Genomic DNA, 72,089 nt, shown 5'->3' with positions numbered 1-72,089 from the left:
TGGCAGCACCTGTTTCCTGCCAAATTATATTCTGCCATTGCCTTCGCTGTCTTTCTCTTCCTTCTCTCCATTATGGTTACACCTTGTTGTTTGTGCTTTATTTTGTTTGGGACGGCTAGCTACACTTTATTTTTTTAATAGTCCTAATTGATGCCCTACAGGAATGTTGGTTAGATTTCGAATAAGTCTTTGGAAGTGAATGAAAGATCATTCCTTATGAATTGTTTGTTGCTTGTAGTTTCTTGATATTTTGAATATAACGTCCCCAATCCCCTTACCTATTTTGTTTGGGACTGCTAGCTACACTTTCTGCATTGTATTATTTCCTCAAGTCTTTATGATGTTTGCACTTTATTTATATTATTGATTGTTGGTTTAAAATATACCCTAGATGTTTATGACTGTTGGTTAAATTCTATCTCAGTTATGTTCAAGAATGATTTGCAAGTTTTCTCACTGCCAGTTGCATAAAGGTGGAAAAGACTTCTAAGACACAACTTCCACCAGTTGTATCCAAATAAGAATTGAAATAGGAATTTTGTGAAGTTCCTTGTTTAAGTTGTTTGGTCATCATCTTTTGCCTTGGGATTTTTGTTGAATTAGGTTAGATTTAATTTTAACTTTGTTGCTCTGTAAATTCAGGATTAGTCTTAAGAGGTTAGGGTTTCAAAAATGGATCTCCTAGTTGGATTAGGAATCTTGAGGTGTTGGATAGGGTTAAGGCTCACAAGGGAGGTAGCGAAGGTGCAAGAGAAGGTAATCTTAAAAGGGTTTAGGGTTTAGGGTTTAGGGTTTGATTAAGGGGTTTGGGAGTAAAGAGAACTTTAGTAAACTAAGGCTAGGGGTTTTAAGAGGAAGAAAATGAATTGCAGGAAATTCCTGAAGTAATGGAGTGTAGTTTTAACAATGGATCTAAAGATGGGAATTAAGGTTCGGGAGGGGTCGATCTTATAGGGGCCGGGGGTGTAGGACAAGAAATCTACTTCAAAAATAAGAAAACTTCAAAACCCAAGTTTGTGGGCACTCTCCCACTGCTCCAAGTCTTCCCTCAATGCTCTTATTTATTTTATTCATAAAAAACTTCCTTGTTACATCGAGTGGGGGTGGCCCTATTACGTTGGAATAAAGATAAGTAGGACTTCATAAAGAATCAACCTGAACTCAACTTAGGAAACCTACTTAGAATCAATTTTGGGAACCCAATTTAGATTAAATTTTCCATAGTATAACTAGACTAAACTTCTTAAACTATAAAAGGACTCTGATGTAAGAGTTCCTACAGAAATACAAATTGCAAATCAATTCTAAAATGGAATTCGACTTGGTTCAATACCACTAGAGATAGAGGGAGGCAAAGGCAGCCACTTGGGAACCTCACGGCTTTGTTAGGCAAGGATTTTGAGGAGATCTACAAACCACATGTAGAGAGCCACCTGGACTCTTAGGACCATGAGCCACATTTTTTCTTTTTACATTGGTTTATGTTTTAGAGTTTTATTTCATAGTAAGCGTATTCTTGGGATGGCATCTACTTTTTTACTAATGGTAGATTTGTCTTAGGCATCTTTTTCTATTTAAACACACATGAGAACGTCACTTGACATCGCATGAATTAGAAGGGAATACAAGAGAGAAAAGAAGCAGTGGCAGCCTCTCTTTGATCAACGATAGCCACTCCTCTTTCCCTCTTGCGGCGTCTTTCTTCCTTCTTTTTCCATTTTTCCTTGTGTTGATAAATTCTCTTTTCCCCTCCTTTCTTCAGTCCTGCAGTTCTTACTGCCCAGTTTTTCTTCCCTCTTCAGTTTTTTTTTTCTTTCCTTCTGCTCCACCCTACATCCTTATGGCAGGAACTTTCTTTTTCTTCTGCCATTAGTTTCCTTATTGTTCTCTCCCTTTATCTTTTATTTCCCTTTTGCTCCATTCATACCTGTTACGGCAGTATGTTTTTTCTGCCAGTAGTTTTTTTTTCCTGCCCCTCCTTCTCCTATACTCCTTCTCCTTCTGTTCGGCAATACTCCTGGCCCTTCTCCCCTTTTTCCCTTTCTTTGCTTCCTCATGTTCCCGTGGCAGTACTTGTTTCAATTTATTTTCTGCCATTGCCTTTGCTTGTCTTTGACTGCCAGCTACACTTCTTTATGTTTTTTTGGTAATCCTAATTGACGCCCTACTTGTTGTTGGTTAGATTTCGGATAGGTTTTAGGCAGTGAATGAAAGATCAGTCCTTATGAATTGTTTTTGTAGCTTTCAATTATTTTGAATATAATGCCCCCAGTCCCCTTACCTATTGGAGTGGATCCTTCATGCTTGTGATCTGAATTGTATTTCCTTAAGTCTTCATGTTGTTTGTACTTCATTCATATTATCCAACCAAATTTTCTGCTTAGGTGCATAAAGCTTGGAAAAACTCCTAAGACCCAAATTCCACCAGTGATGTTCAAAGACAAATTGACACAGGTATTGTTTAAATAGTCTCATCGTCAAGGTTTGAAGTTTTTGTGTTATCTTTCGTTATTAATTTATGATTTTTCTGTAAGCTAGAGATTATGATGTCGAAGGAACTGAAGAACAGCAAGGCGATAAGCCAGAATATTGATTCACATGCTTGGTGGTATCTTGAGCTCTACCGGAGGAGAGGATAGTGGTCCACTACAGTGAATCCTAAACAGATGGGGAGACTCAAGTCCACTAAAGTGGAATGTAGAAAGATATGGGGTAAACAAGGGGCTGCAGATGATAAAGATGGTTATTAGGGAGGGGATTTGAAAAGGATGGAAACGGGAAGGTAGAACCCATTGAATTTGAATTTGAGGCCAGTGAAATATCAAAAACAATTGGAGGTCTCTTTTTTATTTTTATTAAAATTATTATTATTATTACATATTAATAGCTTCATTTTTTTTCTTTTGGAAATTGTGGTTCATTCAAGTCAGCTTGGGCTCACCTTCATTACATCCTTTGGGGGGGAGACGCTGTCTGAAAAGATCAAACCCATGACCTCTCCAATGAGAAATAAAGATATCTAACCCTCTATCAATCGTACATTGACAATAACTAAAATTCCTTCAAGAAGAATAGCAGAAAGTATAAAAAACCAAATCATTATATTTCTTTATATAATGAAGAAATCATAAGGCAGTGTAGTAGTGCCCAAGCACTTAGTTGACCAAAGTAATTATTTTTTATTTCCCCTTTCAAGCGTTATTTAGTATTCTATAATATTTTATACGGTCAAGAATCAACATAAGTCATGTCAAGTTTGAGCCACATCTCAAGTCTCAACACAAATCAGCTTCAAGTCACATCAAATCATCAAAAATAAATATTAAACCACATAAAGTCATCAAAAATCAATATTAAACCATATAAAGTCGAAATAGAATACAGTTGAACAGAAGCAGCAACAGATTGGAAGTTTAAAATAATCAAAACAACCATTGGGTTTACACTGTTCTTGGAAATGGTCCTTTAACTAGTATACCTAGTCTCACATTAAGTTTATATGTTCTTAAAAAATATGACCTTATCTATAAGTAAATAAACTGCACTCGATAAATTAAGGTTGTTCATGAAGTTTTACAGCTAAATAACTTTATACCACCAGATTTTTGTATTAGATAAAACACAAAACCAGCTTTCCAACAAATCCAAGATTGAAATTATGGTCTAATTAAACTTTATCAAAACAAAGAAATTTTCTTTTTAAATATCAAAACAAATGATAATTTGCTGCATTCTTCTGGATTTTAGCAACATCATATTAAGATTTATGGAACTTTTATGATTTGAGGAAAACCCCAGCATTATAAAGTTTAAAGTTTCACATATCACAAAAAATCATATTGTTCTTGAAGAGGCGGTAATGATGTGAACCAAATTCTATAGTCTGGTGGAATGTAGCCCTAGAATAGGGTTAACTCCATGACCCTCTCTCTTAAGAACCAGTAGTCTTCTAGGGCTGTAGGTGCCTTTGACTGAAGTATTTTGAAGAAGTTAAAGGTTTATAAGGGTTAGGATTAGGCCTAGAAGACTGCAGGTGTTTTTTTTTTACCTTGTATTAGTCTAGTAAGACCTACCATACAAAAGAATGTCCTAATGCATTCCCTCACAAACTTCGGACATAACTTGAAGTTGGCCCCACCCATGTCCTTTATCTCCAACATATAGGATGTTGTTAACATAATTGGATAATGAAACCTTCCTTTACATAATACATTTAATAAAATTATCAAATTTCATGTATCACCACCTTGACGATTGCTCAAACTTAGAAAATGGATGTTTCAGACAACATGCTTTGCGCTCTCATTCCTTGACCACAAAACCCACTAGCCAAGTTATAAATGACTTATCATCTAGTTCTTCATTGAGGAAAAAATGTTATGAATGTCAATCTAGTAGACTTCTAAATCCAATTTTGTGACAAACTTGAGGCAAAATATGGTCATTCTCACCACAAGGGAGAATGTCTCATCATTGTAGCCTACACCGTATTCTACACCCTCTCTTTGGGAATACCCCTATGCCGCGAGACATGCAGTAGAAAATCAACATCATCTTCCATAGAAACTTATCTCATTTCCTTAGCTTAAAGGGAGTGCTTCACATACTGAAACAATCTCTTTATCATCTCATGAAGGACGACTAATAACATTCTTTTCAACCTCAAAAGTATGAAATATGAATGTGTTCTCATATACTTCTTAGCACAAAGGGATCTTGCGTATTTGGTTGTAAGCTCCCACTTAGTACTGCACTCCCACTGGACTGATAATCAATCTCATATCCTCTAGTGATTATAGTATGGGTCTTAATTCCCCACGCTCGCCAAGAGTAGGTGAGGTACTTTCATTTGAAGTCTCAATATTCAAAAAACTGTCATTGGAACGTATTTCCAAAACAATTATCTAAGATTAAGAAATTTTACAAAGACAAAAGTGTGATAAAACTAAAACTAGATTACACCAGATTTTTTATGCTTTTAGCAAGTCATGGAGAAGTGAGGTGTACTTAGTGTGCAAATCAAACATAGGGGTATCACCCCATTATTCTAGTCCATACATGCTAATTCCCATGTAGATAGTTTGGGAGCCATCTAGAAAAGTCCTACAATCTACAAGTCCCCCTCGATATCTAGTAAATGTCTTGTTGCTTCTATATACACAATCCATTAAGACTTAATATAAGTAACCAAAACATGTGTACACATAATAGTATACGGAGAGAGAGATCAAAATGGAACCTTCTTTGACTCAATGCAATCACAAGTAAAATGTTCCATCTTTTGGTAGTTGTAGCATTTGACTTCACAATGATCTAATTGCTACCACGTTTTCCTCTTTGCTGCTTGGTAGATTTGCCTCTACTTGGCACTAGGTTCAAAGCCTTAACTTGATTTCCTGCTCTGCTTTGTCTCTTGTACTTAGACTAAGATCTCTAGCATTGTCCCTTTTTGGCTACAAAGACTTATTTTAAGGTCACCTCTTAGTGCTCCACCTCTAGTTCCATATAAGCAGCGACATCATTGAAAGTTTGATGTCATTGTTATGTGTAAGAACCATTTTATTTGGACCTTGAAATCAAGTAGTGCCATAATGACTGCTGGAACCTGTTGCTCATCTGTAAGGGTGTTCCTAGCATCATCAAGTTTCCTAATCATGTCTTTCACAACATTTTGGTGCTCAAGCATGGCATGCTCGGGGTCTTTATGGTACATATCCAACTTCAAGGTCATGGCCCTTAACCTAGTAGTTGACATACCTCCATACTCAAGTTTTTGTCTGGTCCCACATAGACTTGGAAGTAGAGTATTTCTTATATAGACAAATCAGAACTTCATGCATATTTCTAAGCATGAAATAGCGTATCCACCCATTAATTCTAAACCAAGCTTCATAGGCATCCTTATCTTGATAGTGTTGAGTAGTATAACTCTCTTCGAGTTTCTTTATTTCAAAGGTCAGGAAGTCTAGAAAACCTTGTTCATTGAGTATAGGTATAATGTTACGATGTCATATGATATAGTTGGTCTCATCCAACCTACAACATCTGTTAAAGTCGCTACTCTATATAGGGTGGCCATCACTACATTCAACAATGCGCAATAAGACAATCAATTCACATTTAGATCTTGTTCAAAAAAACCTTAATTAAAATTAATAGTTTCCTACCTAAACAGTGAGACCAATAACTCGTTAAGCTGATAATCAAATCTCACAAGAGTGAATTGAGAATATATAATTTCAATTGATTTCAAACAAAATAAAGGAATTTAAGACTCCACAACCACAATATTTCGCCATAGATATGGGTGTGCATGGGTCCCACTAGAGGAGCCCAAAATTTGGTACTTGAAATGACACATCGAATCAGTATAAGATTCTGATGCGCATCGTGGAAGCAACTCTTATATGGCTTCTAAAAATAATTAAAATTATAACCCTTTAATTATATTTCAAAAATCATATTACAACACTACTAGGGTTTACCACACTTTATATCACTTTCAAATAGTAACTCTAACGCCTATACAAAAAAAAAATGTGTCATTTCACAAGCATCAAATAAGATCTCTTCTAAATATAAATTAAGTAAATATCTATGGTTTATTTGAAAGAGATCGATTCTGCATTCAACAGATAAAGCGAATCAAAGGCCTAAACTTTCACGAGGGGGTATGTAATCAATGCATACAAAATAATTGCATCAATAAAATTTTAGATAGATTTTCAATGGCTATAGTATTCTGACATGTATTTTTTTTTTCCATAGAAGCCATCTCTATGTATGAAGAAAAAGAATTAATTGATATAAAAAATCAATTCATGTCAAAATTAATTCAAAATTTTTTTTCTTTTTCTGTTAAGGTCAATGTCACCAACTAAGGCTTATGAGGTTGACAACTCTGATGGTAGAGACTAAACCCATCACGCCTTAGTCAAACTCTCATAGAGAAAAAATGTTAATAAGTTAGGAGAAATTCAAAAAATTTCCATCCCATTTGGGCTCCTAAAGTTTTTTTTTATATTTTATTTAACCTTAAAATGAAAATAATCGAAGTCCTTGACACAACAACAACCACAGTTTCCTTTTGCTTCTTCTCTTATTAATGACATCAACAAAAGTAAACCAAAACCAAAACAAACATACATTTTAACAGGAAAGAGACTTCAAAACAATAAAGAGAGATTACCTTTATTCTTTTTCTTTTATTTTTTTAAAATTATTAGAGAGACGTGCTAAACAAATTCAAAACTGACGGATTCTCAAAAAGTGCCTATCACCCCAGGTCTTGCTTGGGTCATGCGCATTAAATGCAGGGTTGTCCATGTGATGATGCAGAGTTTCTTCTCACCCTCTCTCTGTATATACAATTTCTTAGCTATAAATTGAGTGTATGGTTCTACACCCAATGTCTGAAGTCCATTGGTGAAAGCAAGTTGCTGTAAATTGAGTGTATCTTAGCCAATACAACTCGCTTTGAGACAGTATAACTTCTTCAGAAAATGCCATCGATACATTAGAATTACCAATATCTTCAAGTCAAGAGAGCTTCTTCCAAAGTTTTAATTGTGTATGGACATTCTGAAGACTCTTTTTCTTGAAGTATTTTGAGGATATTATGGATCAGTGTTGCGCAAGGGAAAGGTAAGGACTCTAATTAAGGTATTATTGCAAAGCAAACTATATGTTGTGTATTTGTTGTTCATCAGTTGGCTTTCTATGCTAGGAAAGAGAAACTATTTAGGCATGTATATCATTATCTGGTTTCCTTTTTTTTTTTTAATGAAAAAAAAAATAAATAAGAAGAAGAAGAGCTCGCTTTATTAAAAGGTGTGCCCTTCTCCATGGAAAGTCCTATATGGGTCCCACCAAATTTTGTAGTTAAGAAGCTTCTGGGAAGCACTTACTACCTCTCGGGGAGGTGATCTGGACTTGTCTTGATATTATATGTGTGTTGAATTTGATAAGATGAACTTTGTTAGGCACCTGAATTATAGTCATTACCTTTCCCCTTGCGCAACACTGATAAAAGCTATCAACGAGAATATGTCCTATTTTTTGTGGGGCAAATCTGCCCCGATAATCTCAAGGGTTTTAAAAGCTTGTTTGTTTTTGTGATATCTCATTTTTTTCGACCCATCTTTTTTAAAAGTCTCACATCTTTAATGGAACTATGTGAAAAATAGAGAAAAATGATAAAAGTGGGATCCACATTTTTAACATTTCCACAAATCTCTTTTCTTTCCTGTCCCCACCCACTACTAGTAGGTCCCACCTGTTCACTTAGGAGAGAGGGTCATCTTGCATTGGCTGTAAATGGTGATAGGTACATGCTGATTGCACATGTTTTTTCTCCCAAAAACCCCAAGCACAAAATGAATATTTTCATTGCATCTATAATGCATGTCAAGCATTCTTGAAGAGTCACTAATAAGGCATTAATTATCACAAGTAACAAACACACAATATCACCAAACGTTATTGGTGTGATATTCATTGTAACAATATTCCATTGTCAATTTCCACCAAAAGAAAACCTTATTGCCCCAATTCATCATATACCATATCTTTGCTTTCATTTTTCAGTATATATATATGTGCCACTCATGATAGAAATTAAAAAGGTTTGAAGCATTAATGCAAATTCAAATATCAAGAATAAGGTATTGGAGAAAATCAATACATTACACAAATCACTTAGGTATGTGAATTTCTATCATAAAGTTTTGAGATTTTTTAACTTCTTTCCAATTTTTGGTAGAATAGAGCTTCAACAATCTTGTTTCATATATAAAGATCATTTTTTTCTTTCATCTAATTAAGTTTGGGAACAAAATTACATATGAGCATATTTTAAGAGTTAAAAAGTACAAAGTATTTCGAAATCCAAAGAATGATACAAAATTCATAATTGTCAAACAAAACTCGAAGATTTGAGCAAGGATTAGATACAAAATAAGATCAAGTTTTCTCACCATGAACTAATATTTCGAATGAATTCCTCTTCTTTGGATCTAAGTAATTAATCCCCGAGATTTTGTTGTTCCTAATAACCAAAATCTTCAAGCTATCTAACAATTACTAAGATCTTGTTGTTGCTGAAATCCCTCCAACAATGGAACTACTTGTAGATTGATGAGTGGAGTTGGGAAGCAAGGAAAAGTTCCCAAAAGCTGAAGCTTATTCAAAAACAATAATGGAGCATTCGAGAGGAGAATAATTAGTAGTGGCAGTGGGAAGAGAATCAATTAAGGTTGTTTACTTGAAATATTGAATAACAAAATATTCGTTGATTTGAAAATCTACTGAACCTAACGACATATTTGGATTAAACTAATTTTAGAGTTGCTAGACTAGAGATTAGTAGAGAAAACCAAGTCCTACGAAGAAACCTTGCACTTGAATGAAATTCTGAACTTGCATTGATCAAAACTAGATATTACATTTGCTTGAATAAAAAGAAATAGACTACTTAGGAGAAATTAATTATATTAAACAAAATTACATGCATATTCAAGAGAAGAGGTTTTTTTTTCTTTTATTGGTAGCTTTATATTAGTGGTGATGACTATAACATAAGAGTCGAACCCCTTGACATTTTCACTAAGAGGTGTTTGTCACTGCTAACCGAGCAATCCTTTGATGGTAAAGAAAAGCAATCTAAGTGTGAGATGAGAAGGATATTCACAGATGTGTAGTTGGAAGAGGGGGAAAAAATGTATTATACCTTACACCCTTACGCCCTTATGGCATGAACTTTCATTTTTCTGCCATTAGTTACCCTTTTTGTTCTCTCCCTTCATCTTTTATTTTCTCTTATACTCCATCCATACCTGTTACAGCAGTACGTTCTTTCTGCCAGTATCTTTTTTTTCTGCAACTTCTCCTCTCCTTCCCTAGCCCGTGGACAACCCCTTCTTCTTGTCTGTTTAACAATATTCCTGGCCCTTCTCCTTTATTTCCCCTTCTTTGCTTCCTCATGTTCCTGTGGCAGCAGCACCTGTTTCCTGCCAAATTATTTTCTGCCATGGCCTTCGCTGTTTTTCTCTTCCTTCTCTCCATTATGGTTACACCTTGTTGTTTGTTCTTTATTTTGTTTGGGACTGCTAGCTACACTTTCTTTTTTTATAATCCTAATTGATGCCCTACAGGAATGTTGGTTAGATTTTGAATAAGTCTTTGGCCGTGAATGAAAGATCACTCCTTATGAATTGTTTGTTAGCTTGTAGTTTCTTGATATTTTGAATATAATGTCCCATTCCCCTTACCTATTTGAGTGGACCCTTCATGCTTGACATCTGCATTGTATTATTTCCTCAAGTCTTTATGATGTTTGTACTTTATTTATATTATTGATTGTTGGTTTAAAATATACCCTAGATGTCTATGACTGTTGGTTAAATTCTATATCAGTTATGTTCAAGAATGATCTGCAAGTTTTCTCACTGCCAGTTGCATAAAGGTTGAAAAGACTTCTAACTTCTAAGACACAACTTCCACCAGTTGTATCCAAATAAGAATTGAAACAAGAATTTTGTGAAGTCCCTTGTTTAAATTGTCTCGTTGTCATCTTTTGCCTTGGGATTTTTGTTGAATTAGGTTAGATTTAATTCCGATTTTGTTGCTCTGTAAGTTCAGGATTAATCCTAAGAGGTTAGGGTTTCAAAAATGGATCTCCTAGTTGGATTAGGAATCTTGAGGTGTTGGATAGGGTTAAGGCTCACGAGGGAGGTAGAGAAGGTGCAGGAGAAGGTAATCTTAAAAGGGTTTAGGGTTTGATTAAGGGGTTTGGGAGTGATGAGAACATTAGTAAACTAAGGCTAGGGTTTTAAGAGGAAGAAAATGAATTGCAGGAAATTCCTAAAGTAATGGAGTGTCGTTTTAACAATGGACCTAAAGATGGGAATTAAGGTTGGGAAGGGGTCGATCTTATAGGGGGCCGGGGGTGAAGGGCTAGAAATCTACTTCAAAAATAAGAAAACTTCAAAACCCAAGTTCGTGGGCACTCTCCCACTGCTGCAAGTCTTCCCTCAATGCTCTTATTTATTTTATTCATAAAAAACTTCCTTGTTACATTGAGTTGGAGTGGTTCTATTACATTAGAATAAAAATAAGTAGGACTTTATAAAGAATCGACCCAAACTTAACTTAGAAACCTACTTACAATCAATTTTGGGAACCCAATTTGTATTAAATTTCCATAGTATAACTAGACTAAACTTTTAAACTATAAAATGACTCTTTGTAAGAGTTCCTTAACAAATACAACTTGCAAATCAACTCTAAAATGGAATCCGACTTGGTTCAATACCACCAGAGATGGAGGGAGGCAAAGGCAACCACTTGGGAACCTCACGGCTTTGTTAGGCAAGGATTTTGAGGAGATCTACAAGCCACATGTGTAGAGGGTCACCTGGTCTCTTAGGACCATGAACCACATTTTTTCTTATTACATTGGTTTATGTTTTAGAGTTTTATTTCATAGTAAGGGTATTCTTGGGATGGCATCTACCTTTTTACTAATGGTAGATTTGTCTTAGGCATTTTTTTCTATTTAAACACAAATGAGAACATCACTTGGCATCGCATGAAGCCATGAATTAGAAGGGAATACAAGAGAAAAAAGAAGCAGTGGCAGCCTCTCTCTTTGATCAACAACAGCCACTCCTCTCTCCCCTCTTGCGTCGTCTTTCTTCCCTCTTTTTCCATTTTTCCTTGTGTTGATAAATTCTCTTTTCCCCTCCTTTCTTCAGTCCGGCATTTCTTACCGCCCAGATTTTCTTCCCTCCAGTTATTTTTTTCCTTCTGCTCCACCCTACATCCTTATGGCAGGAACTTTCTTTTTTCTGCCATTAGTTTCCCTTTTTGTGCTCTCCCTTCATCTTTTATTTTCTCTTATACTCCATCCATACCTGTTACGGCAGTATGTTCTTCCTGCCAGTAGCTTTTTTCCTGAACGTCCTTCTCCTGTTACCCCTTCTCCTTGTCTGTTCGACATACTCCTGGCCCTTCTCCCCTTTCTCCCCTTCTTTGCTTCCTCATGTTCCGGTGGCAGTACTTGTCTTCAGCCAATTTATTTTCTGCCATTGCCTTTACTGTCTTTGATTGCTGGCTACACTTTCTTTATTTTTTTTGGTAATCCCAATTGATGCCCTACATGTTGTTGGTTAGATTTTGGATAGCTTTTTTAGCAGTGAATGAAAGATCAGTCCTTATGCCAATGGTGGGTTAGTTGAGCGCTAAAAGCCCAGACTAGCACCCATCTGTCAGAATTGTTTTTGGAGATTCTTGTTATTTTGAATATAATGCCCCTAGTCCCCTTACTTATTTGAGTGGATTCTTCATGCTTATTTAAATTGTATTTCTTTAAGTCTTCATGATGTTTGTACTTCATTCATATTATTCATTCTTTGGCAAATTTTCTGACTGCCAGGAGCATAAAGCTCAAAAAAACTCCTAAAATCCAAATTCCACCAGTCATGTCCAAAGATGAATTGACACAGGTATTGTTTAAATTGTCTCATTGTCAAGGTTTGAGGTTTTTGTGTTATCTTTCCTTACTAATTTATGGTTCTTTTGTGAACTGCAGATTATGATATCGAATGAACTGGATAACACTAAGGCGATAAGCCAAAATATTGAGTCTGTGCTGGTAGGATTTTGAGCTCTGCAGGAGGAAAGCATAGTGATCCACTACAATAGATTGTAGAAAGAAATGGGAACAACTCAAGTCCACTACAGTAGATTGTAGAAAGAAATGGGAACGACTCAAGTCCACTAAAGTGCATTGTAGATAGGGATGTCAATGTTCAACCCGAACTGCTAAAACCGGACCGAATTGGCTTGTTATAGCCCGAACCTTTCCTTAATGGGCCGTAATTGGGCTGAGGGTCTTCAACCCGAACGGTTTTTGGCCGGGTCGGGTCAGCCCGTGTCTGTCAACTCGTTAGCCTTTTACATAAATTGAATTAAAATATTGAATATAATTAATGACCCATTAAATATCGGTCGATTTTAAGACTTCGAGACTTGAATAATTGAGTGTTTAACACGTTTAAGTAATTAAGTTTTAAATTTTAACTTTTTTAGTTTCAAATTTCATTTAGTTGTTGAGTGTTTAACACGTTTAAGTAATTAAGTTTTAAATTTTAACTTTTTAAGTTTCAAATTTCATTTAATTGTTGAGTGTTTAACACGTTTAAGTAATTAAGTTTTAACTTTTAACGTTTTAAGTTTCAAATTTCATTTAGTTTTATTATTTTAAAATTTAAAGTCTTAACTCTTAACTGTTAACTCCTTAACGGGTGTTTCAGTCTCATTATTTCACTTTTGTGAAATCAGAATTTTATTATTTGCTAACGCCTTAACAGGGTGTTTCAACTTCATTATTTCACTTTTGTGAAATCAGGGTTTCAAATTTCACCGTTTCACTTTCATTGGGGCTGGCGTTTCACTTTTCCTGTTTCTACTTCTCTCTTGTTCATCTTTTCAACCAGGATAACTCCAACAGCTGCTTACTAACACCATATGAAAATTGTGAGGTTGGTCTACACATAATAGAAGAATATAAATTCTTTATTTTTTAAGGGTGGAGGGTGGTTTGGATCAAGCTAATGCCATCAATTATCACTAGATCTACTTGGAGTCTTCATCCTCTCCCTTTTGTAGTTTTGTGTGTAAGAAACTAGGATTTGGAATAAGGAAAAATGAAAATAAAATTCAATATTGATTTTTAATTTAGTCCAAACAGTTAGCCAAACCAAATCTAAACCATTAGTCCAAACCGTTAATCAACCCGAACCCAAACCGCATCAAACTGAAACCGCACCGAAACAGTTATCTTTTAAATGGGCTGGTTTGGGCTGGGGTTTTTCAGCCCGAAACCATTAAACCCAGCTCCAAACCGCACCGTTGACACCCCTAATTATAAACACCCCTAATTGTAGACAAATATGGGTAGAACAAGGGTATGAATGTACTCCTAGGTTTTTTAGCAGTGAATGAAAGATCAGTCCTTATGCCAATGGTGGGTTAGTTGAGCGGTTAAAAGCCTAGACTAGCACCCATCCGGCAGTACCTATATTAGTAGTATCTCCCCCCACTAATACAAACTCGCTAGCTACACACACCAAAAAAAGGATCAGTCCTTATGAATTGATTTTGGAGCTTCTTGTTATTTTGAATATAATGCCCCCAGTCCCCTTACCTATTTGAGTGGATTCTTCATGCTTATCTAAATTGTATTTCTTTTAAGTCTTCATGATATTTGTACTCCATTCATATTATTCATTGTTGGTTGGCAAATTTTCTGACTGCCAGGAGCATAAAGTTCAAAAAACTCCTAAAACCCAAATTCCACCAGTCATGTCTAAAGACGAATTGACACAGGTATTGTTTAAATTATCTCATCGTCAAGGTTTGACTGGAGAACACTAAGGCGAAAAGCCAAAATATTAAGTCTGTGCCTGCTAGGATTTTGAGCTCTGCTAGAGAAGAGCATAGTGGTCCACTAGAGTGGATTCTAGAAAGAAATGGAGAGAGCTCAAGTCCACTAAAGTGGATTGTAGACAGATATGGGGAAAATAATGGCTATGAATGATGATAAAGATAGGGTATATAGGGGTTCACATCCTAGAATTCCTATCTAGGATTGTGACACGTGACAGTTGATTATCTAAGGGTCATGATTATAACCCAAGAAAAAATTGATCCTAATAAATCTCTAAATTTTCTCCCAATTTTATTTCTCCTCTTTTTCGAAACTTAATTTTAAGGATTTATTAGGTTCAATTCCTAATTAGGTTATAATCAAGGATAATAAAGGATTTATGGGACTCACTTGAGATGGTCCAACTAAATCTGTACCAATTTGACCCAATTGAAGCCCATGTCTTTGATGGACTATAATTCAATTAGCCAAAAACCCATCCGTAAATGATAATTTCAGACAGGCAAACAATATGATGAAAGGCCTACTACGTAATTCTAGTTCAAAATTTTGTCTCGTCTCAATGTCTCAACAAGATATGGAAATTGTGACTGAAATTTCTGCAAAACATGGTATTTTAGCTCGCATGTTTCGGTGGATTTTAGGTGGTTTTGGGGTCTTATTTTTTTGTGTACAACCTAATTTAGGCAAATAAACACAATAACATATTATTTTTCAGTAACACATGACACAAACTGGTCTTCTTGATTCATACATGCTCGACAATGTATATATGTGGACAAAATCGGATCTACAAATCTAGACAATGGAAGCACAAGCAAACACTGATACTTTCACTAAAAAAATTTTTGAAATTTTACCAGAATATCAAAATTTCATCATTAAAATTCAATCAACTGACTCAATTTCATTTTCGACCATGTTTCGTCTTAGTAGCCTTAAGATGGGCGAAATTTCGCAAAACATTTAGTACTATGTATGCAATAACAAAGATATGGTTATCTGAACCCATTAATATAAATCAACAGAATCATTTAAGGGCCTATAGATTAAATTACCAAGACCCATAAGCTTGTCTTAGTGTATGAGTCGCTACCCTTGTGCCTTGGCAAGAGACTATTACTTAACTTGGAATTCCCAATTGGACTTGTATTTCCAACATTATTCTAAATGACTTCTATTACTAATAGGCCTTTATAATTAGACTTGTACAAGGACTGACATCAATTAATAATTCACTTGTTGTCAATGCAGAGCAGACGACATTTCATTTCCAGTATTAAAAAAAGCATCAGTACAAAAATAATAATAATAGTAATAATAATAATTCACTTGTTAAATAAATAAAAAATTAAATACCAAATATGCCCTTCGATGGAACAGAATTACAATTCTGCCACTGACCTACCGAGTACACTAAAGGATTGCAATTAAAATTAGAACTAAGCCACCGGGCAGCAACCCTATGGGGTTCCTTGACCCTCCACTTTGGTCTTGGACTTGTTCTTGGACTGGGACGGCTCAGATACGTGACATCCGGATATTCTCTCCGGGGGGGCGGGGGCCCCCCCCATGGCTTCCTGACCACAAAAATCAATGGGTCCCATTGGTGAAAAGTTTTTTAATTTTTTCAAAGTGTTTTCACTGGCTACGACTTTTTGTGCTCGTCTGTCCCGCTCATGGATGCTACCAATAAAACAGTGCCTTCCTCTAACGACCTTTTTCTCTCTCCCCCACTCCCCTGTCTCCAAAACTGCATTGGTTTGGACATCCCCCAATCTCTTTTGAACATGTGTCCCCTTCTCTATTTAACTAGAACGTTCTTCCACTTGCATTGGTGTGGATGATTCCTTGTAGTTCCTCTTATTTATGTGAGTGTACATCTGAAACATTAGTGGCTTATCAACACTCCCCTCCTTTAGTTTCACCTTGCCCTCATGGTGGAATTCTGGAAACTGGGACCTATTTTAGCATACCCATGTGTTTTTGCAGAGGGTTAGTTCCTCCAAGAGTCAAGACCTCAAGAGTCGCTTGTGGTGAGCATTGTTGTCAAAGCGTCCGCCTAGGCGGCAAAGAAGTTTTTAAGCCACCTAGCTTCGAGCCGCTTAATTGATGGTCTGTCTTTTTGCAACTTTGTGACACTAAAACAGCCGCTTTTTTTTTACTCTTTGTATACATAATTTTTTTTATCATAATTTATTCTACAAAGTCGTATATAAATTTAAATAGTTTAATTATTTCGGAATCAGGGCCCAAATTGCAAATGAACTCCAAGGCCCAAAACGCTTGTCAGCAACAGAATGTACAACATGAATCATACTCAACATCGAGAATCAATGAATCATTAAATAGATAATAACTTGAAAATCGGAATAATGAGATCTATTAATTTATCATGTTTGGTAAAAAAAAGAATCGGCAACAGAATTTACAACATGAATCATACTCAACATCGAGAATCAATGAATCATAAAATAGATAATAACTTGAAAATCGGAATAATGAGATCTATTAATTTATCATGTTTGGTAAAAACATCGGCAATGTACAACATGAATCATACTCAACATCGAGATCAATGAATCATTAAATAGATAATAACTTGAAAATCGGAATAATGAGATCTATTAATTTATCATGTTTGGTAAAAAAAAAACAGAATCGGCAGCAGAATGTACAACATGAATCATACTCAACATCGAGAATCAATGAATCATTAAATAGATAATAACTTGAAAATCGGAATAATGAGTCTATTAATTTATCATGTTTGGTAAAAAAATCGGCAATAGAATGTACAACATGAATCATACTCAACATCGAGAATCAATGAATCATTAAATAGATAATAACTTGAAAATCGGAATAATGAGATCTATTAATTTATCATGTTTGGTAAAAAAAATCAGAATCGGCAACAGAATGTACAACATGAATCATACTCAACATCGAAAATCAATGAATCATTAAATAGATAATAACTTGAAAATCGGAATAATGAGATCTATTAATTTATCATGTTGGTCATGTTTGGTAAAAGAAAAAAAAAAAAATGGATACATCAATTCTAAATCCAATTCGATAATATACATGTTAAAAACAATTTATAAAATAATCTCACTAAACTATATATGAATACAACAACAATGAGCCTTATCCCAATAAAATGGGGTCAGCTACATGGATTATTGACCTCCAATCAATTATGTTCGAGACAATATGTCAAGAATGGGATTCGAACCCATGCCCTTTCGGACCAGTACCTGAAACTGGCGCCTTAGACCAACTCGGCCATCTTGACTTGTTATTTATTTTGGATTCGAGAATGATTAGATGGTGGATGGTTTGAATAATAAAAAATGTAACTTATTAATTTATTACCGTAAATAAATACACAAATTAAATTATGGTTTGTCTTTGACAATCATCCATTTGCTTAAAAACACGTCGGGTGAAAGAAAAAAAAAAAAAAAAAGATGTTACTGCTTTCATTTTCACATTGATTACTCATATAGTATATAGTCATTGTTATGATGCATAATGAGATAAAGTTATGTTTGTATTATTTTTTTGAATAATTTTTCATAATTGGAATTGTGAATACTTTTTTTTTTTTTGGATGAATGTGACTAATAAACGTTTATTTAGCTTACTATAAAAGTAGTTGTATTTGACCCAATCACTTTGGTCGCCTTAGCCCTTATTGCCGCCTAGGCGCCGCTTTGTTGCCTAATTGCCTAAGCGGAGCCTCAATCACTTATGGTCGCCTTCAGGGGTTGACCCACTAAGGGGCCGGGGGCCATTAGTTTTTCACTTTTTATATTATTTTTCTTTATGTTTTTAGTTTTTTTCTCTTCTCACATGTGAAATGTCACTATTTGCCCCCCTCTCAATATTGAAAACAAATTTTAAAGGTAAAATAATGGGTATAATTGTCATCTTTAGTTAAAAACTAACTCCTCATTTCTTATTTATTCTCCCATTTTCTCTCTCACATCTTTTCTTCCTATTTATTCTCTTCTCTTTCTATAAATGTGGGTTAATGGAAATTTTATCTTATTAGAAATTCAAAATGTCATTCTTAATTAGAAACTAACTCCTCAATTCCTATTTATCCTCTCATGTCTCTCGTCTCTCGTCTCCTCTTTCTTTCTATTTATTCTTCTTCCCTTCCTATAAGCGTGAGTTAAGGAAAATTTGGGGAAAAAATTTCTCCACAATTTGGTATTCTTTCTTTTTTTCAATTTATTTATTGTTTATATTTTTTTCATTTTTTTTCTTGTTATTCTTTATTTGATTTTAGTTTCTTTATTTCTTCTCCAATTTTTTATATTTGATTTTATATTGTAAATAAAATGTTTACAATAGTAAAGTAACTAATTACCAACGGGGGTTGGTCCAAGTGCTAAGCAACTTCATCCGCTTAAGCAAAGTTCAGGTATCGAATCCTTGTGGATGCAAAAAATTCCCGCTGGGAGACTCATCCACCACAGTTAGGTGTGCGACGCGGGTCGAACCCCAAACCGGGGTTGGCAACAAAAAAAAAAAAAAAAAAAACTAAATACCATTGGTTTGCATCTCTTACCTAAAAAATTTTTGGTTTATATCTGATTTTATTTTTGTCAAATATGTGTGAACCCCAAAATATAGATCTCAAACCTTTCAGACCGATCCCAGCTATAAAGCACTAAAACCCGCATGACTGGAGCTCAGAAATTACTTTATCAGCAACTGTCGCTGATAAAACTGATTCAAATTGTCAAGGACTCCATCTTTGAGTTCAAGTGTTGAACACTAGAAGGAAAATGTCAAGAAACTCAGAATGGCATGGGAATTTCCAAGCAATCCAAACTTTAGATCATCTAATGTGTCAAGAGTTACGTGGAGCCACCAACATGGGAGCTATTCCTACTGCTTAACTGAAGTGATAAAATATGCCTACTGCTTTGGATTTTCATGTCAACTCGAATTTTGGCAGTTAGACTATTTTCTTTCAATTTGCAGTTTGGGGTAATAAGGATGGCAGCCCTAGAGCTTCTTTTGATGTGTGGTTGTCTCCTCCCCCTCTCCCCAGGCTATTTTTTCAAGAGCGTTGAGTTGTGGGAGTGAAATCTATTGTTTCTTATAACACACATATATCAGACCTCGTTAAGTTGAGATAAGGCTTGCATGTTGCTGGTGTTGTTTGTAGTAATATTGATACAGGGCAAAACATGAATAAGAAGAAGTATTTGAACAGTTAATGTTAACTATGTTGAATATTTCGAACTATATAATATGAACTTGTGAATTAAATGAACATAAAGAAATTTTTAATATTGTGATGTTTGTTAAAAATGTTAATCATGTGAGGCATTTTAAAGGTACTTCATTTTTTATTTTTTCATGACAATTTAGACCTACTTTGTTCATATATTATGCATGATATTTTGTTGGAAATTTTCAAGAATACCACAACATAATTGGCAACAAGCATAGATACCCCAAAACTATGCCAATTTGACAATCATCCCCTTCCCCGTTAGCACTTAGTTAAAGGAAATAAAGAATATACCCTTAGTCGTATTATTCTCATATAAAATGGCGAATTGAGGAATTAATGAGAAAGAATTCATGGAGGAATAAATAAAATGAAACTTGGGATTCAATTTTTTTAAGGACAACATTATGAAGTCACAAGAGAATAAGGGATAGGAATTATGAATTATCTAAGTATGACTTAATGGAATTTGTTAATGAAGTATTCCATTGTAAAATTTTAAAAGACATCTTAGGATGTTTGTGCCAATTTGATAAATTTTTGGAGTGTCCGTACTCTCTGTCAATTGTCTTGGGTGTCTTTGAAAATTTTCCTTTTTTTATTTAGAAACACATTATGCATGATTGATGATAATAAATAATAATGCAAAATTCACTTGGATAATTGAAATGTGTGTGGTTATTGTCTTTGGTTATTGTATATACTTAGTTATTTCTTAACACAATGATTTTCAATTGGTCGTTTTTTGAAGAATAAGTTTGATATACTGAAGGCAATTGAATAATACTAACCTATAAGAAGAAAATCTGAGGTATATATATTTATTTTTAGCGAGTCTAATTTTTTTTGTAAACTTATTTATTTTTAATGAGTTGAATGACTATTTAATTCAAATCATTTAATTAAAAATTTTCATATATTTTAATATGCATATTAGTGGTTCTTGGCATGTTTTTGTTATAAATTATAATTTTAAAGTATTTTTAATATTAGAATTAGCTAAATAAAGTTACAAATTTGCAATTGTGGAATAAAGTAATATTGTAATTATTGTGGTATTAGATTAATATGATAAGACAACTTTTTAATGTTTATTGATATTCTAATTTTGGTTTAAAAATTAAAAATTTATTTTTCTGTTCCATAGTAGAGTGTGCAAGCAACATATCTTATCTACTACAATTGAAAGGGGAGATATTAATTAATTAGTTAATTTAAACAAAAGAATAACAAAAAAAAAAACAAAAAAAGCCCTTGAGGTATTAAAAATGAATTAACATAGAAGAAAGAAATGATTATCAAATAATTATATATTATTGAAAAGGGGTTGCTTAATATTAATTATTATTATATTATAAAATAAAGTTATATTTTTTTGTATTATTTGTTGTTATATGCAAATCAAATGATTAAGGACTTTAAAATAAATAGCAATGTGGTCATTTCTCTTGAGTTCATGTTTATGATAGGATATCAACTTTGGTTTTGATTTTGGTTCACTTTTATTAATTTAAATTAGTTTTGATAATTCCTAAAATATTATCACGCGGAGAAGTAAGCAAGGTAAAGGTTTTTTTTTTCTTTTTTTTTTTTTAATTCTTAATTTTATTGAATAGGCACAGGTTGGAAAGAGAGAGAATTAATGTTTTGTTATAACTTTTTGTGACGTTAACATTTCAGCCCTATAGTAATTTTCCACATGCTCATTAATGGTGCTCTCATAAACAAAAATAAAAAGTTTATGAGAATAAATCACAAACAAGTCTTAATCTATTTATGAATTTATGTTTAAATTAATTTGCTTTAATGAGAAATAAGGGTCATACTAGTAATCATGTCCCTTGTAGAATACACTAGTTCTTAGGGTTATCCCCTATCAACATGATATTGATAATTGAGCAAATTGTATTGGCACCCAAAAATAGAGGCCTTAAAATACTGACGCTCACTTTATTTAAAAAGCACAGAGATCCCAATATTGGATTTTCATTAGATATATTTGTCAAATTTATCATTGAAAACAGTTAAATCACTATTTATTTTCAAAAATATCCCTACAATAAACAGTGTCCGAAAAGTTTTAGTGACAAATTGGATAAATATATCTAATGAAAATCTAATTTTGAGGTCTCCGTTCTTTTTAAACATAAAGTGGAGGTGTCAATGCTTTAAGGCTTCCATTTAAATTGTTTCACTGTCAGGTGGATTAAAGTGGAAAGGACTACTAGAACTAGAACACTTCTTCCACCAATTATTAATAAAGAACAATTATTAACAGTATTCTGTGAATCATCTTTTGCCTTGGATTAATCCCACCATTGAATTCTCATCTGCTGGGTTTTTGAACCCTTTGTAGGAGAAAAGATTGTTGCATCCTTGACTTTTTAGAACAGGGGATTAGAGATGACACAAACGATGGGCTATATTTCTAGAGGGCAAGACAGATTAATGGAGCCTGTTGAGGCCAAGAGATGGCCTCACAGGCATGGGTTGGGTTTTAAGTCCTGAGACTAGATTCATATATGGAGTTTTTGGTTAAAAAAGATGACACAACTACCGATTTTCGGCAGGATTTCTTGGGTTGTTGGCTATGGCCACTGTTTCTGGTGTTTGGCTATTTCCAATGATGTGATTGTCTGTTCACTCCATCTAACCCCATTTCCAGCAACACGATTTCGCGTTATTTTGTTTGATTTCAATTTTATACAACCTTGTAACCAACTTGTTGTACCTTGTTTTGCCTGTTGTATTTGACTATTTTGGGTGTAATAAGACACTGGAGATACCACAGAGGTTTGGTCAATGGAAAAGAAAAACAATATCAGAGCTTTAGTGTAGTTGATACCGAGTCAAATTGAATAGAACTCAAATCCTTCCCCAGATATGTCAGTCACTAGTCAAAATAACTGAAGATTCACTTAAATATTAACTTGACTGAAGATTATCTTCTACAAGGCACTGTAGCTATTACATTTAAGAATTTAGATTGTATTTACATGTCCAATTCTCTCTCTCTCCTGCATGGTCCTAGGGGGTAGAGAGAGCAGGTTGAAATGGACCATTATCCTATCCATTTTTGTAGATATGTGACATATGTGCCAACATTACATCAAAAGGTTGAGGTCCATTTACAAGTCACATCATTTAAAAGGTTGATGTAACTTATAAATGGATTTCAACATTTGATGTGATGTTAGGGCACATGTCATATATCTACAAGGAAATTGATGGTCCATTTTTGACAAGAAAATAGAATGGATAAAATTCTAGGTTGAAATATCTATCTTCTCTCTTATTTAACCTTTGGAGCCATTATATCTTTTTTCTTTTTCATTTTTTTGAAATTTATTTTTCTATTGCATTTTTTAAATTGAAGATTTCACAAGGAAGAAGGTGATCAGCACTACTAGAAATACTACATATTTATAAGGTGAGTAATCTTTTCAACCCCTTGAGGATTAGATAAATTAATTAGTGATAAAAACGAATTGTTCTTCTGTCAGGAACTAAATAAAATGGATGCCCATGGAGAGGACATCACCCAATCTCAGCCAAACATTCACATGTTTACACAATTGTAAGTTTGGCAGGCTTTTCTGCCCAGTTCACTCAAATTATATGAAAAAAAATAATCAAACACTAACATATGATGAAAGGGAAACTACTATCGATATTGGCCTTAATTTTTTTTAATACATATTATTCTTTCTATCACATTGACAAAATTTTTATATATAGCTTCTGAATGTTTAGGTGAAATATCTAGCAAATGGTTATGGTTTTAAGCATCTTCTACTAAGATTCGACAACAGGTATTATCTACAATATAGTTTTTATCCCTCCCTTCTTTTTCACATTCATACATATTCTCTCATTCTTTTGATTCTACCACAAGGATCTTTGCTATGATATTTATGGAAGTATTGTAGCCAAGGTATCCTTCATCATAGGGGTCTTTGAATCCTAATCTTCCATTGTAATAGTGTGTTCATTCATCGATAGTTCTGACTACTATTATTTCATGCTAGTTCTGCTACCAAATGATGTAACCTAGAGTCTAAGCTAGTCTTCAGGATCCTGTCTAGGGTTAAATCTCATTGGACAGCGGCTATTCATCACCAAACACCCTTCCGATAGGCTTATTTGAAAGCCCAAGTTTTAGGGTTAAGTTTAGTGTCAATTGCAAATTAAGGACTTGTAGCATACAGCTAGGTTAGGTCTCTGTCTGGAAATTGATGGAAATATTTCGTTTTAGTTGTAGAATTTTCACAAGTTAGGGTTTGTATGTTCTTGGGGTTTCTAAGGTTAAGTATATGTGGGTGGTTTAAGGGAAATTAGGTTAGATTTAATGCTGACTTTGTTGCTTTGTAAATTCAGGATTAATCCTAAGAGGTTAGGGTTTCAAAAACAGATCTCCTGGTTAGATTAGGACTCTTGAGGAGTTGGACAAGTCTAGGGTTTACAAGGGAGATAGGGAAGGTGTAAAAGAAGGTAATCTTAAAAGGGTTTAGGATTAGATTAAGGGATTTGGGAGTTACAAGAATTTTAATAGACTAAAGCTAGGGTTTCAAGAGGAAGAAGATGAACTATAGGAAATTCCTTAAGTAATGAAGTGTAGGTTTAATAATGCAACTAAAGGTGGGAATAAGGTTGGGTATTGGTCGATATATAGGAGGAAGGGGGGGGGGGGGCAAAGGGGTTTCAAATCTAGGGTTTTAGATAGGAGTGTGCTGCTGCTGCCACAAAGTTATGTGGACGGTTCAAAACTTGCACGAGGGTTAGGGAGGGTATTAGGGTTAGGAAAGGGGTAGGAGTGAATAGGAAGGGCTTGGGGAAGGCTAGTACTTACTCATGGGTGAAGTTCAATGAAGATATGCAGGAATTCAAAAGCTTCAATGGCTGCCATACGTTTAGGGAAGAAAAACACAATTTAAATATGCAGAAAAATAAGAAAACTTCAAAATCTAGGTTTGTGGGCACTTTCCCACAACTCCAAGTCTTCCCTCAATGCTCTTCTCTAATTTATTAATACCTGTTACATGGTGGAGGGCCCCATGGTGGTGGGTCTATTTACAGCCATATTAAATTTAAGGAAAATAACTATGACTTTATAAAGAACCAACTTGAAATCAATTTTGAGAACCCAATTTGGATAAAATTTCCATACTACAACTAGACTTAACTTCTTAACTAGAAAATGACTCTCATGTCAACTTGCAAATCAACTCTAAAATAGAATCCCACTTGGTTCACCACTACCAGAGATTGAGGCTACCATTTTGGAACCTTACAGCTTGATTTGGTGAGGATTTTGAGGAGATCTGCTAGCCACATATGTGTAGAGGGCCACTTGGAATATTAAGACCATGGTCCACATTTTTTTATTGTTACATTGTATTATGTTTTAGAGTTTATTTCATTGTAAAGGTATTCTTGGGATGGTATCTACATTTTACTAATGGCAGATTTGTGTAAGGTTTCTTTTTTTATTATTTAAACACACATGAGAACATCACTTGACATTGCATGAACTAGAAGGGAATAAAAGAGAGAAAAGAAGTAGCCTCACTCTTTGCTCAACGACAGCCACTCCTCTCTCCACTCTTGCGGTGTCTTTCTTCGCTCTTTTTCCATTTTTCTTTGCGTTGATAAATTCTCTTTTCCCTGTCATTTCTTCAGTTAGGCAGTTCTTACTGCCCAGTTTTTCTGCCGTCTTCAGTTATTTTTTTATTTCTGCTCCACCTTACACTCTTATGGCAGAAACTTTCTTTTTTCTGCCATTTGTTCTCTCCCTTCGTCTTTTATTTTCTCTTCTGCTCCATCCATATACCTGTTACAGCAGTACGTTCTTTCTGCCAGTCGTTTTTTTCTGCACCTCCTTCCGTAGCATGTGGACAAACCCTACCCCTTCTTGTCTGTTCGACAATAGTCCTGGCCCTTCTCCTTTCTTTCCCCTTCTTTGCTTCCTCATGTTCCTGTGGCAACAAATGTTTGCCATTGCCTTCGCTGTCTTTCTCTACCTTCTCTCCATTAGCGGTTACACCTTGTTGTATGTTCTTTATTTTGTTTGGGACGGCTAGCTATACTTCGTTATTCTTTTGCTAATCTTAATTAATGCCCTACTGCAACGTTAGATTTTGGATAGGTCTTTGGCAGTGAATGAAAGATCAGTCCTTATGAATTGTTTGTTGCTGTAGTTTCCTGATATTTTGAATATGATGGCCCCAACCCCATTACCCATTTGAGTGGAGTCTTCATGCTTGACATCTGAATTGTATTATTTCCCAAGTGGAGTCTTCATGCTTGACATCTGAATTGTATTATTTCCCAAGTCTTTATGATGTTTGTACTTTATTTATATTATTTATTGTTGGTTTAAAAATACACTGTAGATATCTATGACTGTTGGTTAAATTCTATCTCAGTTATGTTCAAGAATGATATGCAATTTTTCTGGCTGTCAGGTGCATAAAAGGTGGAAAAGTTCAAGAATGATATGCAAATTTTATGGCTGCTAGGTGCATAAAAGGTGGAAAAGATATCTAAGGCACAATTTCCTCCAATGGTAACCAAAGAAGAATTGAAACAGGTATTCTATGAAGTCCCTCATTTAAATTGTCCCGTCATCTTTTGTCTTCTATTTTTTTTTGTTGGTTTGAAGTTTTTGTGTTATCTATCTTTATTTATTTATAGTTTTTCTGTAAAATGCAGGTTATTAACGTGATAGAACTGAAGCACAGTGGGGTGCTCAATCGCACCATTGAGTTCGTATCTAATGAACTTATAAACTGAAACACAATGGGGTGCTCAATCCACCATTGAGTTCGTATCTAATGGGCTTTTAAACTCTGGTAGAGGAGAAAATGCTGGTCCATTGCATTGCATTTCAGATTCATATGGTGAGATAGGGGTTTCAAAGGGCTATGTATCAAAGGGCTAGAAAGATGGCTAGGGTAGTATCAAAGGGCTAGAAAGAATAGTTAGAGTCGGTTGAGGCCAAAAGAGTAGTGGCGGAGGCCATGACCCTACCGTATTTTTTGAAATTTTAAATATTCCTATATATTTTCCTCTTTCTCTCATTTTACAAGTGAAATACCACTATTTGGCCCCTCCAAAAATTAAAAATAGGATAAATATCATTTACCTCCTCTCTTAGCTGAACAAATAACACTTAGACCTCTTCTTAGTTGGATAATGTCACTTACCTCCCCTCTTACCTAGCAAATATATCAAACATTTCCCCTCTGTTAACTTTTTCTCAGTTAAATTTAACTTTTATCATTAAATATTTTACTAAAACCCCAAACTACCCTCTTGAAAATATTTTTGTTTAAACCTTAAATTACCTTAATCACCCTAACAGTTAAAATACTAAATCACCATCAATTAAAATAATTGTTAAAAACCAAAATACCATAGTTAAAATCAAAATTATCTTTAATTATTAAAACCCCAACATACCTTTTTTTTATCAAACAACTAAAAAAATAATGTTTTTAATTATGGTAATTTATGATTTAAATTAAAATAATGTTTTCAGACAAGGGTAATTTGGGGTTTTAGAAAATATTGAGGGGAGGTGTTTGATATATTTGGTAGGTAAGAGGGGATGTAAGTGACAATATCTAATTAAAAGGGGGTCTAAGTGCTATTTGTTAAGTTAAGAGGGGTGTATAAGTGATATTTACTCTTAAAAATAAAAATTTAAGATAAAGATGATGGGTACAAATGTCATTCTTAATCATTATCTAATGGTTATCATTAAACCCCTATTTTTAAGGAATAAAATGTTAAATTCTAATTAAAAACTAACTCACGATCCATGGATTTCTCCCTATATATATTCTCTCATAAATCTCCTCTTTTATTCCTATTTTTTCTCTCTGTTTTTTTCCTCACACGTCTCAATGTATTGAAGTAGTTAGCAGACATTGGAATTTTCCTAATCTTCTCCATAGTTATCAGGTAATCGCTCTCTCTTTTTCAAATTATTCTTCTTTCTCTCTCACACTCACGATTTTTCTAGTAATCTTTTCATAAAGCATAATTTCTTTTCTTTTTTATTTTTTATTTTTTATTTTATTTCGTTATTCTTTCATTCTCCTAAAATTTTGACTCTACTAATAGCAATTTAAATCTAGTTAGAATTCAACCATTGATTTTATCAAATTTAATCATAATCATTGATTTCTTTTTTTTAATCCTTAAACTTTCTCCTAAAATTTCATGTCCTATTAATGAAAATTTAAATCTTGTTTAGAATTTCAGCCATCAATTTTATCATATCTTATCATAATCGTTTAATTTTATTTATGAATTCTTAAACTTTCTCATAAAATTTCGATTCTAAAGTTCTGCCATTAATATTAGGGTAAATATCACTTACCTCCCCTGGACAAATAGCACTTACACCCCTCTTAGTTGGATAATATCACTTACCTTCCCTTTTACCTAGCGAATATATCAAACACCTCCCATTTATTAACTTTTTCGGTTAAATTTAATTTTTACCGTTAAATATTTTTCTAAAACCCCAAACTACCCTTGGCTGAAAATATATTTTTATTTTAAACCCTAAATTACCGTAATCACCCTCAGTTAAAATACTAAATTACCCTCAATTAAAGTAATTGTTAAAAACCAAAACACTATAGTTAAAACCCAAATTATCTTTAATTATTAAAAGCTCATCATACCCCTTTTTTTAAAAAAAAATTATCAAACAATTAAAAAACCCCAAAATAGTAGTACGTGTTTAATTCTATCAACATACTCTTTTTTTTTTAATTGCATTTTTTATTTTACTTGGATAGTAGTACGTGCTTTTATAATTGTTGGATAAATTTTATATATATATATATATATATATATATATATATATATATATATATATATATATATATATATATATGTTGGGATTTTAATAATTAAAGATAATTTGGGTTTTAACTATGGTGTTTTGGTTTTTAACAATTATTTTAATTAAAGGTAATTTTAATATTTTAACTATTAAAGTGAGTATGATAATTTAAGTTTAAAATATAAAATATTTTTATCTAGGGTAGTTTGGAGTTTTAGAAAAATATTTAATGGTAAAAGTTAAATTTAATTGAGAAAGTTAACAGAGGGGAGGTGTTTGATATATTCGTTAGATAGGAAGGGAGGTAAGTGATATTATCCAACTAAGAGGGGTGTAAGTGCTATTTGTCCAGCTAAGAGGGGAGGTAAGTGATATTTACCCTTAATATTATTATATCTAATCATAATCATGATTTTTTAAAAAAATTAATTTATGATAATTCAGTATTTATCCCATATTTAGTTAATAGTTCTTATAATTTCTTTTTCACCTTTTTCTTTCATGATTTTTAAAAAATTTTCTCTCACAATTTTAACCCCTACTTTATTTTAATATACTTTTTATAATTTACTTATAATTGTGTTATTTATATTTTAATCCTATTAATTTACTTAAATTTTTACTGTGGACCCCAAAACATTTTTCTTGAAGACCTATAGTTGATAATTTTCCTCAAAACATTTTCATCAATATGAAACCCATACAAAGTTGACATTTAAAACAATTACATGACTGTTAGCCTTGAAGCCTCAGTACATACTAGGGAAGAAGTAACAAAAATTAACTTTTAAATAGAACCAGGAAATCAAACTCAATAATACTTACACTTCACTTGAAAGCTGAATCTGAAAATTACTAATACATCACTCAATTTAGGCAATAAAATACTCAAATTAATAATAACCATAACAGTTAAAGCACCACCAAAATCAAAGGGTCATAAAAAAGTGTGAAATCCCATTGTAATTACATGAACAGATTTAAGATAAAATATAAATCCATTCATCAAAATTCTAACTGTCCAAAAATTCAAGAGAAAATTGTCATCACTTTATCATGAACTTAGGTTATTTATAAGTTATAACAAGTGAAAGGACAAAGGATAGAATAAAGTTCTTATAACACATTTCAATAGATTAAGACTTGCATAACTCAGATGAAGTCCAAAAAGACAAGCAATGAAAAACATAATGAGAATAGATCGAAGCTACAACAAAAGCAGGCAGAAAGACCTAAAAATAAAGGAGATCAACAGGTTGAATATTTTTATCCCTCTCTATTTATTTGATCACAAAAAGCTCCTTGATCTTCGTATCTCTAACTATCCTTGCAAGCCCAAAATACAGTTGCCAAAATCAAAATCAAATGTTTATAGACCACCTATTACTGATAAAGTTTAAAAGAAAAAGACACCCAGATGAAGAAACGAAAATTAAAGGGAATCTCACATTTTGAAGAGCATAAATGGTTTAATGGTCTTGACTACTGTTATTGGTAAAGTGTCTAGATCGGGCCGCCACAGTTTGGCTCGACCAATACTCAATCTAATAATCCGGTTTGACAAAATGGGTTGACCATGATGATTAAAGAAAGGTTGTTCATCAAGAACGACCAGAGGTCTATTCTTGACAAACCACCGAACAAATAAAAAATGAAGATCCTAGGAGAACTCAACAGAAGGAGTCCGAACGGGACTTAGGAGTCTGAATAGGACTCAAGAGCCCGAACAGGACTCAATCTCCAATAATAGTATGAGTGGGACTCAATCACTAAAGAAGAAGTGTACATCCTAAAATCTATATAAAGGAAAGAGGGAAAGAGAGGAAGGTAAGCAATAGTGAATACTTTATTCCTATACATTCTATAGATTCAATCCCTTGCTAACTTGCTTGTCGGAGACGACCTCAACCAACCCGGTCGAGTACGTACGTTTTTTTGCAGGTTGCTTGTTTGCACTACCAAACAGAATTCTGCAACAACAACAACTACCACTCTTAAGTGAGACTAATGCTTCCATTCTTCATTTTTTTCAATGATAAAATGTCAAAGCTAGGAAACTTAGATAGACCCACAGAATTCTGCAACAACAACTACCAGTCTTAAGTGAGACTAATGCTTCCAATACTCAGTCTAATAATCCGGTCTGACAAAATGGCAACCACCAACTCTTCCTAGTGTTAAACTGAACACTGCAGCTGCATTTAAAGTGAAGGAGAAAAAAAGAGGAATAGGGATCGTGTTCAGGGACAGCACTGGTGAACCGTTGCTGGCTTTCTTTGAACCCGGGGAGTTTTATTTAGCACTCGAAAGTAGGCAGAAGCAATGAGGTCGGGTCTTCTTCATGCAATTGCGAATTGTTTTGATTACTTGGAGGTTGAGTTTGATTGTCAACAATTAGTACAAATCATCCATGATCCCTCTCTCCCTCCCCCAGTGGACATTCTTCCCATTGTAGAGGATATAAGAAATATTGTTTCAAGGTTTTTGGGCTTTAGGTTTATGTTTGTACCTAGAAGGTTTAAACAATGTTGCTGACCTTCTAGCCCTGAAGGCCCTATTGCTTTCGAGCGCCATGAATTGGTCGTGTTCCTCTCAATGGTTGGTGGACATTTGCCACTCTCCACTCTTTCTCATTACTGAATGAAGTCTTGTTAACCCAAAAAATAAAAAATAGTATTAGCAATATTTGATCATACTTAAATTGGTAACATTTCTATCACTGGAGTCAATCAATCAAATAAACAATCCCCTTTACCATACTATTCCAAGATCCTAAAGTCAACAATATTGTTCAATACATTTTTTTGTTGGGTAGAATATATGGTTCTATAGATTAATAGTCATAGACTATGAATGATATAGAAAATAAAGAATGCAACAATAGATAAGAAGATTTCCTTATGGTTGGAGAAATTCCCATACAAAACTCAATTGACAACCCTTTTACCATACTATTCGAACATCCAAAAATCAACCATATTGTTCTATACATTAGTTGACATAGCCTATCAATGATATAAAAAAGAAACCATGCAACAAAAAATAGGAAGATTACCTCATATTACAATTGGAGAAATTCCCACACAACTCAATTTCACCCATCTCTCCCTCTTTCTCTCTCTACAACAACCACAGACAGTTCATGAAGTAGCTAATGTCATTCAAAGGGTTTCGGCAAGTAACTGCAGTAAAACTCTTTTTCTGCAACATAGCCTTTGAAACCACAATTTAATCTCCCAAGTGCTTGAGATCTCTCAATTTAAATTCTCCTAGTCGGATTAAATGTAATTGAAGTGTTTCAAATGAGAAACTAAAAATTTAGCAAACAATTTATTTTTAATAGATCACAACTATTATAAGACTCAAATCAACTTCACTTCTTAAATGGCTGGACCAAGTAATTCCAAAGCTTTAATCGGCAGTTATCTAATGTTGAAGGTCAATAGTAGTACGTTGGCCTTGAATGCACCCCAAAAGTTAGGGGAAGTCTGATTGATAGTTTCTAACAACATGCAATCAATATTCAAAGAAGCTTGGGAGGCTTTAATATCAGAAATATCCATTCGTTAAACTTTGCCCTTCTGGCTCGGAAGGCTTGGGAGTTGCTTACTCCCTCCCCACCTCTTTATGGAGTTGCCTAATGAAGCATAAATACTTTCGCAATGCCACTTTTCTTGAAGCATCATGTCCTTCTACAATATCCTGCTCTTGGAAATCACTACTTTTGGCAAGGCATTTACTTTAGGAAGGTATGTTCTTACAAGTAAGAAATGGTGAGATAATTCATCCATGGAAAGATTCATGGATCCCAAATACAAAACTGGATAAAAGTATCTTCCATTTACTCACTTTGCTCCTACTAGGGTATTTGCTTTTATCAATAACGAAACACAACCCTAGAACAGAAGTTTAATTCATCATTGGTGGCCTCCAGAAGTTGCAGATATCATAATACATATTCTGTTGCCCTCTCAATCTGCAACAGATTTGATTATCATAATACATATTCTGTTGCCCTCTCAATCTGCAACAGATTTGATTATTTAGAAGTATAAATCTACAAGAAACTTTACAGTTAAGTCTGCCTACTGACTTCAAACTTCATCCCTGCATACGGATACTGCATCTCAGTCATTCTCTTATAAGTGGAGGTTACTATGGAAAATCCCACTTAACTAAGAATCTTTTACATTTTGTCTAGAAGGCCTTGCACCATAAATTACCCACAACAGATTCGATATAATGAGGCTGTCATAATCCCGATATATGTTTACTATGCAGGGGTACAGGTGCTTCATCACAATATGTATTCATTCATTGTCCATTCACATCAGCACTCTAGAATCTAGTACAACTTCCTCCATTGGATGATGATAAAGATTGCCTCCATTCTTGTATTCATTGTCCATTCACATCAACACTCTAGAATCTATTACAACTTCCTCCAACGGCGTAAATGTTGGCATGATGAAGTTAGTCGGAAGTGGCATATTCATTATCTCATGCGAAAAAGGCTCTCAATCAACTACATCGAAATCATCACCATGGTCCCAGTCCTCAAGCTTTCTTTCAACTTTTGCCACCCACTGGTTCAGCCAATCATTCCTCGTCTATCATGTAAAGATTTGGTACTTTCCCAAATTGAGTAGTGTTGACTGTTGAGGAGGTGACAACCTAAGTTTTGATCTAGTTTGAGTCGATCGGGAGTTACCCCGAGGTTGAATTTGGTGGCTCTCCCCCTCCTGATTGTTTCGTCCTTCTGGCTGATGCCTAGACAAATCCTATGTCTGTCTAATGATGGATAGGCAATTGGAGGCACTAACTCATGTCCCTCCTGCAAGTTGTCGGTTGGGATTTGGCATTTCACTTGAACGCCTGTTCGCTTTTTCCTAATTTTATTCCTCCAAGAGCCACTGCTTTTCCCTTGCCGTTCAAATCCCTTGTTGCGTCCTTCCTGTCTGAGTGTTGTGAGGGGGGCCTTGGGCGACCCCCACTTGATGAACTAATCCCCTTAGCACACCCCACAACTCAAGCATTTGGCGTTGCATTTTTCTCTGAATATTTTCCAAAGTTGTAGTAAGTACTTGCGACTGGTTCGATGTCCCTTCCCCAAATGGGGTCAAAGACTGCCTATGAGGTATCCTGAGGGATTTGCTGTTCATTTTGGAGATCGACTTCAGGGTCCCGTTCTCCATTCTAACCATTTTGCTGATGAACTTTAGTTCTAGGGTTTCTGCCAGGTGACTCAGTTGGTGGCGTTTGCCCCCTGGCTAGTCGTTCATCTCATCATGGCTTATCATTTTCCCACAGATGACACCAAACTATTGAGTCTGAACCTTGTCCTGGTCTTCTTGAAGGTTGAACCTGTAATCAATAAGTTAGCAAGAGGCCAGCTAGGATGCCGAGAAGCCACCTCCAATGATCAAGTTAGTCCAGGAATAGTCTAAGGCTCTGAACAAAGCTCACTCGGAGAATACAAATAAAGAGTAAGTGAATTCATCTGTGTTACCTTGAGGGCATGGCCACTTATTTATGCTGGTTTGCTTACAACTTATGTCCCTTTCGAAGATCTTGCGTGCCTCTTCGACTGATTCCTTTGATTGAGCCCCTTATCGAGGGATTTCCTCTAGGGCAATTTGGTTTCTTTGTTTACGTCTTTACAACCGTGTGCTTCCTTAAGTACCTCTTGCTAATCATGGAAACTTTCCCAACCAAGGTTATCGGGCTTGTTAGCTTCATGGGTTGGGTGAGTACTAGAAACGCATCCCAAATAATTCATATCCATAACACTAAGGAAGAACAGGCTAGATCCTTGGCACATGCCACACCTACACAAAACTCTAACATAGAAGACGATTGTGACAATGCCAAGAAGAAGCTCCACCGTAAGAGATGCATCCAGTGCTGCGGCTACGCATCGGTTATAACCCTTATAATTCTGAGCTTCACCATCTTCAAAGTTAAAGACCCAAGCATATGACTCTCAACTCAGTACACACTTTGATAAAAGTTTCCATCAATAACACCACCACACCTAACTTTCCTGGTTCTCTGACCACCACCACCAATTTCAACCCAAGCCATCAATGCAACCATGATAGCAGATATGTCCATCAAGAACTTTAACATCACTTCCTTTAAGGTCGCACCACTATTCTCTATCAAGAGGGTTCCAAAATTAGTATGACTGATAAGATAGCGAGTAACACCAAGGCTAAGAAGACCATGCACATGAACCTTACAATTGCTCTTTTCATTGAAATTGATTCATCAAACACCTTCCAAGCTTGAATACTTGACCATGATCTCAGTTCAGGCAAGATGACCATGGAAGGGAGATTGAAATATGATACTCTAATTGGGTGCCCTCTTCACCTAATTTTCGGGTCCAAAGGCCCAAGCCCATAACTTGGTTTATTCGTATGATGGATGAACATATTGATGCACCTAACATGAAGTGAAAGGATCTTACCAAAAAGATTTGTTGGAGAACTATTTTTACCCTATCAAAGCTGTAGATGGCAAGACATTCCTCATATGATACTCTAATTGGGTACCCTCTTCACCTAATTTTCGGGTCAAAGGCCCAAGCCCATAACTTGTTTTATTCGTATGATGGATGAACATATTGATGCACCTAACATGAAGTGGAAGGATCTTACCAAAAAGATTTGTTGGAGAACTATTTTTACCCTATCAAAGCTGTAGATGGCAAGACATTCCTCATATGATATTCTAATTGGGTACCCTCTTCACCTAATTTTTGGGTCAAAGGCCCAAGCCCATAACTTGTTTTATTCGTATGATGGATGAACATATTGATGCACCTAACAAGAAGTGGAAGGATCTTACCAAAAAGATTTGTTGGAGAGTTATTTTTGCCCTATCAAAGCTGGAGATGGCAAGACATTCCTCATAAAGAGTGAAAGGATATTTGGATGTACAAAATGTTGCCAACAATCAAGAATTCATATGGCAGGTATGTGTGGAAGGAATTACATCTAAGGAGGGCCTCATGAAGAGACAAGGCTAAACTGAATATACGTGTTGAAGATGTAATCCTGATACAGTATAGTGAGCGACATCCTTTTTGCATTCCCCTTCCAGGATTAATTTGGTTGATAATTAATTTGGATTTTTTGGTTGGAAGAAACTCTAAAATCATATTAGATAAAGTGATTACAAGGTGGGAGAAAATCAATTTTCCAACTAAAGAAAAGAGGAGAGAAGTGTTGTCACTATTGTTCTTCATCACTTGTTGGAATCTATGGTTAGCTTGTAATGTGCTTCTATTTTAAGGGAAAGAGAAACTGATAAATGAGGCAATACAAAGGTCATTAGGTGCATTCAATGACTTTTAGGCAAGTCATGCAGAATGGATCATGTTGTAAGTATTGGGAGAAGCCCATAAATTGTACAAGAACCCTAGGTTCACAATAGATAGGGCCTCGCTAACCATATATTGTGATTGTGTGTTTGATGAAAACAAAAGTGGGGTGGGCATTATGACAACGAAGCCCAATGGATTGGTGGTGATAGTGATATCCTGTCCATTAGGGTTTGAGGATCCACTGTTTGGGAAAGCACTTGTTGTGAGGGAATGTGTTGGTCCACTCTCTAGCTTGTAAGGCTTTGTCTATTGTAAAGAGGAAAACTTGGCCTCTATCATCCCCTTGGATTCAGGGTCAAATGAATAAATCTATTTTCTACACACAAAGAAAAAAAAAAAAAAAAAATCGCAGCTCACCAGCTAGTCAGCTATAATATTCCATCAGTCCTAGGGGGAAAGGGTTTGGGTCAGGAGGGACCGGTTTGATTCGATTGGTTCAGGGGTAATAGAAGAGCAGAGCAAAGGGTTGTGGATTGGTCCGTGGTCTTTAAAATCGAATGCCTGCCGTTTTCATTACATTCACCTGAGAAGAGAGAGAAAATAAAAAGAAAAACAAGGAAAGAGAAAAAGCGTTCTCTTGAAACGCTAACTCATTTCACAGAAGCATCACTCTCTCCCTTTCTCTCCCGCGCCATGAGTCTGTTTGGTCTAGGCAGGTAAACCTCCGTTCTAGAGAAGAGAGCTCTTCTCTCTTGCAAATCGTGGATGCCTATTTCGCAATTCCATTCGGTTGATGACATGTTTTAATTTGTAAAATTTGGATCTTTCATTGCTTTAATTGGTTGCTGGTTGATGAATTTTACGTCTTTTTTGGCCTCCATGGACAGATCCTTTGTTTCCGCACATTGAATCCTGGGTTGATCTGCTTCACAGTTTAGCTAGTGTAGTTTGATGGTGGCGTTAATTGCATCTGTTGTCTCATGGGGAATTCTGATATAGTTTCTTAAATTTGTGCTTAACTGAGGAAAAAGAACGATAATTTATGAATTTATGAATTTAATTTGGCATGCATTTTCTGCTAATTAATCAGTGGTATTTTTTTTAATTATGATTCTGCTGAAGAGATCCTCCTGCCGTTTTTTTTTTTGTGGGAGGGGGGGGGGGGCAGAAGATCCAAAACTTTAGTCGAAGTTAATCCTGTTTGCAGTTTGAGAAATTTTGCTACTTACCAAAAGAATTGAGAAAGACGACAAAAAAGAATATAGTATTAGGGCTAGACGCAAATGTGTGAAATGGTACGAGCATGACAAGCTTGTTAGTTTTTCTGCTCATCAAGTTCTAAATTAGCACACTTATGGTCTTCATATGAGTTTAGTTAATGAAAACTTATAATAAGTGATTATGTGCATGACGAGCAACAAGTTACTGAAATGGACATAGTTGCATCTAAATATGTCTTAAAATGGGAAAGAGTATCCTTGTTACTTCCAATTGGTGTCTTATCGGTACTCAAAAGTTGAACATTATTGGGAAGGTGTCATTTTACTTCATTTTATCATCTGAAGAGGATAAAGCTTAAATGTATTATAGAGGCTGAAAAGGTTATATTTAGTTATGCGCTGAAAAGGTTATATTTAGTTATGCTGGATTTTGTATTTGTTATCTTACTTTCCTAATCCTCTCTCTCATAAATGTATCAATTAGTTGAATGATGAATGAAATTCTATTTAAGCACCAAAAAGAAGAAAGCAAAATATATTTAAAAGAATGACTCTATCATGTTGTAAGTCCTAGGTATAATGTTTTCTTTTTCATGTAATTGCATGTAAAAATTAAGGCTTCAGTTAATTTATAATAAAACCAGCATTCTGGATTTGCCCTAAATGTGATAGCACCATGCTACTGCTAAATGTATAGATTGACCTGCAAGTGCTGTCCCTTGCTTTACACTAGTTTTACTTGACTATGGCATTCAAAGTTGATATTATATGCATTGGTGACACATTTTTCTTCAGTGGCATTTTGGTTTAACACTTCTCACCATTGACTGTTAATAGCAGTCTTACAGAGAATCTACTAGATTGCATACTTCTATTAGGAAAACAATTATTTCCCTCTCCCTCTTTTTTGTTTACTTGCGACATTTCTTAATGCATCCTTTTAACTCAGTTCCTTACATAACTGGTGTAATATGGTAGATCACTAGATGAAATTTATTAGCTCTGAATTCTGATTGTCAAAATGCAAATTCTGCAACTTGATCGCTTTATATTTCTGGACCTTGTAAACTGGTAATATTCTGAATCAAAAGTTCTGCTTTATATGGTCGTAATTTATTTGTTATTATAATTATGGCAAGTGCATTTATATCTTATTGCTTATGTAATTATCTAGCCACTTGGGACTTAAATGGTAGCAGTTGGAAAACTAGAGGCTTAGGTTAACAAGGTGCAACCAATTCTCTAGTGTTAAGTTAGGGTGATGTTGGTTGAGATAAATGACACAATGGTTAAGTCTTACAAGGGAGACATCGTTTCCAGATATTGGGTGCTCTGTCTCAGTGAAAGAGCAAATAAATGAATGGATTTGGGTGTGTCTTTTAGATATTATCCCCGCAAACTTAAGGAATTTGAAAGGAGTGATAATATTCACGAAGTTAGGCTGTAGATGATTGAGTTCAAGGTCTCTATTGAGTTATGATGGTGGCTGGTTAGTGAAGAAGTGGAATTATACCATATATAAAGAGAAACGAAGAACCCCTAAAAATAAAGACTACCCTTGTTACAAGGAAACTAAAGAATTATTGGAAAATCAAGTACCCTATGTGGCTAACTTCTGAAATAAATAGAACAAAAGAAATTAAAAGACGTTATTTCCCCAACTAATATAAATTTATCTTATTTGATCTAAAAAACTCCAACTGGACCCGGTTCATCTCCATATGGATACTTGAGTGGGTTTGGGTCAGTCCAAGCTAGTGGACCTGCATCAATGCCTGTGGTGTTGAGAAAAACTCGCATCCAAATTTTGTAAAGTTAGAGAATCAGCACCATTCAATTGGGATTGAAGAATATTGACTTTGATGTGGCAATGATCCAATGTGTCTCATGATCATCTGTCATGGTCTTTTGGTGGTTTTTAGCAGACAAACTCTCTTCAATTGGTATCTGATTGTGGGGCTTTGCAACTGAAATCAGACTGTCAACTAATTTGTCAATTGGAACCTTGATCAGACCGTGTACTTTAGTCTGGTCGTCAATTTCATTGCCCATATTTTCTTCCACATCTGAATCACCTCCTAAAGATTGTATCATGCTTGCTACAAAATGCACACTGTCTAGGGGGTTGGTTACTTACCTATACCTCTGTCCTCACAACTGTAATAATCTTATTATTGACAGCCTCACCTAGATAAAAGCTGACCATGTACTGCAAGTTTGCAACAAAGGCGCTGTCTTTGGAAGAGGTTGAGATACATCCCCAGGAAGGAGCTTCAATACGCCGAAGACGTACAAAGGATTCAATAATTTAGTGCAGCTTTTCTCCAATACACAATGGCCGTTGACAGATTAACAGTCAATACTCAGTTGTGCCATAATTTTTGCAACAAAGGATTCTTCTTGAAGTTGTAACTATTCCAATTGTTAGTAAGAGGGTGATGAATATTAAATTCCTCTGTTATACTTTTAAAAGACGAAAAAAACATTCGCTGAAGGACTTGTCCCCTTTTGTGAGAAAGAATAATTTAGCATATATTTCATATGTTTGAGAGATTCTCTTTTTCTTGAGAGATGGTTCTTTGGGATCTCACTCTACTTCTTCAGTAGTGAATGAAACATCACATTCGCTGCGATTAACTGATCCATATTGTTCCATAACCAGAAAAGACCAGTGTCATTTTTCTGCATCCAATCATTGAAGGCATTTATACCTTGCGGGTTCCTTAAGGTCATCAACATGGTTCAAGAACTGGTGAGATCTCTGTGTGCGAGATGTCTCTCTCTCTTTTTTTTTTGTATAAAGTTGGGATGAGGTTATAGGAGAAAGGAAAAATTAAAAGAAACTCAACTGAGATATTGGTTTTGTCTGAAATCTCAGTTGAGCCACCATTATAAGATTCCCAAATCTTGAGTGAGATCGTGATTTAGACTTGATCTTGCCCAAGGTCTTGCCCTTCTTGCCCCAGCTTCTACTGCTACTTCCACTGATTTTTGCCAGATTTTTCACCGGTAACTTGGTGGGAACACCTCTTATGCTTGATTAACTACCCTCCTACAACATCTATTGGAAAAATCAAGGTGGTTTTCAACTAAATCTTCAAGAAAGGTGAGATTTCATCCCAAAGCTGAAGCAGGAGTTAGAGGAGCTGCTAAGTGTTTTCAGTCGGTTACTCTCGTTATGTAACTTAATAACTATGGCTATCTTGTCATGTGAACATACTAATCTAAACATTGATGATGAACATGCATGAATCATAATTTAGAATATATCGTGGTTGTTTGAGTTTGAACCTTAGTGTAGTCATAGACTCATATATATTAAGTAAATCATGTGTACAGTAGGTTTTATAAGTTTGCATCTTCGCTCCCACTGCAACGATTTCAAACTTAGATCAAAATGGAACTTACATATACAATTTTTTTTTCATCAATCTGAGGTGCCAATTTGTTTAGAAGGCCTGCCTAAAATAGCCTAGACAACAATTCCATCCCTAAAAGACTGAGATTGACCATAGAGTTGGGGTGAGATGAGAGGAAATTTTCCTCCAACTCTCGGAGATCTCACTGAGATCTCTGAAGATATCTCCTTTTATGCCCAGTGAGATGGCTGCCGAGATCAAGTTCTTGACACAGTATATTTCAGTTTTTCCTTGACATTAATATAGGCTTCAACTGCCTGATCCCACAAGAGATGATTCCCAACACTATTGGGTTTGACGGTGGTCATTTGACATTATCAGTACCAGTAAGGGTCTCAGCATTGTTTATCATACACCAAAAGAGTATGCAGAGGAGTCTTGGGTCATTCATCACAGATTAATCAAACTGACTGCACCTGCTATGAGTTAGTAAAGCAAAAGGTGACACCCCCTCAGAGTTTCACTTGAATTGAGGTCTTCAACAATCAACAATACCAAGGAAGGGGAATAACCCTTGTTGCATGGGTAAATATAAGTGCAACAAGAGGTGGTGTCAGAAGCCACCTGGTGCAACATTGCCTTGGACTGACCAAAATCCTTTTGGGGGAACCTAGACTGAGATCCTGTTCCATGTATGAATTTTAGATTTTTAGATATTGGGGATTTTATTATTTATTACATCTGGATATTATGTGAGAAGATTATTAATTTGGCTAGGATATACAGGAATTGTTTTAGTAAGCTTTAAATTGTTAAGATTCCTATTATAATTGTTTCTTAGTTAAGTCTGTTTATTATTTATATGCTTGTAATCAATGTATTTAGGATGCAATAGGAAAAAATTAATTGAAGCTTGAGCTTGTTTGCCTGTGCACTCTTCATCCACCCCCTCTTTCTTCCCCTGTGACTCTGTTTCTTCTCAGGTGTCCCGTCTGCCCCCTGTCCCCCGTCTCCACCACAATTTAATCAAATGACTTAAAATAACCAGAGAATATTACCATGAAAATTTCAGATCAATCTGTAGAATAGATTATGAATACTTGCGTATATTAATATAAAGAAAAAAGGCAAAAACAAGGTAGTGTCAACCTCATAGAGATATCTGATTCAAAAAAAGACCAAATGTCCCCTCCCAAAACTGGATCAAAATGAATATCGATGGAGGACAATGATTGCAAAAATCTGAAGAAACGATGCTGAAAGCATTGATTTCAGAACTTTATTTTTTGAAAACCAACCACAAACAGATTAGCATTTGGTTTATATGGAGATCAAGTGTCATAAGTATAAACTTGAAGAAATTGGCTGCAACCTGAGATCAATTGTAATGCTTGATAGTGTGGATAATTCTACCAAAGTAAAAGATATTGGCTTGATGTGAATAAAATCACTGGCTATAATAACTGCTCCATATTCTGCCCTAAGCCTGGGAAGCTTTCTTTATTGATGCCGATTGCTTTCAATTTGTTAATACTCCATGAAAAACTTACATCACAGATAGTAAAGCTCTTAAGGCCCCTAATTTATTATCATTTTAGGAGAAAAAAATCTAGGGCCTGAAATACCAATTAGGCTGCATAATTTGGGTGAATTTATGAACCGAGAACTAAACAGACTCGTGAAACCAGAATCAATAGAGAATGGTTACTGAAGCTTCGATACCATGTAGCAAGGAAAAGAACTTAGTATACGATCAACAGGAGATCAAAGTAGAGAAGAAACCAAGTTAAGTTTTCTTTCTTCTTTATTTTTTGGATGAATGATGGTTTTGTTTATTTAATCCAAATTGAAGGAATTAGAAGAACTTGGGGGGCTGACCTAAGATAACCTTAAGAGAAGTGGTGAGAAACGATATGCATAGCTTAAGCCTTGTATCTAGTATAACCTCAAACAGAGCGGATCGGAAGGCAAGAATCCATGTAGCCAACCCCATTTAGTTTGGAGTCTTGGAACAAGGTTTGTTGTTGTTGATGGTATTGTAAATGATGCTTTGGTTTATAAAATGCAAAATAGAAAGAAGAGAGTTGCAAGGAAATAAGGAAGCCAGTGTAACAATAGGAAACTACTTCCCGTGAAGACCCAATCAAATTTATCTAGTACACCACAATTCTATATAGACAGATCATGAATTCAGTCTACTGCTAATCCCACCAGCCACATACAACCAAACTGGTGGGTCCATTATTCTTATGGGACCACACTTAGACATCAAGCTTAACTGCTTATCCCAAATGTTCATCTTGTGACAAAAATGTGTGTTAACAAATTTTGCATATATCGGATCTTTAGCAGAGGTTCTTTATTAATTTTCATGCATTTTTTCCCATTGCATTTTTTCTCTAGGTGGCCTTACAATTGTTTGATCTGCAAACAGGAACCAGAAGACATTTCGCCCCAAAAAGAGTTCACCCTCTGGGAGTAAGGTCTGCTATTAATTTTCTTAAAGATATTATAACTGTGCTTTTAAATGGAATGACTATTTCTTCTCATAAATTTATTACCTCCATGGTGAAACTATTGAAAGCTTTTGGTTAGTCTGAACATCAACTAATAGTTTACTTCACCTCTCTAAATTTCTTCAATGGTTTGTCAATACTATTGATGTTTACTTGACAAATTTGTTGAAATATTCTTATCTTTGTTCATTTTCTTTTTGAAATACTACCTTGTCCAGTATATCCTTGCAATATTGTGTTACGTTGAATGCATACTGATGTAGCCCTAGATCAAGAGAGATTGACTAGGGGCCAATTAACCAGGATCTTGAATGAACCACCCAAGTTTGAGTAGGTCAGAGTCAAAACAATTATTAAGGCGCCCGGTGACCATTGCATTAGAGGGCCTTCTTTGGTGCCTTGGCAATGTGCCGGCCATAAGGCGTTGCCTTGGTGAACATGGTGCTCTAGTGTTATTTTTCTATATAAGCCATTTATATACTTATATGGTAGATAAATATTAAAGAATCATTAAGAACGATCCTTAGACTTGTTACAATGAAGTGAATGAAGTCAACAGTCCATGCATAAAAAATTACAGTTAAGTAAACAATCAAGGAATTACATAATCATATAACCACAACTTCACAGACTAAGTGAAACATAAAATCGAATAATCTCAGATTATATAATCATATACTAACTAGATGATAAACTTAAGTGAGTTATACTAATGGTTGCAATTTGATTTGAGTAATAAAATCTTATACCGGTATTCTATAGAATTATATCAACCGGCCACACACCACCAGCAGTTACAGCTACTGCCACTAATGTTGAGCAGGAGAAGGAACAGTAGATGGTTTTCCTAAGTCGAGGGTTTCAGCGAGAAAAGGACAATTCCTCTTTCCATTTTGTTCTTTTGGAAGATTCTATGTGATGCAATGTACACAAGCATATGAAACTATTTTAAAAATAGAATAAAAGGTTATATTCTTATTTTGCTTTGTTTTTAATGACTTGGTACATCACAAAGTATGAAAAACATATACACAAAACCAATAACAATATAGTAAAATAAGACAAAAGACATAATATAAAAACTAAAAAATGCCCTCACAATAAAGCATGCCTTGACCCTTGAAAACACCTTGATGCTAGGCAACACCTGTGATGCTTTGAATCTTTGATAACTATGGAGTGTTTGAATATTGGGTTTGGTCAAGATGATGGAGAAACTCTAAGTGAAGTTTTGGGTGTGCTGAAGGGGTTTGAATGCCGAACATGAATTCCCAGCAAAATAGGGATTGCTTTCCGGGTTTGGAAAAAGGAATATTTGGTGAAATTAGGGCTAAAGTAGGAACATAGGGATGTGGTTCGGATTGGCCTTGGGGGCTTATTTGATCAAAATATTGGGTAGAATTGATTGTTCGATTGTGAGATCTGCAAATTGGGTCTTCCTGTGGACAACTGGTAAGGGGGAATCTAGGGTTTAGATGGATGGATGGGGCTACGATAAACACAGGTTGCAGTGTTCTGCTTCTTCTGAGTTGAAATTCTCAGTCGCCACTTGCCAATCACGTCAATAGAAGCTCCAGGGTGTGGGTAAAGGCACTGTTATGGCCCTTATCTTTTCAAAGGTATACTGAATTGCTTCAGAGGAAGGGTGGGGAGGTAAGAGTGGAAGAGGGGAGGGGGCTTGGAGAACTTGTAGTGGCATGAGCTACTAGAGGCAGAGCCAGATGAGGTTTCTGCAAGAGTGCACAAAGGATGGATTTGCTGTGAGTGCTACTAAGGAAAGGCCCAAGGAGGTAGGAAAAGGAGATGCAAGCTACAAAAAGTATCACTTAGAAAAGAATAAGAAAAATTATAATGAAGGATTAAAAAAAAAGAGAAATAAAAAAGATTTTCAAGAGTCAGTTGTAACCAGGTTGCCCACGAACACGGTAATAGGGTTGAAACCGAAAGGTTCAAATGTTTCAGAAGAAGAGAGAAAATAAGGGTGAAACATGAAGATTCAACATGTCAAAAAAGGAATAAATGAATAAAGTATTAGAAGTTTATTTTGGAAAGAGAAAGTAGGGTGAAACATAAGGGTTCGACATTTCAAAAGAGGAATTTTAAAAGGGGAGAATGAGTAAACAAAGTATTAAAATTTATTTGTGAGTGAGAAAAATAGAAGAGTTTAATGTTCAAAAGAAGGATAAAGAAAGTCGTGCTTGGTGCACGAATGCTTAGACGCATTTTCAGTCATGGAAACAGCCTCTTTGGGAATAGGGATAAGGCTATTCATTTGACCCTCCCCAGATACTGCTAGATGTGGGAGCCTTGTGCAACGGGTACAGCTTTTTTCTGTTGCTATATATAGTAGCGTACTTGAATTTTTTTATATTTTATTTTATTTTGTGTATATATATATAGATATAGTTCTTTTTACGCCGTGAGTAGGAAGACTTGTTTGTAACCTATGACATCTGGGGCTTCTGAGCTGGTTTATTTAATTCAGTTACTTTTATTGAAGATCCTATTTAATTTTTCCATTACTCACCATTTTAGCTAGTCCGGTACGTGAAGGACAGCTGTAATGCAGGGGCACACCATTAAAAACTTTGCAAAAACAGTCTGTATTTCTTTCTGGTTGGCACATAAGTAAACAGAGTCGTTTCCACTGTATAAAATCCAGCTTAAGGGATTTTAGAATTCTGATGTCTCTGTTTGTTCAAATGCAGGGTGCTCAGTTAAGAAAGCACATCGATGCCACCTTGGGTAGTGGAAACCTAAGGGAAGCGGTAAGACTCCCACCAGGGGAGGATTTCAACGAGTGGCTTGCCGTCAATAGTAATACTACCATTCTCTCTCTCTCTCTCTCTCTCTCTCTCTCTCTCTCTCTCTCTCTCCTCTTTCTCTTGTTTGTTTTATGGTTTCAGTAAGTATGCTGTTTGCTATATACTGTTTTTTGTTGGCTGGGGTCATTTTGATTGTGTGTGGATTTGATGCCAAAATTCTTATATCCTGATTTTGACAATCCTGATTTTGAAATCCAGTGTTTCTTATAAATCATCTGTTTTGGCTACAAATAAGAGTTTGGTTGGGATCAAAATTTTGGTCTAGGTTGGTATTTGGGTTTGGGTTTGGGTTTTTAGGGTGGAACTTTACTGGGTTCAGGCCTGATATTTATTCTATATTCTTAAGGCATATGATGTATTAAGTTAAAGCATATGTAATGCTGTACGACGATTCTGATCCATGTTTAATCCATTTATGGGGACCCAGTAATTTTTCCATTGGATATTTATTCATTAACATGATTTGACGTTGGTCTGTATTGAATTTAGACAAACTACCCAATCGGTCTTGGGAACTGTTACCTGGATCTGGTTTGAATCCAGGTAGTTCTGTGCCGCTGCATAGTGGGATGATGTAGTTGCATTAGAAACTGTGATCCCATACGATGCCCAAATGTACGTCCTCGAGGTCCAGAAGGGACGGGTGCTAGTCCAATGGGCAGTAGTTAAACCTATAATCCTATAAAGTGCGTTGGAGTCAATACATGAGGTTAGGAGTAAGGTATCTTGAGTTAGAGTAAGATGCTCATTATTTAGACAGTTACGTTGTGAGTTTATTCATAGTGATTCAGTTATGTTATGAGTTTAATTCTAGTATCTAGAGATCTGGATTCTGGAGTACTTTATGAGTCTGATTAGGAAGTTCTAACAGATATATGTTTTGTTAGACATGATTTGATAATAGAAATTGATTTTTTATTTCTAAAGTTTTTGAGCTGTTGAGGTTTGCATGTGTTGCGACAGACCTTTTTTTCGGGTTGTTTGCTTGTTTCTTATGTTTCTGATACCTCCTGGCAATCAGGTACTTTTTAATTATTCCTGTCCAATATCTTCTTCAAATTGTCTGTTTTCTTGATTCTTTATTATTCCTATTCTCTCTGCTCGTGTTATTTACATCACTTTGACATTGTAGCTATTAGTTGCTTCTGGTTTCCAGACCTGAGGTTTTAGTTAGCATTTGAATCCTTAGAGCAGATTATTGGCTTCTTCATATGATCAGATTGCCTACTATAAGTATCCAGATTTGTTGCCTAACCTGATCATTTGGTTTGAGTTTTTAAGCTACTATTAGTTTTCGTCTAGGAACTAGAAATGCATCAAGGGACAAGGTTTTCAGTTCCTGATGAACTTTCCAATCCCTACAAGAATGGTTTTTTTTTATTGGAAAAAAAAAGAAAGAATTGATTTTGGAAAACCACCTTGACACTTACCCTTATTATTTCGATGGGCCATTTTTAATGAAATTCAAAGTAACCACTCTGTTTCCATCAGGGAATGTTTCTTGTATATTATGATTTTCCTATGTGTTGAAGTGGGAAACCTAAAAGCTTAGGCTATTATTGATAGGTACAACTGGTTTCTCCAGTCATCCAAGGGCTCAGAGTTTTCAATTGTGGGATTATTGTTCCCAATAAATGTTGGTTTTAACATAAAATGCAAACTTGGCTAGACAAATTTTTTTGGGTAAACACTAGAAAATTAGATAAATCCTACACCATGCATACTTCTTTTGTGCAATATCATTTGAATGGAAAACCTTGCAAAGTGGTCTCATTTGTTGCATTGAAGCACCAAACAATAGATATAGATATGAGGCCTTTATTCCAAATCCAACACACCTCGAATTCACAGTCTGAACACTCTTTTAAGTCATTTTTTTTTCTTTCTCAGCTTACTGCTATAAGTTATTCAGCAAAACTTGAATCTGAATTTTTTTTTCTTTTCTTTCCAGCTGTGGATTTCTTCAATCAGGTGAATCTGCTCTATGGTACCCTCACTGAGTTCTGCACACCTGAGAACTGTCCTACAATGACTGCAGGCCCTAAGTAATCACCTACTAAACTTTGGTTTTATCTTAATGTCTGTATCAGTTCATATTGTTCTAAAGGTGAGGGCATGTAGATTGGACCCCTTGTGTGGCCTAATTTCTTGAACATATTGAATCTTCTGAATTGATAACAATTAAATTGCCTTGTTTTTGCGGTAGCAGTAATAAAAAACAAGGCATGCACAGTGCATGATGCTCACCATTGTGGGGTCTGAGGAAGTCATAATGTATCAGCCTTGAACTTTGGTTGGATAATTGCTCTGGATTTTCAGTCTGCAGTTGTCGGTGATTTCAACTACAGGGGTTGAGTTGCCCGACAAGATAAGATTATGTTCAGTCATCTCTAGCTCTGCCCCAAGCAAGAAATGCCACCTCTTCTAATCTGTGGTTACATACCATTAAATTTACTTGCTAGAGACTGTTGTACTGTTAGTTGTAATAATATCTTGACAGATTAGGGTGGTGACAGTAGTTAATTCCGTGCCTCTAATTATGTTTTCTGACATTATTAAGTGGAGTGACCAAATCATAATCACTCTACTGGGAGCTTTATTTTGTATCCAATTTAGGGTGCACTCATGAGTGGATAGTTATATTTACCAAGATTTAGACATCAAGTAATTAATTCAATTTCATGCCTATAATTGCATTTTCTGATACTTTTAAGTGAAGTGACCAAAACATAATTAAACTACTGGGAGTTATATTTTATATCCAACTGAAGATGCACTTGTGAGTAAATAGTTTTATTTACCAAGATTTGGACTTAAATGTAAATAGGTTTTTCTGTCAAGTGGAAGTTAACTCATATAGGCTATGGGCCATAAAATGTGACATCTCGGTTATCCAATGAGAAACCTATGTTCCAATGTCTGGAATGGGCCAAATCATGGAAATATCGGCAGAAAGCAATGGCATGTGGAGATTATTTTTGTTTATTTCAACGCTTTTTATTATCAAGAGGAAGAAATTTATTATAATTCCTTGAAACCGAACATTTCCAAGGCTTACTTTGATTAGCTTAACTATTGGAATAGTTGAGAGTTCAACACATGCATTACTATTAGTTGTCCGTCTTAGTGGCAGACTCTATGATTAGTTTTGTCTTTTCATGTATTCCCGTGCTTGTATCTTTATTAAATCCAAGAACTGACGTTAATGGAACTCTGCAGGTATGAGTATAGATGGGCAGATGGAGTCCAAATCAAGAAACCCATTGAAGTTTCTGCACCCAAATATGTGGAATACTTAATGGACTGGATTGAAGCTCAGCTTGATGATGAGTCAATCTTTCCCCAAAAGCTCGGTAATATATATATGGCATTGCCTTTTTGAATACTTTGGGTTTGTCCTTTGTAAAGATTGGTAGTTCAGGAACACATGCCAGGTCATCGTGTTCCATTTTCTGGCTTTCTTTCTTTAGACACTTGAGTCAATCTTATCCATCTCTTTCTCCAATAATAAAGAAGTTTCCTGTAGTCTGAAAGAAAATGATAATTTGTTCAACGACATCCAACCCAAATGCCTGAGCTCTAGGGTGGAGGGCCTGTAAGCTCATAACCCAAAAGCCATACTACATGACCAACATGGGCCTAAAACCCCACCTTTTTTTGTTATGAAGCTGCACTTACTGCTTCGATGGGCCCCACTTTGTCAGTGCATCGACAACCTCTCTTATACCACTTGATAGTATCCAAATTGATAGCGCTAGCTTTAAAGCAGAGAGGCTCATCTTTGTCATGGTGACTAGCTGACCAAGATTCTTAGGGGGTGCTTGGGTGAGAAGGGGCTTGTTAGGCTCAATTCATGTAGCAATGACAATTTTATGTACTTATGCAGTTATGCTATGCTTATATGTAATATAGAAGCCATATCCATGCATATGATACAAGTATACTAGTAGGGACCTAATATCAGAAATCAGAAAATGAAAAACTGAGTATAAGATATAATTCAATCATATTCTTCAAAAAACAAAATAATAGACATAACTTTATGTAAAATTTTGAAGTGTCAAACTGTGCTGTTGCCTTGGACCCTAAAGACAGCCTGGACCCTGTAGGGAGGCCTTCCCGGGGTCGTAAACTCAATAACCACATACTACTTGACTGATGGAGGAAGAAAACCCTCCACCCCCATTCTTGGCCATGGAGCTGCACTCACATCAACATTGTTGTTTAACTATTTCTTTAGGCAGGTACTACTTGAGAATCTCACGATAGAGCCAAACTCATGGGTTCCTTTAATGTGGAAACCCAGTTGGGCTCAGAACTTCAAACCTTTTTCATTTAAACTGAACCCACATGATGCTGTATAGTGGCTACTGAAATGTCTGATACATGTAAAATCAAGCTTCTGCTGATTTGATGGTGGAAAATGCAAGAGGCAGTAAAATCCACCAGATTATTGGTCGTAGGCTTTAGATGGACCATGTAATTGGACATGAGTTACCTGTCCATTGTAGGATTGACTACATCAGTTTCGACCTAAAAGAACCATGGCAGCTGTCAGGAGATGTCATCTACTTGTCCTTGTCTAGGGACACTTTTTGCTTATAATTTGAGCAGACCTTTTTTTTTTTTTTTATTTTTTTTTTATTTTTTTATTTGAATTAGTTCGAGGTTTCATTGGCTGAAACATGTTGGATACTTGTACTTACCTTCAGGATTTGCGATTTGTTAGTCATGATCCACTGGTTATCTTTGTATAGACCATATGGGATTTGCCTAACAGGTGCCATTGCTTCTAGTCTAGCATCGGTTACACACTTTTAAGTATTTTACTGTTTTTTCTGTAGGGGCACCGTTTCCTCCGAACTTTAGAGACGTTGTCAAGACAATATTCAAACGTCTCTTCCGTGTGTATGCCCACATTTATCACTCGCATTTTCAGAAGATTGTGAGTCTTAAGGAGGAGGCTCACCTAAACACCTGCTTCAAACATTTCATACTGTTCACATATGTAAGTCTTCTTATCTTGATAGCTGCTTAACTTTGTCTCTTATCAATGGATGGCTGGCATCAGTAGCCATTTGTTTAGTGTCTAGTGAACTGTTAACTAAATGGGTGTACACACTATTACCATCAGCCAATCATGATATTGCAATGGATTGAACTCTTATCCTATTGGTTAGTCCTCAGATTACATTCGAACTTTAAATGAATCTATTTGCATTTTACATATATATATATATATATATATTTTTTTTTTTTTCTTCCCAATCTCTTAATTCTCTTAGGTGATTCAGTTTCTTGTGCATAGTTTCTCTTGATCCTTTCTTTTTAAAAGAGTCTGGGACTCTGCTTTCTTGGCTATTCTATAAATTCTGATTTTCTTGGTAGATGTCTATAGTTCCTTGAGAAGATATTAAAAAAAATGCTGCCTGTCTGGAGGAAGACAAGGATCTATCCTGTAGGTTCTGTTTTTTTACCAATCAACCTTAATATTGTCCATTTTTTTTTTTTCTTTTGGGGAGGGGGGGGGGCTTGGTGGGGGGTGGCAGATGGTGTGTACATGTGTGTGTTGAAAAGCCTAGTTTTAGTGCTTGTACAAATTTGGAAATCCTAGCTCACACAGTTTAAGAAAATGCTTCACTTGTGAACCTGTTGCCCACCTTATTTACTATTTTTATATATTTTTAAATTATATTTCTTCTAACAAGTAGGTCCAAATGAGTTTTTCTTTTCTCTTGCCAAAACCAAACCATCGGATAATGGTGTCTCTCTTGGACTGAGCTGGTCAGGTGATGTAGATTGAAGCATGAAGAACAGGACAAAGACAGATTCTTAAAAACAAAGTTGTTCACATGAATGGTACCATGTGAACAGTGTTTTTGGCCACCAGCTTCGATCATATGTGCTTTTCTAGATGGTTTAGACTGCTACACACTCCAGGATTGATGGCAGCTTCTAGAAGATTGAAGACCAAGTTAACTGCTTTTGATGGTTTGACTGAAACACTCAGTTTTTCTGATGTGGATCAACTCTAGATTCCTCAGCCCTGATATCTCAATGCCGTAACTGTTCTCCCCATCCCAGATTTTGTGCAACAACTCTCCTCCAGCCTATGACAAAACACATTGGTGTAGCTGCTCTTGTTGGAGCCATACTAGCTGAGCAGAGCAGATATGCTGACCCTAAATATATCACCTATATCTCTCATCTTTTCTGTCTCACTCTAATAGCTCATTCACCTTTATTTTTTAAGCTTTCCCCGTCCCTCATATTTTCTCTAACGCTCGTGAACCTTTCTAATTCTCGCTTCCTGTAGCCCTGATTTTATCCCTTGCCTCATTTTCTCATTTGCATAATGTTCCCATCAGTTCATTCTTCTCACCCTTGCGTTTCTGCCACTACAGCCACAACCTTCTGTCACCCTGAGCTTTCTCCCATTGCCCCGGCTCCCCAGCTCACATCTCTTCTTTTCAAAGCTCCATGTATCTCAGTCCCAGTTGTGAACAAGTTCCACTGTCCACCTTCCCCATCCCTGAATCCCTTGGACAGGTCAGTGTCAATCATGTCTCTGCCCAAACCTAGCTGACCAACTTGGAGAAAATGCCAAGTTCCCAACAACCTCCTACAGCTCTTCTTGGTCCCATTCTCCCTTCCATCAGTGAGAAACTGTTAATAGCTTAAGATTGGAACATAGTCTCTTCTAACACTCTTAACTATCTTAGTGTTTTTTTAATGTTCTCCTGTTTAACATTTCACTCCTGTTTTTGGTTGAGTCATATGTTTCTTGAAAGTTGAAACTTAAAACCACAAGGAAATTTACAACTTAAATTGTCTATCAACAAAGGCCAACATAGAAAGGGAGGGCACTGGGGGGGGGGGGGGTTGCAAATCTTGTGGGAGATCAACGATTGATCCTTTGCTGCCGTAGTTGCCAGATGATCAGCTATGTTGTTTGCTTCGTGGAGAGTATGAGTGAATGTAATTTCTTCACAGCTAGGGGTTAGATCCCAAATATCCTGTATTATGTGTCTTACTTTCCAGGATGGTTTACTCGTCTTTTTGAGTGGAAGCATGATGTCCAGATTATCACCTTCCTCCACAAGCTTAGGAATACCCATTTCTTTCACCCAAATCAAGCCCTTTCTCATTGCTGAAGCTTTGGCTGTTACTGACTTACACATCCCTCTGCAAAACAAAACACCACTTTTCCTGAAGGATCCCGAGCTACCCCTCCAAAACCTGCATTTTCAGAGTTTCCAAGACTCGGGCTATCCACATTGAGTTTGAACCAACCTAAACGAGGTGTCTCCCATTTGATTAGCAGAGTTGGCATGAACTGGGTTTGTGTAATGGTTGAAGAGCAGTACTCTTACATTAACTGGGTTGCAAATTGAACCACTTGATTACCATGTCTTGTAACCTGGCCATAGATGACATCAGTGTTGTTTATCCACAAGGACCATAGTTGTTAAGATGTAGCATTAAGTGCTGCATTGCAACTACTTTCTTTTTGCTGATGCATATCTCACATTCAGAACTCAGGCTTACTTTGAGATATTATGTGATTGTGTAAGTATCAGCTCTGTTATCTGGTTTCATAGTAGTTGGCTAAATCAGCAGTGTAGAAAGAGGTAATCAATCAGGTGTCAAATCATCAGCATAACAAAGAAGAAAATTGGAAGGCAAATGACAGCCTGGGTTTTGCATCACATCAGCATTAGGTAATTTTTTATGAAGAAGCTTCCAAATGAATATTAAGACTTTTGGTGCGAGGGGAAATTGTCATTGTAATTAATGGGTCAGCTCTCATTATTGACAACTCCAATCATTCTCTCGACTCTGATTGGGAGCTTGGTCAGGGCCGAAAACCCTAAGAATCCTTCTCGGTTTTCACATCAAACTCTCCATCACCAATTGGAGGCTCTGCTGCCTTGTCTAGCATGCTAGATGACCACATTAACATGTGCAACAGTTTTTTATTTACAAGAAAAACTTTGCCTCCACTGTTGTGCCTAATGCCATAACTGCTGTTGCTGCCTCCTCCTGATGGTGTCTCCCGATGATACAGCTACCACCTCTCATCCATTGTGACCTCTGTGGCTTTTGCCTCCAGATTGTGTTTGTGATTTTCTAACACCCTTCAGTGTTGCAACTTGACTGGTTGCTGTGCCATCTTCTGCTGCAACTGTCAATTACTGGGTCGTTTCTCCATTGCGACCTCCATCAGTGTCCCTCCACACTGTGCTACCGCTCACTACTCTCATCATACTTATTGCCACTGATCCTGTTGCCATACCTTCTTCTGCTGCACTTATGCGCTCTGTGGATAATATTATTGTCCAATCTCAGTTGAATCCTTCAGAATATCATGGGTGCAGCAATCTTAAAATCAGTGCCTGTGAAATCCAAGAAGGGTAAGAATAACCTGTGAGGTACAAGCAACTCTGGACAAGTGGGAAGCTAAAACTAATACAAACATGGGGGAGCAGGAGGGATAATATGGATAACAATCTGAAGAATGATGTGTAGGTCAAAAGAGTGGGTGATTGGATTATCCATCAAACTTTATGTTTGAGAAAGAGGTTGTCAATATCTTTTGGGCTTATTATGCACCCTCAGGGGATTGGATTATGTGGGTAAGCGCCAATTTTGGGACCACATCAATGGTTTAGTTTAGGGTTTTGGCCAGGACGAATTTTGGAGGTGTTCTCAATAGTCACATCATGAAGAAGTCCATGAATGCTTTGGGGTTGGGGGGGGGGGGGAAGGAGGGGTCCTCAATCCTAGACTTTGTGGCAGCTTATGATCTGACCATTTTGGGAAAAAGAGGGGAATACTTTGGGAAAAAGAGGGGAATACTTGGTTGGCTACAAAAGTGGGATTTGTACCTGTAAAAAATGACTTCTTTGTAATGAGAAGGGTAGACAGATTGGCGATTAAGGACTGTAAGGTTGTGCCTAACAGTTCAACATAAGATATTGACTTCTGTCCCAGAAGCGCGGGAAAGAACCTATTCACCCTAAGATAAGATGGTAGATATTAAAGGGGAGTACCCAAGGACATCTAGTAATAATTTGGCATGTTAACAAAACAATTAGGCTTAATTGCTTGAGTTAGTTATCAAATCACTCAGCCACTTTATTTATAATAGGAGAGGGAAGAACAAGATTAGAACAAAGACATTCTTACGAGATTCTGTTCATGTGAACAGTGCCAAATAAAAAGAGCCCAAAAACCAAAATACCCCATAGTATTTTTTACAAGTATGGTGTATGTATTGGGTATATGAGGGTTAATTGTAGGGCAATTGGGTTGTGATGCCATTTTGGAAGTTTGTTAGGGTTAGGATGGTCATTCTGATAGGGTAGTTATACTAGTCTATAAATGTGTAAGGTTTAGGCAATTACAGGAGAATACAACAATCCCTAACAGACTTGCAATAAACCCTCATATACCCCCCATACTTTGACCTTACTCGTAACAGTATTCTGAGGTACAATATTCAACATGGTCAATCAAGGAAAGTGGGACTTTGAAGTAGAGACCAATGTGATATGGCATGCAATGATGACTGTATTAAGAAGGTGACCAAAGATGAAGGGTACTCATAAGGACCTACGGAAGACATGTTGTGGTGGAATGATGAGGTCTAAACAACTATTAAGAACAAGAAAGTTTGTTTTAAGACATGGTAAAGGACCAAGGAAATGGAGGGTAAAAAGAGGTATAATGATACTAGAAACAAAGCTGATAAGATTGAGGGGATGGTTGGGCTGATGAAATATGAGGATCTCTATATATCAACCTAAACACATCTGAAGGGAAACGAAGAGTGGAGATTTCAATCAAGTGGGGCATATAAAGGGTTATAATGGAAGAGCTTTGCTAAGGGGTGAGGAAATTGTGAAGATATGGGAAGAGTATATTTGTGACTACTAAATGGAGAGAGAGAGAGAGTAGAATTGATCTGGATGACTACACTATTTCACATGATACCACAATATGAAAGTTTAGTGTGGTGGAAGTTAATGAATCCTTGAGGTAGGTGAAAGTAGGCAAAACACTAAGCTCAGGTTAGATCCTAGTTGAATTTTGGAAAACCTTTTTTATGAGGATGTGGGGTGTATTGGTTAGCCAAGCTGTTTTGACACAAAGAAGATGCCATATAATGGAAGAAGCGTTATAGTCCCGATTCACAAAAGTAAAGGTGTTATCATCCGTCTTGGTCATGTTGTGCTTTGGGAGGTCTTGCCCGTTGATGGGCTTGTATCCGATGCTTCTGGCTTTTGCCAAGTAAATCCATGATGGCCTCTTCTATTGGTGGGCTCATTGTGTTGAGTTGTGGGTCTCTTGGTCTTTCTCTTGGAAAAGGCCCATGATCGAGTCCTTGGGATTTCTCCATCATGTTCTAGCACAAAGAGGAGTGTCAAGTAAATATATAGATGTCACTAAAGATATGTATATGAGGATATAATGTCACAACCTACCTACTAGGTTCAAGTAATGGTTGATATGCTACACCAACACACCAAGTAATCTAGGATTGCATAGTGTAAGGGCCATATCTCATAGCCATATGATAGATTTTAATATCAATGGCATATAGAGAATCTAACAATTGGAGCAACAAAAGAAAAATAAAATTGCATTAATATAAAATGATTAAAGGTTCTCACAAGACTATCTATCCAAGTGCTAATATCCTATTTGTTGTATTACATCCAAAGCACTGGTATAGGAGCAAGTGATGAAATAAAGGCTTCAGCGTCAACAAGCATAATCGACACATACATAACAAAGAGCATGTGTCTCTATCTCCTAAGCCAACCAAGCATACTCTTCTAATGTTGCAGTATAACCTGTTCCAATATCTAAAAATAAACATTCCCCATGGGTAAGCTTTTAACCCAATACGACTTTAGCTCCTCAAAATGCAATAAAATAATTGAAGTGAATAAACATGTTAGGTGATGACACTTAAATCAAAACTGAAGTTCAAGATTTCACTCGAGGTCTTGCCTTTTTGAAGGCTCTAGACGAGATTGTCATCGAGTCCCACGAAATACACATTCTCGACCGAGATCTCAGTCTACTTTTGAAAACCAAATTTCTCACCTCCTCTTATTAGCCATAATATGATCGTTGGAGATCTTTGGAGAATATGACCATTGGAGACCTTTGGAACTTATGGTGGACTGAATTTCAAGCTGGCAGTGACCGTTGCAACAACACAACTGGAGGAGGGGAAGGATTGTGTGGTGGGGTTGGCGGATCCAGTGGTGGAGATGGAAAAACTGGGTTTGTTGGGACGGAGGAGGATTCAAAATCAGGAATTGGAAAAGGGAGGGTAGGGTTAATTGATGAAGGGGAAGTCTTTAGGTAGTAAGGAAAAATATGTTCTACTAGTGTAAACCTTGTGAGAAGTGGGATAAAAAAATGTATAACCTTTTTTAGCAAAAGGGTACCCAATTAAAATTCCTGGAGAAACACGGGGGTTAAATTTGTGCTTGATGGTGGAATGGTTGTGTCCATAGCACAAACAACCAAAAGTACGAAGATGAGCATATCTAGGGGTTTTCTTAAAAAGAAGTTCAAAAGGAGTTTTCTCTTTTAATAGTTTGGCAGGCAACTTATTAATAATGTGTGGCAGTAAGAATGCAATCACCCCAAAAATCTTGTGGAAGATTGGCCTAAAATAAAAGGGCCCGATCAACATTGAGTAGGTGCCGGTGTTTGCGTTCAACAACACTATTTTATTACGGGGTGTTAACACAACTATGTTCATGGATAACTCAATGGTTGGGAAAAAAGAAAGAAAGAGGTGGTGAAGTGATTAAAAAATTCATGATCAGTGCGAATTTTTTATATTTGACAATTGAATTGAGTTTTGACCATTGCCAAAAAATCATGCAAATAAGACCAAGCGTTAGATTTGAAGTTCGTTAGAAGAACTCCAAGTATAGCGATTTCCAACGGTCATATTTTTAACACCTCTTGCCTTCCATCTTGCCGACAGCTTTGCAAGTTCATTTTTTCCCATGTTTTCCTAGATTGTCGTCTCCTCTCGCCAACAGCTTCCCTAAGCCACAACAACTATTCATGGGCCTAAGCCTAAACTGCAAAGGAAATTCCGAGGCCAAAGTGATATAAGGCCTCTACAAGCGTAAGGGGGGATCATCCAGTGCAGAATGTGAAGAATTAGCCTTACCCAACACTTCTGTATCAACTTATGATTCATATTGAACTTACGATGGTTAAGCTATTGTATTCATGAGAGTTGAGAATGTGATATTCTATTATGCTCATATGGATGGAATTTTGTTGGTATTTAAGTTATTTAATGTATCTTATCACTTGTTTTTCATTTATATGTCCTAATGGTTCTATATTTCATGTTTTATAGCCTTTCATGTTCATTCCTACAACATTTCGATTTTCGATTTCAAAATTAGGGTTGAGGTAGAAATCATACATAGGGTTGTTTTCTCACAAATCTAATAAGGTCACCTATATATTTAGAAGGCCTAAAATAGGCTAAATACCAACTTTGAGTCCAACCTAATCCTTAAAAACCCCTGAGATGAACTCTCGAGATCTCTTGAGTTGGCTCTGGAAAAAATACCATATCTCGAGCGAGATCTCGCTTTTTCTCAAGGGTGAGATTGCCCTTGAGAGCAAGATCTTGAACCTTGATCAAAACACACGTAGTACATGATGATGCATGCTCCATTTATCAGAAAATAAAACTAGCAAATGATATTTAAGTCTCAACTGGTCAAGTACTTCTACAACAGATTAGGTAGACTTCTAGCCTTCCTAGTGCAATAAGTGTGAGGAAATAAATGCTAGTCGTCCTAAAAGCAGTTTTAGCATATACTGGCTAAGAACTCCAATATAATCTTAATTTTTTGCCCTTCATTGGAAAACTCTCATGCTGGTCCGCTTGTTTCTTCTAGAACTTAATATCATACTATAGGTGGGATAGTTTGCAACTATCTCATTATTTCTGCACATATATATGTTTGTCCAACACCTATCCCCTAGTTAGCAAGAGTCATATTATTGGGTATGTGCGCTCAACCATTCGCACATGCAGCGCACATGATTTCATAACTTTTGACCCTACAGATGCTTCCCACAACACATGCACTTGTACAACAACTACAAGTAAAATATATAATGACATATTGACATATACCATCCCGCGGTTATCATATTATCTCATAACTATCACCATCCACGTCCGACTGAAATCAATAGCAAATCAAAACTGACTACGCCATGATCATGAAAGAGGAATACAAATGCATGTTGCACATAATTAAGTGAAAACTTCGAAAGCAAAACTAAGCCCACTCACATTAGTGATGTTTAATGTGATGGAATAACCAAATGTCCACTAGGACCTCACAGTCAAGAGTCTTTGGACCTTATGGATCATCACCAATCTCCCCTTAGTAAGATTCTGTTGAAAAGCTTACCTATTGAGGAATGTTCCTTTTTAAATATCGTGGCAGGTGATAGTCCTGCTTGGCCTTGGAGATAAAGACACATAATGCTTGTTGTGTGTGTTCCAGTTGTGTGCATAGACATCAAAGCCTATATTTAAGATACTATAGTTGTATTTTATTTAAGTGCTCCATCACCTTGTAACGATGTTTTGGATGTAATAAGACAGATAGGTATTAGCACTCTGATAGATTGCTCAGTGAGATCATTTAATCATTTTAAACTAATATAGTTCAATTATTCTTCCATTATTATTATTATTATCAGATCCTCTTTATGCCATTGATATTATGTAGACATACTTAAAGATATGTGTGATTGTTCAGTGATTAGTGTGTGAACAGTGGGGGACAAGGTCATAAATTCCCAATTACAATTGGGCTACATCAAGGATCAGCTTTATGCCAATTTATTTGCACTTATAATGGTGATTTAACCAAAGACATTCAAGATTGGTGCTTATTGCCAATTATATTGTTTTGATAGATGAGACACGTGGTTAAACCTGTAGACATGGGTTAATGATTTAACCAAAGACATTCAAGATGAGGTTGCTTAGTGTATGCTTTTGACTAAGAAGAGAGAAAATGGTTTGATGAGCCCTACCGTTAATGATATTGTTTTGGTAGATGAGACACGTTTTCTTCACTCGTTGCGGTTTTGCTTGGAATTTGTTGTAACGTTGATTAAAACCTAGTTAGAATCCTGAAATTTATTTTTTTCACGCGCAACTTTGAAATAAATATTTTAAAATTTAAACTCTTTACACAACCCAAATGCAAAGTGATGAAGGCTTTGAACTTAATATTATAATCGAGTGTAAACCCCAGAATGCATCTAGTGTGTAACTTTGATGTAACCCCTTTAATATTTTATTCATACACGGTGCGAACACTCAGTGAAATATCCTGACTTCTGCCATTAATAAATGCTTTTTACATATTTTTATTATTTTATTTGAAACGAAATTGTTATTATAGGCAGCAAAATCTCGCCGAAATTTCGGCGATTTTTTGGCGAATCAAGGACGACTACTTCACTTATTAGATTAGTGTTAGCCGCCTACCCCGGAATGGAATGGAATGGAATAGAAAGAACTTGATGAGAAGGAGATTTCGCAAAGTGATTATTTTAGGTACCTTGGCTCAGTCATAAATTGAGGAGGTGATATACAAGACGATGTTTTGCTAAAGCACTAAAATAGGGTGGATGAAGTGAAGCGATGTGCTAGGGCCCTAGGGGTCTTGTGTGAGTGATGTATTTATTTAAAGCTCAAAGGAAAATTCTATAGTATAGTCGTATGACCAGCCATGATATATGGTGCAGGGTGTTGGGCTGCTAAGAAGCATTAATACATAAATTAGTGTAGCATAAATGAGGATGCCAAGATGGAGATGGTAAAAATAGGAAGGTTAAGGTGTTGAATGATTGTACTAGAGCTGGTCTAGGAGTAGCTCCGATAAATTATAAGCTATGAGCAAGTCAATTGAGGTGGCATGGCTACATTCAATGGAGGTTCTTAAGTGCCCTCATATGGAAGTTATTAAATCCAAATCATGTTTTATGTGGCCCTTAGACTATGTTGTCCTAGAGTATGTGGTGTGTCACTGTGGCATACCAATCAATGCCCTGAACCTAGTAGTTTAGGTGAGGTATGAGATGGTGTTTCATAGAGGATTAAAGTATGGATGGATGAAGTAGAGAGGTGAATGTGGAGTGCGACTGACATATGTGCCACAAAATGTTGGGCTATTAAAAAGTGTCTTATTGAAAAGCTTTATGTAGTAGAGATAAGGATGTTAAGATGGATCTGTAGTAAAAGCAGGAAAGATAGGAGTACAAAGTGAAAGTATAAGAGCAGCCTTGGGAGTCAGGACTGGCTTCAATCAATGATAAACTTCGAGAGCGTCTCTTAAGGTGGTATAGTTGTATCCACCAAAGTCCAAGTTCCACACCAGTGAGGAGCAGTGACACAATTCCAAATGAAGGTCTAAAAGAGTGAGGGCCTGACTTAAAATGACCATATGCAAATTGGAGAGGAAATCTCTACTCATTTGTTATTTACAATTTTACATTACTTTGACATTGTAGTTATAGATTATAAGTTGCTTCTGATTTCCAGACCTGAGGTTTTTTAGTATGTGGATCCTTAGAGCTGATTATTGGCTTCTTCATATGGTTGGATTGCCTTCTATACTTTTGCAAATCTGTTGTCTATTCTGATCATTTGGTTTTGAGATATTAAACTATTATTTTTCATCTGATTTCCTGAAATTGATTGTGTTCACTCGTACAGCGATCCTGGGTAGTTCTTGCTTTTCATTTCTTTCTAGAACCTATAAATGTATTAAGGGACAAAGTTTTCAGTTCCCAATGAACTTTCTTACTCTAGGTCTCTTGTACTATGTTTGACCTCAGACAAGGTGATATATGTCCAGCACCAAAGAATGCTTTGTAATAGAAAACAACCTAGCATTGATAGGTAAATGGGTTAGGCTTTCATTGGTTGGGTTTCTGTTGTAATCTGCCAACTTTATGGGCCTAAAACATGTGTAACTGAGCTGAGCATGAAAATCCCCATACTTTGCTTTTTTTAGCCTGGTCCATTTAGAGCTGACAGGTGTTACTTAATTTCTCCTTAAAAGGTTAATAGTTGTTTTAGAGTTACTTTATGAAATTAGGTTGATGGTTGTTTGTTTCTTGTTAGAATTCCTTAGAAAAAGGGTTGGTTGGTACTTAGGATTAGGTAGGATATTATGTATGAGTTAGTTTAGGACTCATTTAATTTCTATTTTCAGTTCAAAAGGAACTCTTTATTGTATGACCATTACCCTTTATTTGAAGTCCCATGTGGATGAATAGAAGTTAGTTTTTTTTTATTTTGAATAGACTTTGAGTTATTTGAAAGCCAAAGAATCTGCCATCTTTCCTCTATGGGAGAATCAACAAGGTTACATTATTAACCAGGTCTGGGACCTTCGGAACTGTTGGGTAGCATCTATTGTTGGCAAAGCAAGGCTTGAAAGGGATGTCAAGTAGGCAATATTCCTCTGGTCTAGGATCTCTTCTTTCCCTTCATTTTCCTTTACCTGGTTCAATTGGCTCTTCTTCTATAAATCAAAACCCTAATATTTCTGTATACCATCATAGAATCCCTTCCCTTTTCATAGACTCCAGCCCATAGTTGCCATTGCGATGAGGCGATGTGAGGTCGTTTAGGCTAGTTGAGGCGATGAGTCGACGAGGTGCCCTCTAAGGCGGTTGAGGTGTTTGGAGGCATTTTAAGTGAAATTTTGGCTGTGATTGTAAATGAACATGTATTATGGAAAAGAAAAAGATCATATTCTAGTCATCCTATATGGCATATATTGATGCATTCATCTGTATTGATGATAATGAAGCTTCTATTCCTTTTTTTTTTTTTGGTAGCAAATGAACTTTCTATTCTGAAAAAGATGAAACAGTAATGAAAAAAATTGGTTTTTCAACAAACAAGGTCCTAGGTAGAGATCATTAGGCTTCAACATGCTATTTTTTAAATTGGAATAGGTTACTAATTATGGATCATTAGGTTCTAATTGCCAATTGATTCTCTGCCTTCAATTTGGCATCATTGATTTGGTTTTTTTTTAAATAAAATAAAATAAAAATTCAAAACAGTGGTCGCCTTGGGTCCAAGGTGCCTAAGGCGACCGCCTTATGACCTAACAATAAGGCGACAGTCACCTTACGACCCTGGAGGGTGCCTGGACACCTAGGCGTCGCCTTAACAACTATGCTACAGCCACAGATCTTCCCATTCCTTCGATCAGAATCCAGCTTAGTCTGGACCCTAAAAGACCATTGACCTTAAACCCCTAAAATTCCTCGACCAATCCCTACTTCTTAGGAATCTTCTATTGAGAGTCAAATTCAAATTGGTCTTCCTACTGTCCACATTAGTCTTAGCCCTAAAATCACATCTAAAATAGACTCCCTCAACCCCTACATGTAATGCCTACATTGCTGTGCACTTTCTTGGCACTTTGTAAGCACAAGTTTGTTGCTCCATGAAGAGCTTGGTCAACCATCTACGTTGGACCCGCAAAAATGAATAAAGTGGGGGTTTTGATGTATTCAGATTTGGTTCTATTTTAAAAGGGTCCTAGTGTATTGCTGCCCTGCTTGGACTCCTAATCAAAAGGCTGCATTATGGGGTTTATCACTTTATTGGAGGGTAAATATTCATGTTGCAAACCCGTTCTTGTGAGTTTACCCTGACTTGCTTTGGCTATTTCCTCTTACCTCATTTCCCATCTTTTTCTGCCCCCATCCTCTCTCCTTCGTTTTCTTTTTTCTTTACCTTCTTCTGGTTAAAACTCTGTTTTCCTTACTTTGTTCTGTTTGGATCCACGTAGCTGACCTATTAAGTTGGGATCCAGCTGAGCTTGCTGCTGCTGTCTGTTATGGGTTTTAGATATTAGCCGTAGTAATGTAGTACTGTATTTGAATGATCAAAACAGTAGCCAAATAAGACCTTTTCACAGGGAGACAATTGCAAATTTGATGGACTTAAGGTAGATAAAATTCAGATATAATGGAAGGCTGAAAACCAAAGTGGTAGAACAAGGATATTGGTTTAAGAACAAGGACTAACTAGGTCTTCAAAACAGCAGTATGCTATAAAGAAGAATGGATGGAACAATATAAGAGAATTAAGAGAACAATAAGGACAACAAAGTAACATGTAACACCCGGGCTTCTCACCGCAAGGTGGATCGATTGGATCAAACACCAACCTTCCTTGATCAAACACAAGGAGTCTTAACACCCGGGCTTCTCACCGCAAGGTGGATCGATTAGATCGAACACCAATCTACCTTGATCAAACACAAGGGTTCTCCAAGAGGAGGGATGCTAGCAAGCAATTTGATTTCATTTCACAAGTTGTTTTTTCACCATTTACATAAGTCTCTTTATATAGCATTCTAAAGAGATAAAAACATTAATGGTAACATCCAACCACTAGCTAACACAACTTACTACAAACATTAATGGAAACATCCAACTACTACCCAACACCACTAGTCAAAACAACATTAGAAACCTCCAACTACTACCCAACACCACTAGTCAAAACAATAATGGAAATATCCACCAACTATACCCCACCACTAACCAACACCACCTACTAGCTCCTTTTGTTGACTTTTTAAAGCTAGACTTAGGCTTAGTTCAAAATAGTGGGCTGATATTCTTCTTCCACTAAAGTGATCCAAGCCCATGAAACCATGGGCTCATTTTAACCCACTCCAATAGTCCTAGCCCATGCAAGCCATGGGCTGTTTTGAGTCATGTCCTTAGGCTTTAATAGGCTTGAGCTTTGGGCTTTTCTCTCTTTTGTATATGCTGCCAATTCTGCATCACATAGTTTCATTTTTTAGGATTTGCTAGTTTCTTGATTAGATTGGGAGTGGGTTGCTACAAATAAGCGTACACGGCTGAGCAGAAGAGGAGAAGAGATTGAAGAGAAAAGAGGTACTGTGGAAGCTGTGAGATGCAACAACTTGAGAGACTGGGGGTGAGAAGATGATGGGCTGAGGTAGCCTGGCTGAGATAGCTGATTCTTCTGTCCCTAGCTTGCCCTTTCTACTCCTTTTCCTTTGTGTTCTTCATATGTAATGAAAACAACAAGAAAAGTAAGAGCTTCACACACTAAACCCCCTTCCCCCCTTCCTTTCTTATAAAAATGTACTGATCTTCTCCTACTGGTTTCCTTGGTTTGATGTTGAGTTTGGATTACTCGGGGGTGGGGATACTGTGGTTACCGTGGATATTAAGTGAAAGCGACACATGCTTGCAATATTTTCTTAGTGTGGAAGATCTAGCATATGGGGCTTATAAAATAGCCTCTCCTGCAAGTTCTGCCCCCCCAACGCACCCTTCTTTTTTTTTTGGTCTCCTGGGGCCTTGAATTGATTGCAAAACATGAGCAAGCCTCATTGTCAGGGTACAGGGGATGTTATTTAAACTGTTGGAAACTTGTTTCTGAGCATTGTAGTTTCATTTGGTGCCTTCCATAGAGGATGTGGGTTTCTGAGATGTAGTGGGATGTTAGCAGTCTCAGTTACCAGCATACATAGCGGATCACAATTAGAAAACCGTGGTGTCGTGTCCCATTAATGGATCACTCAGTGGAAATTCTAAATGGTGGCTGGTGCTCTGATTATTGTATCGGCTGACAGATCAAGAATTAGATCCCATGAAGATTGTGGAAATCCTGTTAGTTTACTATTAACAGCACATCTATACAGCTATAATTTTAACAATGGTTCATTTTCCTTGTTTCCTTGTGCAGGAGTTTGGGTTGATTGACAAGAAGGAACTTGCACCGCTTCAGGAACTCATAGAATCCATTATAGTTCCATACTGAATGATATATCTAAAGAATAAAGTATGGATGCTTAATTTAGATACCGAGACAATGGAAATAAAATGCATCTTTACCAGTTAATTATATTAGTTCCTTGGCATTTTGTTGGCTCTGTTGCTATCATAATTCAGTTTTTGCATTTCAGTTATGCTTTGGTAGACTGTGGCTTTGAAGAGGACTGGGTTTTCCGCTGCTGGTTGCTCTGCTTTTACTACCTTAGCACCTTTGAATAATCACAATCTTCACTGAAGTTTGACCCAGAAAATAATTTATCAAGAAGGATTTGTTTTTAGGTTTTCCTTGAAAGATGTCTTCTATTTTACCCAGCTTTGGTTGATTTAAGAAATTAACTTTTTCAGGGATAGTCCGGTAAAACCAGAAATTTATTTTACTAAATTTTGAAAAATGATTTTCACTCTATTCTCCTTTTTTTCATTAATAACAGTATTTCTTCCACCCCTCCAGCCATTTTCAGAAGATTGTTATGAAAAAAGTTATTAGAGAGAAATAGAAATGTGGTGCTGCCACTCCTGCGCAGGGGCAGGGCAGCGAGAAAATAGATAGGCATCAGAAAGGTATGGCCATGTCAGCGTGCCTATCTATCTGAAAAATAAAATTAGAATAGATTATATTTTTATTTATTTATTTTGGGTGATGGGTAGTGTTTTGAAATTATTTAGATTTGATTCTTGTGGGAAAATTACAATCTAAGCTATCTACAAGGATGGACCAATATAAGGAAGGGGGGTGGGGAATTTATAAGAAATGTATTATAATGAAGTTTAGAAGTATTGTTTTATATTATTTTCCTCAGCAAGTTGCATTGGCATCCCAAAATGGAGGCCTTAAAGCACGGCATTATATTTTATGTTTGAAAAATATAGACACCACCAAATTGGATTTTCGTTGGACATATTAGTCCAATTTGTCACTAAAAACCATTAAATTACTGTTTTTTTCTTCATATTTTAATAGAGATACTTTTAGGATCGAAATAAAATAAGCAGTGATTTAATGGTTTTCAGTAAAAATTGGACTGATGTGTCCAATGAAAATTAAATTTTGAGCAATGTTGGGGTGCCTGTGTTTTTCAAACATAAAGTGGGGTGTCAGTATTTTAAGGCCTCTATTTTGGGATGTCAGTGCAATTTGCTCTATATTTCTTTCATAGCATTAAAAGACACGAGAACTGGGGCCTATAAGCCGACGGGATGAGAAGAGGAGGGAAGAAAGTGTAGCGGAATGGAGGTTGGAATTAAGACCTCCTTCATCTTATTGCCTCTATAGAAGGCTGTCATCATGGTGCCAAATGCACATCCCACCCATGAGCATCATTCCTAACTAGAGAGTAAAGTGTGGACATGAGGCTCTCTTGTTGTGATCTCACAAAACTGGCCCCAAAATCAATGCATGAATTCGTCTCTCCCATGATACATGAAAATATAGCTCCAAAATAGGCTCACCTAAGAACATTGAGGGTTGGGACTTGGCCTTGAGAAAATCAGCCCAGCCCATCCCTGTTGTAGCCCTAGCTAAAGAAAACTATTATAATTTTCCTTTCCAATACCATATTATACATGTATCAAGAAAATCTTATGAAGCTGTGTCATGAAGTTTTAGAGGTAAAAGAACCAAAATCTAGGATGAAATAAACTGTCACAAGTGGAATCAATTATACTATAGGTTCCATGGTTGTTTCCATGTGATTGGTTCTTTGAATACTTAAATGCTTTTATACGAGTATATGTTCCAACTCTAAAACATCCTTAACACCAATATTCGTAGAATACAGACTTTAGAATTTCCTGCACTACATATGACTACCTCTCTTTTTATCTTCACAAGTAATGTTGTGTTTGAACAAAGTCATTACTCTGCCTCTGAATGATAACTATAAGAAAGTAATAAGTGTGTTAAATGGTTTGCTTTTGAACTTTTAAACACGAGAGATTGGAGTGTGGGACTATTTGTCTTTTTTTTTTTTTTTTTTTTTTTGGCAAGTACAGGAAAAATAGAGGCTGGATCAATGCAAGAGGCAATGGTGCGAGACATTTTGCAAGGCATGGGCAAAGCAAAGGATCTAGGAGTATAATTCAAAGAAATTTGGTGTCAGAAAAAAAGAAAATCTAGCCATACTCAAAGACAATAATCGCAACATATGGCCTCTAAATTTGATACCCCTTTTTGTAGAATTGTTAAGCATCCTAAAAACCTTAAGATGTACAAACTTCGATCCAACCCCTGGAAAAATAGTTACTAGAGCTAATTCCATCTAGTTTTGATGAGAACAACTAAATTGGACTCTCCACTTTTAATTGTAAATGTAAACACTATTTTAGCTGAATGCATTTTATTATTTTATTATAAAATTGGGTAAATATCACTCACCTCCCCTCTTAACTGGACAAATAGCACTTACACCCCCATCTTACTTGGATAATATCACTTATCTCCCCTCTTACCTAGCAAATATATTAAACACCTTCCCCTCGTTAACTTTTTAGGTTAAATTTAACTTTTACCGTTAAATATTTTTCTAAAACCCCAAAATATCCTTGGCTGAAAATATTTTTTTAATTTAAACCCTAAATTACCTTAATCACCCTAGCAGTTAAAATACTAAATTATTCTCAACTAAAATAATCGTTAAAAATCAAAACACTATAGGTAAAATTCAAATTATCTTTAATTATTAAAAGCCCAACATACCCTTTTGATAATTCAGTATTGAAATTGCATTTTGATATCAAACCGTTCGTGTTTTTTTAGTTGTTTGATAAAATTAAAAAGAAAAAGGGTATGTTGGGGTTTTAATAATTAAAGATAATTTGGGTTTTAAGTATGGTATTTTGGTTTTTAATAATGATTTTAATTGAAGATAATTTAGTATTTTAGTTGCTAGAGTGATTAAGATAATTTAGGGTTTAAATTAAAATAATATTTTCAGCCAAGTATTTTGGGGTTTTAGAAAAATATTTAATGGTAGAAATTAAATTTAAACAAGAAAGTTAACAGAGGAGAGGTGTTTGATATATTTGCTAAGTTAAGAATGAAGGTAAATGATATTATTCAAGTAAGAATGGGGTGTAAGTATTATTTGTTCAGCTAAAGAAGGATGGTAAATGATATTTACCCTATAAAAAATAAAAAATAAAAAACTAAAAATGGTTTGCTTTTCGCTTAACAAGCCCTGTTCCTTATTATCCTATCTCTCAGTTTTAGTATATATCATATGCTTTGTACTCAATTGGTTAGGCCCCCACCACAGAAATAAAGTCCCTTTCCAACCTGAACCATTAACAGCTGTAAGGGAGGGGCCAAGTTTATAAAAGTGATTTCTACAGGACCATAAAAGTGGTCCACCAAATATAAAAAAAAAAGTACCAAATCATGTCAAGAGAAAGACGAATGACCCCAATTGATTACATGGCTTCTTTCTCCCTTGCTTTGATGAAGATCATATATTCTCTCTCTTTTCTTTTTATTTTTGCCCCCATTTGTAATACAAAATTGTCATTTTGGATTTTGATAAAGTAAATCTTGTGAAGAGCTAGAAGGATAAAGATATATCTTTTAATCATAGACGATAACTCTGAATACAAGCCGTTAACGTTCGTACTGACAAACTTTTTGGCCGCTATAATCGAAAGTTGAGAGACAAAAAACCCAAATCGTATATTAACATCCCAAGCAACCAATTAGCGGAAAAGATTGTGTTGTAAGAATGTTTTGCATTCGAAAAAAAAGATAGAGACATGTAAAGATATAATAGTCATTTCGTATGATCTTGTGCCTGAAGACATATAAATCTTAAGTACTTAGACAACCATCTTTTGCCCAAATGGATATGAGAAAGAAAACATTTTATTGAAGACCATGGATGGATGGTTAGTAATACCCCCAGCAAGGTGACAATGACATAAGGCAATCGTAATGCATGTGGTTTTCTGGAAGAAAGATGAAGGAGTGTAAGGCAGCACATGTGTGTCTTGTCAGGTAAAGGGGTGGCAGTTGGTGAATGTGGGGGCATAACTTTTAAGAAAGTTTGAGTGAGATTGATCTCTGCAGCATTAGCTGTTAAGAGAGAAAAGAAAGATTTCTCAAGTCAATTGGAAGCTGTTTGTTGTGTTGTGTTGTGTGGTGTTGTGTTGTGTTTCTCTGGCTTTTGAGTCATATTGAATGATGTGTTTGAGGGAAACAAAAGGTAGAAATGAAAGAAAGAGATATTTTGGGTCAGTTTTCAGTCCATGATTTAATAATACAGGGTTGTTTGAAATGGGGGAGGTATGGTAGTATGGAATATGAATGGGTGGGTGGGGTTGGGAGGTGAAGGACAGTGGGACCTTTTGGGCTGTCCAGGGAAGAAGTGTCAGCCAAGGCTTTGCTTTGTGGGTGCTGTCCAAAGGGGCAACCCTGGCAACTCTCAAATGATTACAACATTTTCAATCATCTCAACTTTGGGGCATGAGAAAGTGTTTCCTGTAGGGGAGCGTGATTCCTGTAAATATTTCAATGTAGTTTATAAACGAGTTTGGATCTTCTGCCCTTAAAAGTAGAAGACTGTGCTCCTCTCACATTCTTCCGTCACACATTTAGAAAGTGTATCCTGTAGGGAAGCGTGATTCTTGCAGTTTACAAACAAGTTTGGATGTTTTACTCTTAAAAGTAAAAGACTGTGCTCCTCTCGCATTCTTCTGTCACACATTTAGAAAGTGTTTCCTGTGGGGAAGCATGATTCCTATAAATATGGTTCAATGTGAGTTCACAAACAAGTTTGGATCTTTTACTCTTAAAAGTAAAAGACGGTGCTCCTCTCGCATTCTTCTGTCACACATTTAGAAAGTGCTTCCTGTAGGGAAGCGTGATTCCTGTAAATATGATTAAATGTGAGTTCACAAACGAGTTTGGATCTTTTACCCTTAAAAGTAGAAGACTGTGCTCCTCTCGCATTCTTCTGTCACACATTTAGAAAGTGTTTCTTGTAGGAAAGCGTGATTCTTGTAAATATGGTTCAATGTGAGTTCACAAACGAGTTTGGATCTTTTACTTTTAAAAGTAGAAGACTGTGCTCCTCGAATATTCTTCCGTCACACATTTAAGAGCTGGACACTAAGCACTGAAAGATGAATCTTTGATGAATTCCCACTAAATATGTGATGGGATGGTCATTTTATACTTTTTTTAAGAGTATTTTTCTTTGGAGGATACATAAATGTCCTAATTTCTTACCATTGTGCTTAATTACTTGTTTTATTAATTAATGAGATTTTCTAAATGACATTCTATATCATACTAGAAAAATCATATTTTTTTGATAATTGTAGCCTTACTGTTGTCTTTAAGCTATGACTTGAATTCCGGACCAATAGGTGAACATGCATCAAACACAACCTTCATTGATACGTAAGTATTTCCTCAGGCGTACTTAAGAGAGACATCTTTTTTTTTGCAAAGAAACCAATAAACTAAAAATTCTGCAGAGACCCTAAAAAAAGCTTTTATTATTAGTGGTCAATTTATGCACCATGCTTAAAAGATCATAGCATAAATTTCCACTCCAATATGTGGTTGCCTTGATTGCCAACTCATAGATGTTAACTTATCATGTTTTGATCTACTCTTGTTAGACCATCCATTTTATTGGCACTGACAATTACATGCAATGCCTTAATTGTATCAGCAAAACCTAACTATTAACCATATCAAGAGAAATGTCAACCATATTGCCTCACTAATTACAATGTAATAACACCATATGCTATTGTGTCGGATTGTGAAAATTTAATAACATCCTTAATGACTTAATGACTTGTCCTCCCCTGTCCAAGTTCAATTACGGGTATCCTGTTTGATGTTGGGATATTCATGGAGGGGTTTGAAAAGTGTGTTTCTTCTTTTAAATCTAGGGCATATAATGGACTTACCCACTCCCTAGCCAGGAAGACTTTAGTATCTCGAATTAAGTGGCCCCTCTCCTCCCCATGGTTGCATGAGTTATTATCCGTATTCCCTAGACTTTGTCCCATCCTTTCTACCTTAAAAATAATAATAACACCATTTGTTCAGAACTCTCCTTAAGATGATGCCCAAGTAAGTACAACTGCAAAGTCCGGAACACCCCCCTTGAAGGGAGTCCGGATCATCTCTCCCTACGGGGAGCACGTTGTGCTCCTTGACGCTATCAACCACAAATTACAAGGGGACCAACAGAATTAAGGTGATGGATTTTTTTAATATTTTATTACTTTTTACTTGTAGGTCCCACATAGTTTGTGGTTAGGGGTGTTAATGGTTCAGGTTGGGCTGGTTTCGGGCTGGGCCTAACGGTTTCGGGCTGAAAAGCACTCAA

General features: G+C 36.0%; 1 protein-coding gene and 1 non-coding gene across 2 annotated transcripts; one reads left to right on the top strand and one right to left on the bottom strand.

Moving 5' to 3' along the window:
• Nucleotides 1–17,669: 17,669 nt before the first annotated feature.
• TRNAL-CAG (transfer RNA leucine (anticodon CAG)) lies at nt 17,670–17,750 on the bottom strand. Its single transcript has one exon. It is a non-coding gene; the product is annotated as a tRNA-Leu (tRNA).
• An 18,692-nt stretch (nt 17,751–36,442) lies between these two features.
• On the top strand, nt 36,443–65,888 carry LOC148999683 (MOB kinase activator-like 1A). The gene is made up of 7 exons (XM_089139284.1): nt 36,443–36,615; nt 42,913–42,961; nt 45,703–45,811; nt 47,771–47,864; nt 49,039–49,172; nt 50,664–50,827; nt 65,666–65,888. The coding sequence occupies exons 1-7, from the start codon at nt 36,593–36,595 to the stop codon at nt 65,738–65,740; spliced, it is 648 nt and encodes a 215-aa protein (XP_088995410.1). The 5' UTR covers nt 36,443–36,592; the 3' UTR covers nt 65,741–65,888.
• Nucleotides 65,889–72,089: the final 6,201 nt, after the last annotated feature.

Source organism: Hakea prostrata, chromosome 11, assembly GCF_041222555.1.
Source record: "Hakea prostrata isolate BN-2017 chromosome 11, UWA_Hpros_2, whole genome shotgun sequence".
In the NCBI taxonomy this organism is placed as follows: domain Eukaryota; kingdom Viridiplantae; phylum Streptophyta; class Magnoliopsida; order Proteales; family Proteaceae; genus Hakea; species Hakea prostrata.
This window is presented reverse-complemented; position numbering and strand designations above follow the sequence as displayed.

Bases quoted from the DNA above. Each gene is read 5' to 3' on its own strand.
- LOC148999683 (XM_089139284.1), top strand. From the start codon at position 36,593: ATGAGTCTGTTTGGTCTAGGCAG. The intron at 36,616-42,912 runs GTAAACCTCCGT...ATCTGCAAACAG, and splicing joins AGTCTGTTTGGTCTAGGCAG to GAACCAGAAGACATTTCGCC. The intron at 49,173-50,663 runs GTAATATATATA...TTTTTTCTGTAG, and splicing joins AATCTTTCCCCAAAAGCTCG to GGGCACCGTTTCCTCCGAAC.